The sequence below is a fragment of the Limanda limanda genome, chromosome 14, assembly GCF_963576545.1.
Source record: "Limanda limanda chromosome 14, fLimLim1.1, whole genome shotgun sequence".
Taxonomy (NCBI): domain Eukaryota; kingdom Metazoa; phylum Chordata; class Actinopteri; order Pleuronectiformes; family Pleuronectidae; genus Limanda; species Limanda limanda.
Genome location: NC_083649.1, coordinates 17191703 through 17244322, shown reverse-complemented (window position 1 = coordinate 17244322; position 52620 = coordinate 17191703). Strand labels below are relative to the sequence as shown.

At 42.0% G+C, this 52620-nt stretch overlaps 4 protein-coding genes across 10 annotated transcripts; 2 read left to right on the top strand and 2 right to left on the bottom strand.

The window, feature by feature from the left end:
* Positions 1-11750: 11750 nt before the first annotated feature.
* cchcr1 (coiled-coil alpha-helical rod protein 1) lies at positions 11751-19026 on the bottom strand. The gene is made up of 19 exons (XM_061085329.1): positions 18957-19026; positions 17802-18084; positions 17543-17710; positions 17285-17402; positions 16880-17074; positions 16560-16723; positions 16351-16465; positions 16067-16177; positions 15789-15932; positions 15591-15701; positions 15208-15314; positions 14961-15073; positions 14802-14874; positions 14014-14132; positions 13712-13900; positions 12524-12625; positions 12214-12359; positions 11994-12129; positions 11751-11893 (listed from the first exon to the last, which is right to left on the bottom strand). Exons 1-19 carry the CDS (start codon positions 19024-19026, stop codon positions 11751-11753), a joined length of 2607 nt encoding a protein of 868 aa, XP_060941312.1.
* Positions 19027-20961: 1935 nt separating this feature from the next.
* On the top strand, positions 20962-38335 carry nlgn3b (neuroligin 3b). 7 transcript variants are annotated; one of them, XM_061086035.1, is made up of 6 exons: positions 20962-20994; positions 27826-28168; positions 31414-31563; positions 32408-32593; positions 34617-35406; positions 37543-38335. In XM_061086035.1, exons 1-6 carry the CDS (start codon positions 20962-20964, stop codon positions 38333-38335), a joined length of 2295 nt encoding a protein of 764 aa, XP_060942018.1. The 7 variants fall into 7 exon arrangements, with proteins under 7 accessions (XP_060942018.1, XP_060942016.1, XP_060942017.1 ...); XM_061086033.1 differs by lacking the exon at positions 20962-20994 and adding an exon at positions 30438-30497 and having other exon boundaries at positions 27688-28168; XM_061086034.1 differs by lacking the exon at positions 20962-20994 and having other exon boundaries at positions 27688-28168.
* Positions 38336-45289: 6954 nt separating this feature from the next.
* Positions 45290-48384, top strand: plp1b (proteolipid protein 1b). The gene is made up of 7 exons (XM_061086196.1): positions 45290-45329; positions 45707-45893; positions 45992-46148; positions 46726-46903; positions 47175-47248; positions 47470-47535; positions 48313-48384. The coding sequence occupies exons 1-7, from the start codon at positions 45290-45292 to the stop codon at positions 48382-48384; spliced, it is 774 nt and encodes a 257-aa protein (XP_060942179.1).
* A 1040-nt stretch (positions 48385-49424) lies between these two features.
* Positions 49425-51297, bottom strand: si:dkey-125i10.3 (zinc finger protein 185). The gene is made up of 5 exons (XM_061085328.1): positions 51218-51297; positions 50224-51114; positions 50061-50123; positions 49817-49919; positions 49425-49529 (listed from the first exon to the last, which is right to left on the bottom strand). The coding sequence occupies exons 1-5, from the start codon at positions 51295-51297 to the stop codon at positions 49425-49427; spliced, it is 1242 nt and encodes a 413-aa protein (XP_060941311.1).
* Between the last annotated feature and the right edge of the window lie 1323 nt (positions 51298-52620).

The window sequence follows — 52620 nt, the reverse complement described above, 5'->3', positions numbered from 1 at the left end:
GTGTTGCTGCTGTCTGAGTGGCGTGGGTCCTTGGGTAGCTTCAGTCTGCTCACTGACTTCATAGAAGGTAGGCTAGTTTCCCTGCTTCCATCCCTGTTTTTTTCAATAGGTGCATGTTCGGGTAATTTTTACCCGACGTTAGTGATAGAGGGTAAAATATTTGTTGAATATAACATAAGTTGTAAATGATGCAGGGAGACTTTGCCTTCACCAGACATGTCCCAGGAACGGCTGGACAGAAGAACAAGTTCCCAGCTCTATTCTTTTTTTTTTTAATGACTTTTCTTTAACGACTACCCTAATTTTTCACTAGTTTTAGAGCCTTTTTATAGGGTACCCCCATGATTCCTTTTTTTTCGTTTTATGAGATGTTGTATAGGGGAAAATAAAAGAAGAGTTCTTCAAATTGCCATGTATTGTTGTACATTAATGATACATTAATTTTGATGAGTATAAGTATTTTTTATCGTGTATAGTATATTGGGTAAAATATACCCGATGTTAGTGATGGTGTTACTAATTGTACGTTAGTTTTTTAGGGTTAAAGAAAAAGAAAGCTCAAATAAAATATAAATTTGGTAAAGATCAGAATAAAAGTCTTGTTTCTCTCAGTCTAGATTAACTTCAACCCCCCCCCCCCAAAAATTACATTGCACCACATCCATCCCAGATAAGGATGTTTATATCGTCCAAAACATGTGTCCGGGTCTGAAACCCCAACGTTTGTCTTTCTTTAAATGTTATGTATATATAAACATAAATGTTTATATATGTATATGCTGTAGTGAATTTAATAAGTATGATGATATCTTTGTCATTTTTATTATACCTTCCTATCTGCCTATTAATGGGTAGGTTTTATGGTAGAATTAGTGTCAGCAGGACTTTGCAGCCTCTACTTACGAACCTCTGGCTTCACAGTTTCCCTAAGTGAAGAGTTCCTCTGCACATATCTGACACTCTTTCAGTAAGTGTTGGAATATTAGGCGAGCACTCAGGATATCATTGCACTGCTACTACAGCACACCTAGCTTCCCACTCTGCACAGCAGCATATCTGCTCAGGGACTCTCTCACTCTCTGTCAGCCTCTTTAGTAGGTTTCAACCGTGTCCACATATCAGCAGGCCTCTCCATAACTCCCCATGGTGTGTTAGTCAAAATGGCATTAATGAAGTGTGGACCATATGGTGGGTCCAATTAATGGCGTGGTGAAGTTCTGGCACCGCTCCAAGAGGCAACACCGGCAATAAGATGATAAAAAGTGAAGCCCTGCTAGTTAGTGAGATGCACTGCATGCAAGCATTAGCAATGTTTTAAGTGATTACAGGCTGGTGTTCATTAAGTCTTTCTCCAGTGTTGCTTTCCCTGTGTTGGATCCAACTGACTGGCCAGGGGCGGCTCCAGGGGTGGGTCTGGGTGGACACAGGCCCCAGCTGAGATCTCACTGGTCCCTAAATAGCCTTATCCTGTTAGTAGTCTTTTAAAAACTAACACGTTTAACAACACCAACAAAAAATATGACAACTTGGTAACATTTACTAAATAAGGAACTATGACACCTTCATGCAATTTTTGGAAAGCGACCAAGTGGAAATTAATGAGTGAAACAGAATAAAATAGCAGCACCTAGTAGGATGAATATTAATTGTAACTATCTAATATTATGAATAAGAGAACTTTATTTTATCTAGGCTTTTGATTTGATTGATTGGAATTAAATTTAATTTATTTGTATTTGTATAATTATGTCTTTATTTACTTCCATTTATTCTTATATTTTTATATATGTTTTTTTTTATTATTATTCTATTTAATCTTATTTAAGTTATTTAATTCCTGCCTTTTTTCTTTACCCTGAGTGTTTGATTGTGGGTTGGGGGTGTTCATAAATGTTTGTATGTTTATAAATGTTTGAAGGTATGTTTCTTTTATGTAAAACTCAATAAATATATTGTTAAAAAAAATAAAATAAGGGACTATGCATGGAGGTTGGACATATATTTGGCCCTACTGTATAAATTGTGTGATACATCCCTGGACCTTGAACGATTCAACAGGTTTCTGAGGTCAGTTTTCCTCTCAAAAGTCAAGCGAGGTAATTCGACTGTCTTGCAGCTGCAAGGACACAGGGTCAATTTTTGATTTCCAACATCACGTTCTGATAAGAGGTTTTTTTTACAGTGGTATTGATGAATTTAATAAATGTCCCATAATGTAGAAACAAGATATAATGTGCATTTATCGTATGTATCATATCCATCATAAAACATAGATGCCTGATCACTTGTCAACACCAATCCACCAAAGTTTTGATCTTAACCTTGTTTTGTATAGCAATTGCTCGTTATACCCACAGAATTATGCACACAAGTTGTAAGCCTGAGGGAGTGGAGTGGCCTAAATACAGGCATAGGAAGTGTTACCTGTTGTTGTGGAAGTTTTCTGGAAGCTGGTGAAAGGAGAACTCAGGAAGCAGCTGATGTCTTATGGAGAAGATTTCCTTGTAGACTTGATGCATCAGGGAGACCAGAAGGGCGAACAATATAACATCGCTAACAGAGCAAGATGAGCAATTGTCATCCCCAAGTCTGAAGAGGTCTTCCACAGCATCCTCATATATCTCCCTCTAGTAGTGTCACCCATTCTTACAGCATATCCATGACTGGCTATAATTGCTGTCACTCTCTATGTTACATGTAGGTGTTCAGATCCGATTGGATAGTTAAGCCTAAAGTAGGCATTCCTAAATCAAATAGTGCCCTTGCATTTTGCCACTGATAAAATACACAAAAAGAAAAGAGATGAAGTCGGTGAGAGTTGAAGTTGGTGCTTCTCTGTCTTGGCCATCTGAGTTAGATATGAAAGTTCATGAGCTACATGACACTACAACATACTGTTGGTTGGCCCTTTATCTATAACCTGACCTTGGTGATTCTTGGAGAGAGAATGGAGTATGTGTGGGATTAGACAGGCACTATTCCCCTGTACAGATATAATGTGTTATATACACATAATATATAGTGGCCTTTACAGTAACAGAGAGCACACAGTTACAATCAGACACATCCATAGTAATCAAGTCATCAAGAGAAGACCACCGATTCTACTATTTAAAAGTCACTGGGAACAACTGTTAAACTGGTAACTGATGCTAAAATGTAAATAGAAACTCTTTCATTGTGTAAGTGTCTGCATCACCTTACATTGAGCAAAGACACATCTGGGTTCCTGCATAATTCCTAAAACATTTATCAGCTGTAAAGCCGAGCCAGCTCTTCTCTTTGACAGATTAATAAGTGAAATAATACTTGTTTTGAAGGTTGCCTCTCTACCTGTGAATTCACTCATGGCCTCTGTCCTGGCATCATTACTCAGAGCTTGAACCTGTGAAATCGGATGTGGCACAGGGGCAGCCACGTGTGCGGCCTCGCGGTTCACACCGAAGCGGACATGAGGGCCAAAGTGCGCTGGGCGAGGTGAAGAGCAGGCAGCAGAAGTGCTGTGAAGCGTGCGCGGCTTCCTTCTCCTCGGGCAGATAGCGTAAACGAGGGTTGCCACTGGTTAATTAAGGGTGAGAAATCCGGCTGCAAACAACGTCTTCAGAACCAAGCTGCGTTCTGCGAATCTCAGCCATTAGTAACTCTTGGTCAGGGATCAAGAGGGAGCAAGCCAAATAGTGTGATAACGAGTTGCTCTCTCTCTCGTATGCACGACAGATTGGACTGCAGCACTCTTTGCTTTAATATGACAACTTTGCATTCAGCCATACACAGGGCGGGAAAAAACCTGGGGGCACGCTGTGCATTGGATTAACTATGATTTAATAAAACGCAACCAAAACAATGGGCAGCATGTGACACGCCTGCTTGTGCTGTGAAGTGGTTTCCCCTGAGAGGTTTTATGTGCAGCCACAACAACACAACAATAAAAGCAAAATGCACGTAAAAAGATAAAAATTGTCTGACATCGCTTTGTGTTATGTTACCTAACGTTACAGCTGCAGTAAGTGGTCTGAAGCCCCACAGAAAGGTCAGGAGATAAAAACAAGATCACTGATTGTTATAAAACTGTACAATAAAGCTTTTATGTTTCATTCCCCTATAAGGATTCCTGTAAAGCTCAGGTATTTATGGCTCAGCCGCGAGCTTCAGCTACAGAAGCTGCTCTGATACCACATCTTAGGAAACAGCCCAGTGTTGTTTTTACACATTTTCTGTTTGATTTTGATAATTTATTTCTTGTTCGGGGCCTTTTTTTTTTATCTCAGCAGGTTATCTCATCATCAGAAACACAAACCAGATAATGTGTAGTGCACAGAGGCGGTGAGTTCATCAGTATGAGAGGAGGATGTGTTTTAATAAGAAGACGACGTATCTCTTTGGAGCAGCTCAGTGGAAAAAAGCAAAGTTTAGATGAGTTTCCACCCTGACACTGGTTTTATCTGACAGCTCTGACTAATCAGCAGTGCACAGTAGGAGATGTGTCTGTGTTTGACCTGACATGATGACAACAAATTTGTATAATGTCTAATTAATCATTATTTATATATAATTAAAATCAGCGTAAAACTCTAATTGGAATAACAAGTAGACACCCACTCTATTTCAGTGGATTAAAAGCAGGAAAAGGACAAACTGTCAACAATGTGTATTTCTTTACAAAAACCTTTCTCTTGAGATTATCTTCATCTTCATTGAGTTTTCAGTATGATTTATAATCTGTTGGACAAATGAATGATACATAATTGTATCACTTGTGTTTAAACAACCGTTTTATATTTGCTTAATCGCTGATCTGTGTGCCTTACCCATATATTCTTTAAATTCCTCTTTTCTTTAAAGAAAGAAACAATACATCTATGGTCTTCATCAGCCATTTTAAACAGTTTATTTAGAAAATGGAAAAACTTTGGTCTGAAAAATATTTCGTAATTTATTACTGGACACAGTGTTGGTCAGCGTTTCTGGGCCTCAGCAGGGAATTAAAGTATATGCCGTGTGGCAAATGACCAAGTACACAGATAATTACCAATCTACGTGTACTACTGCCCAGTGATGTGAAAAGAAAATCAAATACATGTGTATGTGCCTTGATAAAGTATGAATTTTACTTTGCTGCCTCCATAGGTGTAACAGGCGGTGAATCTATAAATGATCAGAGGAACTCTGTTGGAGTTCTGCTCTGGAGGGAGTGATACGTAATAAATAGGATTTTTAAATCAATTTGAGCTGAGCTGAGTGTTAAGAAGCTTAAACAGGTCAAACATGAGTCTTCATGAGGAGACTTTGCTCGGAGCTTGCCGGCGGAATTTCAATCAAAACTGGAGACGCTTTAAAAATGACTGAGTTATGCAAGGAGAGAGTGCGCGACAGTAATCTAAACAGGATGTGACAAAGGCACGGGCGAAATCCTTGAATAACCCAGCTACAGCTTTGATTTGACTTCCACTGAAAAGCCGGCATGACTTACATGATACTGCAACCGATCGCAGACGCTCTGCCATCCATCTTCACTAGGCTTTAGCAAGTCTGCAGAACAACTTGAAGGGGTAATCCCCAAAAATCCAATGCGCCAAGCTGCAAGCACAGCTCTCGTATTATACATACATGGGGTTGAGATACTCTATCTGAGCGTTTCTCTATTCATTTTCAAAACGGTTCTCTCCCCTGTTTCATTCCTTAAAAGATCTCAGTGCACATTCATGTAACGTACGCTTGCCTCTCCTTTATTTGATGTATATTACTGAGTGGTCCACATGGTCCACTGAGGACCTTTTAGTAATCAGCGTTATTACTTTGAAAACCACATCATCTACTCTGGTATGAGTGAAAATCTGTATTCCACACAGAAAAGATGTAATCTCACAGATGTCTGGCGGGTACAGTGTTTAAAAATATTAGCTTGGGTGCGTTTATCATCTTGCTTATACAGTGTGTCCTACTTTATTACCAGCACCAGCATTAGCATATCAGTTGAATGACAGGAAGCTCAAGGCAACGTGTATATGGAGAGGAATAAATCACAGTGCTTTAAAATAATTAGTCAAGAAAAGGTGAAGGGTATTTATTGTTTGCAGATGGCAGAACTGCTTCAGTGCACCACCATTTTTTTTCTTCTTGACATGATGAATAACTGATTCTACATCATTGAAAAAGGGTTAATTTCTCTGGGGGGAAAGTCCACTTGTCCATTACTATATTGAGTATGTAATTAAACTGTCACAAATTGATTCTCTCAACCCAAGTATCTTTGCAAGAAACAGCAGCAACAGAAACCAAATGATATTCTGTAGAACAGATTGAGCACAAATGGAGAAAATGATGAAACGGAAGTCCAAGAATCTGGTAATTAGGAGGCCTCAGTCGAACAGCATGCTGGTAACCAAAGGGAGCTTAGGTGCAGCAGCACAGACGAATATTAATGGAAATTTGATTAAACATCCCCACGTCTTTAACTGAATATCCCACAGGCAAAGCGCTCACAGAGCAAAACAAATGAGCCTGGCCATTTTAATTATCAGGGATCTGTTTTCTAAAAGATTCCTTGTCTCTATTCTCTGCCTGATGAGATCTCAACAACAGATGTTTTAAAGGACAGAACTAACATTAGACGCTCTGCCCTTTGGCTGACTTTCAGTTTCATATATTACCTCTGTGAGAAAAAACTGTGAGCAAACAAAAGCCTATACTTATTCTATATTTGATGTGATAATTCCAATATTTCTCTATGTAATATTCAGTTAGAAATTTTCCAGTTTATTCTGCTTATGAAGGTCACGGAGCCTTAAAATTCATATTGAATATCCATTTATAGTTGCATTGTATGTTAAGCACACTATTTATCAATACACAAGAGCAGGTAACTCATGTTTTTAAATGGCTCTGTTGCGCTGTGATAATTACAAAGAGCGAGTATCCTCTACAACGTTTGTTCTTTCATTCACGCATCTGGTAAACACATCCCAGTGCCGCACTTCAGACTGCACTGATCCTCCCGAAGGGGAAGTGCAATTACAGCTCTAAACACGATGACTGATTGCCACAGGTGGAGACCTTATCGTCCTCAGAAAACAACAGGTTTTACTGTTGCCGTTTTCCGAAAGAAAACCATCCGTTCATGCACTCTCCATATTTTTCTGATGACTCCTTGTAGTTGTATTGATCTGAAATGCTGAAATATATTGGTAACTACGGCACTTAGTAGAGCCCAACAGTCAATATAGCTGCACCAAATTTCTAACACTCATAGATATTAGTTCCCTAAATGTGCCTGATTTCATTTTTTATCCAGATCTATGAATTAGTTCCTGGGAAACATTATGTTGCAATATTAAAGGAAGTGGGGGAAAAAAAATTCCAGATCTGATTCAGATTCACACCACATTTGTGTGGGTTCTTCATTGTCTCATATCATAGCCTTCCACCAAGTCTTGAGTAAATCTGCTGAGTTGTTTTGGGGTAAACTTGCTCAAATACACACAAACCAAACACACAACAAACAAACAGGGGTGAAAACATAACCTCCTTAGTCAGCTGCATGATATGTTGCAAAGTTCTTCTTCTATGATAACTCTCGATACCTGCTGTTTGTTGACTTCTGTCACTGTAGCGATGACAGTACAGTAAATCACTCTGATCGAGATCAGGGGTAAAGCAGCGTTACAGCTGCTGTTTGAAGACACTTCAGTCCACTGCAGCCCCCCTCCCTCCAAACAATGCCCCACATTGCCTGCATCTATAAATAGGGTTACTTCCTTGGCTGCATGTCCCTTGCACTGCTCCTCCGTGGCTGCTGCTCCTCCCTGTAGCGTGTCCTGCCACAACACCATCCACCAGGGCTCTCGGGCAGCATGCGGCCCTGGTGGTCCACACCCCTGCCTCACTGGATCACGTCAACCTCGGACACAGAGCTAAGGCGCCACTGACCGCCGGCCTAAGGGACCCGCTGGGAAGATGAGCCGCTGTTGGATTGAAACAGTGTAATACCTGAATGCAAAAGGACCACTTCAGGTGAGGACTGAGGATTGTGAGGATTCTCATGTATCTGATCTAAAAATAATTTGTCCAGGAGCCAGTTCTCAGGGGGTGGAAGCTATCAAGTTATCAAATATTAGTGTTAGCTATTGAAAAGGCAGATGACTGGGACACATCTAAGGAAGAGCTACATGAGAGAAAACACAGTGATAATAATTGACCAGGATTTCTGCAGCTTATTCGAGTCACTGACTGTAGCAAGCTTGAATGAGGACTGTCCCCGAGAGGACTCTGCTTTTAGGACATTTGGCAAAGTATGACAGAACGTGACAGAGGATAAAGTTTTCACATCTCAGACACACGAAGTCTGACTGTGTCTGGCTAACCAGTACACAAACATGGTTTCCTAACGAGCAACAGGCTGTGTACAGTACACTATTTCTAGTAATTCAACACAATTTAGCAAAAGGAAACTGGTCGTGGGGCCGTTTCCTGTCCCATGATATTTGTAATAATTAGTTTCTTCATTTTACATCATAAATATTTGATACAGCATTTAATAATAATAATGTCATAAATCATTTCCTGAATCGAAACCAGTGCTGCTGAACATCAGGAAAATTCCTTCCACCACATCCAACAGACAGAACCTGCAGGTATGTGGTCATTTCGATTATAACCAGAAACAGACGTAGCGGTTTGACGCCGACACTTGATGACAGGCACCGCTGATGACAGCAGATGTTCGGATGAGACGCGCTGCACCCTGACGGCACAGCAGCAGCCTCACCACCAGAGGGAGGAGGGTTCAACCACAAGCACATAACACTATCTATGCAATCTATCAATAAAACACATTAGGTCATTGGAGCCTTCATCCAAGAACTGGGTTAGTTCCACTGGTAATATTACGACAAAAATGAAACAGTGTCAATATAGATATAAACTCAGTTGGCAGTCATTCGCTTGTTAGGACCATTTATTTTCATTGTCATTACTTCGGAATTGTTCGGGAGTTTATTGATTGGTTTTTATTACATCATTTATTTCATGTCTCTTCTAGGTTGCAGTGCTCTACTAAATTATTCACCAGTTAACCACGGTGTACTCTGGCTGCTGAGCTACTCTCTCGACACTGCTGAGGCAATGATATACCAAGTAAATGCATTTACTGAGGCTGTATACTAAAACATGTAGTAGCCTACCACGTTTTCCATCAACGTGAAAGTACTCAGAACTTCTCATGTTTGTGGAGAAACAATGCAGCATAATAGATGAAATGCAACAATTAAACCAGGTGCCTTTTCTTGCTCTATATGTAACTTTAGTGAGAGGGTACGATTTTCTGTGAAAAATGTGTAACTGACTGACACTTATATTGAATCAGACCCAACAAATTCAAGAGTAATGTCGAACTGTAGATCAGTTAGACATGGGGGGATTTAAAAACCAATATATAGCGAGGACATTTTTTAAATATCAAGAGTTTTAAATAGAGTTTGGTGGATTTGTTACAGCTGCAGTCTTTCTGGTTCAGGAAGCAGTTGTGTTTCAGTTCAGGGCAACAGGTTGAAAGGTTTTTATTATTTTTATGAAAATGACTAATTCTGTTAAGCTTCAGGTTCGATATAGGAGATTTAGTCAACTCATGTGGCTGCAGGGGGCACTGTTGCACAGTGAAAGTTACAGAGTGTTGCTTTAAGCCTGATTCAAAGTAATATCCTTTAAACTACATGTTAAGCCATCCACCCTCACTCGCATCCACATCCAAAGATGCAAGTAAGAAACACCTGTATTACCATTACAAATCCATTTTTTTTATCGTCTCCAATAATATTCCAATGGATGAGCTGCCTTTTGCAGAGGGTGGACCAAACAAAGGATGGAGATCACTACATGTGCTGAGCTCACCTTTGACAATGTCGCCCTCTGCTGGTTTAGATACACAAGACAACAGATTCCATACAAGATGCAAGTGCATGTGATCTGATGTGGATCAGAGACAGATCCACGGTAAACGGTGTAATATTATAATTGTTGGCACATTCCTTTAAAATAATCTATCCCAATGTATATATGTTTAGATTACTACAGGTTCTTCATCATCAAAGGAATAATAGATTTTTTTAAATACAATGCATATTATATTCAGATGCCTTAGGTGCTGTTTTACAAATTCTCAAGCACCATATATAAAAGCAACAGTGCACTACTGAAATACAACAATGTTCTTTTAAAAAATTACATTAAATGCATTAATCCTCTACTGTGATGAATCACCTCTCAAGCGTTGAGTGTGTCCCCGCAAATTAATTTTGATGCTCTTAGAAAATAGAGTAGCACCGTCTGGACTTTATTAGTATTTTCACTCAGCTCTGCCTCTGCTCTCCATGAGTTTCTTTTAACCTAGAGGCTCGAAACTACGAGCTATTGTTAAATTTATTAGCACTCTTGACAACATGACAAATAGCACAATTATCCAGTTCATCATGATGTTTATCATCGTCAATCCTGGAACTGTAAACTCATTTCAGAACTGACCTCCATGAACCCAAATAGAAAATATTGATTTCTTTCCATTTGAAATTATTCAGGGGGGCCCCCCCAGTAGTTCATGTGTTATATAAAGAGAGAGCAGATGCAACATCACATTAAAACCGGCTGTATGGATTTAACTTGGATTCGACCGACCTGGGACCCGTCAGACGAAACCGACGTCAGATCTTCTTCATTTGGGGTCTGACATCAATACTGGAAGTTCCATTTTGATCAAATCATGAATTTATTTGTCCACCATCTCCCCCCAGACAATACTGTTGTAGACCATGTACTCAACTATACAAAAAAAATACTTTATTATATAGGTTGCATTGAAAAGTAAAACACCAGCCTCTGCATAGCAAGAAAACATCACATGAACTTCAACAGTACAGACAGACTCTATTCACATAAACTGGGAAAGTACTAGTTAGCTGTATTTTTGTATCTCGCAGGGTTTCGTCTAATCACATGATTGCATTTATTTATTTAAGCCATCACCATCTGCGTAGCTATTTTACATATACATCAATTTTACATCAGCATAAATCTATTAATTATCTATAGAGAAATTATAAATACATTGTTTCTATTGTGAATGAATAACACATCATCTTCTGCTGTGAGGCATTTCATTGACTCAGTGGGCAGACCAGAGAATTACAAATCTGATTATTTTTTACAACTGAAACTCCCCATAAACATCACAATCTTTTATATCATGTTTGTTGAGGAGTGTTTGGGAAAGATGGTCCAATATGTTGATTGGGTTAAATTAACTTTGCTCATTAATGCGTTTCCATTAAATTTGAATAACCAGGCCAAGACTTTATCATCTAATCGCCATACACTGATTGAACTCCAATCATCTTTTATCAGGAGGTTGAACATTTCTCCACAGAAAACACAATGGTAATGTGATAATTGTAGGCGTTTTAGGTCCAGTCAGATTTTGTCTATTCTCCATTAAGTGTTATTCCGCATTTTGACATGCAGAAGCTGTTTATATAGATTACCCTGGGAGATGACTGGGATATTTATGCATACTGTGTCTGCTCTAAGTACCTATTTTTCTTCTTATACACCCATCGGGAAATGTGGTGTGTGTATTTTTCTGAAATTTTTGGCTCAAACAATTTGTTTCCAGTGACTGTAATTGGCTCCAACATCTTTAACACTGCCCACCTTTTGTACAAATTAAGGTGTTTTAACTGCCTCCAGTGACTCATCCTCAGGTATCAGCTGTGCAAGCTGTCTGTGGATGGACCCACACTGTTTTTCTCTCCCTCCTCCTCCTCCTCCTCCTCAGCAGAGTCCTCCGAGCTGTGTACCACTGCAGCACTGAGAGTGCGGAGCTCCTCCAAAACAGACAGGAGTCTCTCTGACGGGACACAGACAGGCCAGACGGTCATTTCATTCATGTCATCGCAAGGGTTAGGGTTTATAAAAAGAGCATCAGTAGGAGTTAGGACATTTCTTACCCTTAGCAGGTAGTTGGACAGAGCTACTCCTCTCTGAAGGTTTTTGTTGTTGTTCTCTGGGAGCAGCAGAGTTTTGTGAAGCTGCTGCATGAAGTCTTGTGTACTCACTCGTCAGCCCTCGCTCAGCAACAGTGGCCTGGAACAGATTCAGGTCGTATGAGGTCATCAACAGAAATGAAGACCCCAACAACAAGTGTCATTTGCTTAAAGAAAGTCTCACCATCAATAGGCTTTTGTCCTTTTCAATCTCCTTTGGTTGTGCATTCTGAACTTTCCTCTTTGTGTGTGCACCCCCTAAATACTGAGCTTCTCCCTTCTCATCCTGTTTCCTTGCTTCCTCTCTCTGAAACTGCCGCAATGTCATAACTGCAAGAGACAACACAGACGGATGAAGCGCCATCAGGAAATGCTGTATACTGCGTAAACAATTCCAGTCATATTAGCTGGCAGTCTGCCATACAGATATGACTTCAGTCCCTTGTGTTAGGCCTCTGTGAGAGGAGGCAGCGCCGTGCCTTTCCAGCTCCTACCTGCTTTAGTGTGCTCTCTCCTGGCTGTATTGACTTGAACCTCCATCTCTCTCAGCTTCTCAGCACAGCAGTCGTCCATCTCAGACACCCTCTCCTGCAGGACTGAAGAAAAACACATGTACCATTCTTAATGCAGTGTCTTGCACGCTGAGAGCTCAGGGTCTAATGCTGTATGTGTTTATATCTCATACAATAAATTGATCTTAATCAAATTTGTTTACAAATTTTCACTGACAGCAAGACCTCTATGAACAGAGCTGATTGAAAGATCCGATTTATCAAATATTACAATATGATTTTAATATTATTATTATTATTATTATGTATTTTGTATGTTAAGTGTATGTGTATTTGTTTAGTATTTTCCTGTTTCTATAAATGAAGAAAAAAATCCCCCAATAAATGATTATAATGAGACTAGGGTAGCACATAACAAACTCTAACACAGCAAGGTGGCAGTGGCCTAAAGGTCAGAAAAGAGCACCTCCAATTAATTTTTAAAGTACAGCTAATGCAAAACGTATTTTTTGTTTCAACAAGACTGAGGAATATTGAGGCATGTTAAGAACTGGCAATCAAAATAAAAATGTAATCATACTGCGTGGATCTGATGTCTGCATCGTTGAAGTGGCTATAATCTGTTCTGTGTTTTTATAAATCATGTAAATGAAAAGAGTGTCAAATGAAAAACCAAAACAGACATGTATCACCTGACTTGCAGTCAGAGTTTTGTGGCAACTTGAAGATCATCACTTTGTTTTTTTGCCTTGCAGCTTTACTGGTTTGGTTCCCTCACAGCGGGACCACAGCAGGCAGCTGTTACATCTAAAAGTTCTTAATCACCAGCTGCACGCAATAAGGACCAGTTCCAAATGGCAGACAAACAAATTAGCGACTAGTTGGTAAAAATAGTGGTGCACGTAGCAGCTAAAGAGGCAGATATATTCCCTACGGAGGAGTTGGTGGAACAACTACGGTCAAGGTGCTCTTGAGCATCTCACTTAATCCTTAAATGCTCCAGTGATGCCACCAAGCAGAGGGGAGTGGCAGCCGAATCCCAGGTGTGAATATGAGGAGAGTGTGGTGAAGGGCATTTTTTTTTAAAAGAGCAGGGGTACTCTGTCTCCTTTCCTCAGATAAATCAAGGCTGAAAACCAGTAATGCGGCTTAAGAGAGCTGCTGCCTCACCCTGCTCGCTGTGCTCCTGCTGGGTGAGCAGCTCAGAGCGGAGGTTCTCCAGGTTGCCCTTGCACTCCTCCAGCTGTGCCTGCGAGTGCTGCAGGCTCCTCTCCGCCTCCTCTCTCCCAGCCGCAGCCTGCCGGACCTCCGTCCAGCTCTGCTCCAGCTCCTGTTGCTGCTGCCTCCGTTTGCTTTCATCTGAGGAGAAGGAGGAGGAGGTGCAAAGTGAGCTTACAAACATGGGCTGCCACAACATGTACAGCCAACAGATGATCCACTATAACTTGTCATGTTGGTGCGAGGCTGCTCACACTGTTCTTTCAGATCGGCCAAGGCTTTCTCGATGAGCTCCGGGGTTCTTTTGAGCTCCTGTGTGAGCTTGTCTCTCTCTTCACACACCAACCCGAGCTCTGTCTGGAGGTTTGTCAGGCTGCAGGGCAGCACAGACAAGATGGCAGAGCAAATGAAGGAACAGAGAGTCATGCAGAGAGGCTGAGAAGAAACTGCACAGTTACATCTAACAAAGCAAGCTTCACTCTTACGATCCAGAAAGGAACAGCTTTGGCATGTTGAATAATGCTATAATCATATTGTGATATCCTGACATTGTGGTATTAATATCACTGTATTGATTTACTCTGCCCCATTTCCAACAATGCTGAAACAGATATTTTCATGTTTGACCACTGCTTCTTTTGAGGCATGTTTTGTAAGGCAATATGCTCTTATTTGGACTGTGTATACAATAGATATGTCAATGCAATGTGAAATGCATAAGTAGGCTTGAATAAGTCTATTCATTCTGAATTAGTGTTGAACGGGTACATTCATTTGGATGAAATGCTTTCCAAATTAGCTCACTTCAAATCTGACCCATAATGATTCATTTAATTTCCATGTAATCACTAACCCAGTAAAAGCACAAAAAGATCTGACATTTAGAGCATGAAAATAAAAAGAGATGCTTGACTTATTTCATTTCATAAAAAGCAATGATTGAAATTTGGAAGCCCTTGTTCGAAACAAGTAAGCAGTTTTAATTTGGGCTTCAGAGACTGATCAATATGCTGAACATATATGATGGAACCTCATACTGTACCTGTCAGCGGCCTCTTCAGTCTCTTTACCGGCCTGCTTAATTTTCTGCAGAGCCACTCTCCTCATGAGCAAAGCTGTCAAGCAAGAACACCATCATGTGAATTATTTACTTTAAATTAAACCATCGCAGTCATTCCATAAACCTCCAGTGTGATCGCACCTTGGATTGTCTCCACTCGTCTTTTAGCGAAAATGAGCCTCTGGGTGAAAGTGTTGAGCCTTGATTGAGCTGCATCCACTTCTGCCACCTTACTTTCAAATGCCAGACGGAACCTGTGAGGCAAAGCCAAAATCTGTAATTATCTGTGATCAAACCTTTTAAAACTGGCATAAATAACAGTTTTGCTTTTACCTCTACACTATTATTCTTATTATTTAATAGCCTTAATTAATTCTAGTTGTTTTACCTTTGCACGGCCTCTGTCAGAATTTTAAGTTCAGACGCCGATTTCTGGCTCTGAGACTTTAGCTGAGAATTTTCCTTGTGAGCCTGGGCCAAGTCCTGTCTTAACGTCTGGTTGGAGAAACACATAACCATATGATGGAGTATCGTATACAAATATACCATCATGCACGCTTCTGAGAATCTCTATGTGGCCAGCTGCTGTTCTTACAACCTCAACTCTCAGGAACTAGCAAAGTTTTCACATACTCAGCATCCTCTGCTGTGTTAAAAAAAAAAAAATGTATGCCAAGAGTTTATCACTTTTCTAAGCAGCCCCAAATTTATTTAGCGTCATCAAAAATTGCAGACAGCCACGTTAATCACATCACTTGCTCTGCTACTAACCTCCTTTTCCACTCTCTCCAGATCCAGCTCAGCTATCCTGTCATCTAGACTGTGCTGGAGGACACAAGCCCGGTGCTGCTCCTGCTGGAGGTGCACCTCCAAAGAGCTGAGCTAAAAACACACAGTATTACATTTTAATCACAGTTTCAAACACACGTGGATGTGACTGTACCACACGTGTACTACCAGGATTCGTACTTTTGAAAGGACTTCATCCTTTTCTCCTCTTAATTCAATGTCCTTGGAGCGAAGCTGAACACATAACTTGAACACTTTTTCTCTCCAGAGCTGAATCACTTGAAGGCCTTCAGATCCATTCTTTCCATGTGGGTCTGTCAAGGTCTGTTGGAACACACACAAACAAAAACATGTGCACACAAACACAGCAATTACTCAAGATGAAGCATGGACAACAATTGCCGACAAATTATCGTTTTCTTGAAGAAGTTTTAAATGAAAAGGTAAAGAACACCCACCTCCTTCACCATTTTCTCTTCTTGAAGGGCGAGTATCTCGTTCACAGAGTTAAGCCTGATTGTCAAAAGCTCTGCGGTCATCTTAAGAGTTGCCTTCTCTTTGTTCAGCCTCTGCAAAAGAAAATGAGGTTGGGAGGAATTATTATAACAGGCATTTTAATTCATCAATTTATTTTCTCCACCAGTCTCGCTTTACTGAAAAAGCACAACATTTAAAAGGGTTTTCCCACCCAAGCACTTCATAGTGATCCAATGGCAATCAATACTGTTTAAAAAGTGCACACCTCAACCACTTCATTTAATTGTTCCTTCTCTTGTTTCTCTGGGGCGAGCTGGCCGATGTAATTTCTGAGGCTGTGCAGTGTTGCAGATTGGGTTTCGAAAGCTTGTCCCATTTGGCTGAAAAATAAACAACATCCCAGAGTCAAGTGCATGTGGTGACAAATGTAGAAAGATGTTAGGATCTTTGGCAGCTGTAGATGGAGTGTGGCACCTTAGATGTTCTTTCAGCTCATCTCTCTCGGTAGATACCTCCATCTGAGTGCTTTTCAGCCGCAGCACTTCTGAGGTCATCGATTCAAGTCGGTCCTGCAGCTCGCTGTTTGTTTGCTTGGCTTCGCCCAACTCTGCTGAGTGGGATGCTTTCAACTGTTGAAGCTGGAAGTTAAGAGGTGGAAACATTGGACATTTTCAGTCACATCCAGGGATACTTTCTGCTTGTTGATCTGTGTTCTTGGATACTAGGCCTACACCTTAAGAAAAGTCCCCCAAATTGGTATCTACATGATTGTTTAATCTTCCTTGCGTACACACCTCCACCTCTTGCTTCCTCTGAATTTGCTCCAAATGTTCTGAAAGCCTCAGCGTCTGCTGTTTGGCTTCCTCCTCAGCCTGTGACCGGCCCATTTCAGCCTTCAGAGCGAGCTCCCGGGTTTCCTCTTTCCTCCGGTCTACGTCTCTCCTCAGCCTCGCAGTTTCCTCGCCAGATTCGCTTTTTAGTCTCTCAAGCTGCAACAAAGACAAATGTTAAACAAAAGGAGAATATTCATAGATGGAATGCATTGGTGGAACTTGCTAAATTTAAAAGGGTCAGTTGACTATGAAATAGTGTTCTAAAAATACCACACCACACACTTCCAAAATGAGTTATAAGACGCCAGCAACTCCCCGGTGAACTTTGTGTCGAAATGAAATGTTTAGTCAGTAAACAAGCATTACCTGTGAGCTTATTTTCTCCTTCTGCACACTGCTGTGACTGAGCTCGTCTCTGATTTGGCTGAGTTCAGACTTCTTCTTACAAAGCTCTTCACGCACCGCTTCCAACTCCAGGCTCTGTCTGCCACACAAAAGATTAGTCCACGTTAAGCTCGACGGTTACAATTAATCACAAAACTCTGACATTTTATTTAACATAGAAAATTTTGAACATAACCGTAAAATGGCTCGACTGCACTCTAACATAAACATATCTCCTACCTGTTCAGGGTGCTGTCTCCGTCTCTGATCTCCTCTCTGTGTCTCCGTGCACTGTCCTTCAGGGTGTCCACCTGGCCCTTCAACCTCTCCGCCTCGGCCTTGTGCTTTTCTGCCTCCAGACACCACTCTGACTCCCATCTGGACCAATGCTCACTCCTCTCTGCAGATCTGTGTTTAAGTATGAAGACTGATTCAATATTTTAGAACAAATAACAGACAATAAGTGTATTTCTCCCATGTAAAACACACTGTGGGATACCTCGCCCTGAGGTCTGACGGATGATCTGCAGGGATTCTTCCTTTTATGCTGGTTTCCTGTAACATCATAATCCGTTGGTTTTCCTTCCTCAGCTCCAAGATTTCCTGTCGGGCCTGAGTGATGGCGAGCCATGGGTTGGCAGGGTGGGGGTCCCCTGATGGTGCTGCTGTTAACCAGGAGACGGATGGGGTCGTCCCTGTGACCTGAACGCCTCTGGGGGGGGCAGCAGACTGGATACTCGATGCAAAATGTGACGGGGGCACCAGGTCCTCCTGGACGCTCCCTGCATTACATGAAGTTATGGGTTAGCTAGTCTACATCTATAATGTTTGTTCTGTAAATTTACCAGCATGTCAACTTCCCTCTCCTAAGGGCAACCTCTTTCATTGTGAGCTATTTGTTAACACTGGAGGTGACGTTGACATGCTGGTAAATTTACAGAACAAACATTATAGATGTAGACTAGCTAACCCATATCTTGCAACCAGTACCTAGAATGTCTTCAAACTAACCTGTCTCAATCAGCTGTCTTTCCTCTTGCAGACTAATGCAGACTACTGCGTTAAGATCATCAGGTTCATCTGAAGCTAACGTCAACTAACGTGATCTGGATCTTGCTATAAAGTTACGAGCGGGCGTTAAACATGTAAACAGAAGAATCAACTCACGTGAGGGGGCCGCCGGGAATCGGGTAAACAAAGCCAAAACTGACCCTTATTAAATAAGAGGTCAGAACCAAGATACAGCTCTGTTTCTTTGAATATATGTGAGAGCTAATAAGGTGTCTATTCCCTACCTCCAGTGTTTGAAGCATGCACATGACAGCCTCCATGTTGACAATGTTCAAAAATTAAAAAGAGGAAAGACAGCTGATTGAGATTAGTTTGAAGACATTCTAGGTACTGGTTGCAAGATATGGGTTAGCTAGTCTTCATCTATAATGTTTGTTCTGTAAATTTACCAGCATGTCCACTTCCCTCTCCTAAGTGCAACTTCTTTCATTGTGAGCTGTTTGTTAACACTGGAGGTGAAACATGCAGACCACTGCGTTAAGATCATCAGGTGCATCTGAAGCTAACGTCAGCTAACGTGATCTGGATCCTGCTATAAAGTTACGAGCAGGATTTAAACATGTAAACAGAAGACTCAACTTACGTGAACCAGCAGAGGAGGTGAAGTCCGTGGGGGGTTTGAGCTTCTCCCCCCCCACACCGCGTCTCTCCATGTCTACACACACACAGACACACACACAGACACACACAGTCCGCAGGTTGTTCGGCTGCTTTTCAACCGTTTGCTCTCCCGCGTCCCGTCACGTCATTCGTCGTTGCCCTAGCGACGGGTCACCGCGGTAACCTTCCGGAAGCTGGACGCCCCGAGAGCTCGCCTTCACCCGCTAAAAGTCCGTGTGAGTGAAGTGACCAATGTCTGCAGCGCACATGTAAATATGTATTAAATATATATATATGTTTTAAAAGTTATGGTAATAAACACAACTGCCAACTACTACAGCCGCGCGGTGCATCATGGGAAAGTGTGAGGAACACATAGGAGGAACAGTGAAAGTACGTGGTAGTTGTTTTTCCCTGGGTCGTGTCTTGCAGGTTTTTCTTCCTCCCACTGAGCCTTTAGATCTGACAAGGATGATTGGCTCAATATATATCTATGGTGCAGAGAATAGCTTATTAAATACACTGTAAGTACCCGCATAGACAGGGCAGGGGAAATCACTGAACGGGTTTTGGTGGTAGGTTAGATATTGACAGCAGTTAACATTAGGGATACCACATTAAATGCTGTCTTATGTCTGTCCTCTTTTGTTCCCTCAGTGTTGTAAACATTGCTGATACATGACATGCATTCACACAATAATATTTTATATGTAAAAAAAAAAATAGCACTCAGAGAGCGCATACCTTCCCCGAGGCCTGGTATCCCCCTATGAAACCATATTAAATTGCACTAGATCCAGATCTTTATTTGGATCTGCACCATATTTCTCACCAACATCAGTCCCCTAACTATGCCTGTTTTTTTTTCAATCAAGAGCCATGCATTCTTTTCTGAAAAGTTAATTAAAAAAACATAAATCACAATGTGAAAGAAAGTGGGGTAAAAAATATGTCCTGGACCTGCCCCCTCAGCAGGATACTCGCCAAAATACCTAGGGTTCTTTCCTGACCAATACTGCATCCTTCCCTCAAGTTTTGTGGTAATCTGTCGAGTAGTTTTTGCATAATCCTGCTGACCAACAGACAAACAAACAAACAAATAACGCAGATGAAAACATAACCCCTTTGGCGGTGGTAATCTACGATGGAGAAGATTGTTTATTCTTATTCTTAAGGTGCTTCGATTAGGTTTTCTTGATTCAGAGATTATTGAGAGATATTATTGTGATGAAGAATGTGAAAACAGCAATGTAAATGCACCTTCTCAGCCTGGAGCTGCCTCACAGCGTAACGCTCAGGGGTGTCTGACAACAGCACCACCTCTGCAGGTAAGCTCCAGTAGGGTTTGAATATGACAGAGGGATCATTTGGTTATGTAAATTACTTTTGGGGTTGATGTACATCGATAAATACAAAGCAATATTTGCACTGTACCCCCAATTGTAGAATCATCATCATATAAATCATGCATTTGCATTCTTTTAACAGGCTGCTGTGTTCTAACTGTCCTCCCTCGGCATTGATGCACATTCTGCACACACTGCACTTCTGCTGTAAATCTATAAACTAACATGCGCTGACCTGCAAATGAAGGACTGCATCTGTTGCTTGTTATACGATTGGCTATATGTTCAATATTCAGCAGGTTAAATTCACTGTTACCACCGTATCCTGTAGTGTTGCTTTCCTCTGGTTAATTCAGCAGCTGTTTCTGTTTGCACATACCTGCAGTATATCCTCCTCTCCACGGCTACATGACCCACTTTCCCCTCGGGGATCATTAAAGTTTCATATAGTCTAATCTTTTTATAGTGTATTCAAGGAACAAAGTAGATGTTTTCGTTTGATTTATTTACACAATTGATCAGATATTCAGAGCAACCCATCAATACACTAGCATGGCATAAATACATTAACTGATGGAGGAAACAGAAATAAATCAACAACCCCCTCAAAAATATACGGTCTCCTGCCAAGAAAGACAAGGAATGTCAGTGGAATCATCAAAGACAGTGGACCTTGTATCATATCCATAATGTAGTAGGGAAAGGGTTGTTTGAGGAGTGCTCTGCATTATTTGGGCATGCTGCAATTGTCTGCTCTCAGCGCACGGCAGACACTGCAGTGGGTCGTGAAGAACAAAGCAGGGGAAAAGAAGGATCTGAGGGGGCCGCCGGGAATCGGGTAAACAAAGCCAAAACTGACCCTTATTAAATAAGAGGTCAGAACCAAGATACAGATCTGTTTCTTTGAACATATGTGAGAGCTAATAAGGTGTCTATTCCCTACCTGCAGTGTTTGAAGCATGCACATGACAGCCTCCATGTTGACAATGTTCAAAAATGAAAAAGAGGAAAGACAGCTGATTGAGACAGGTTAGTTCGAAGACATTCTAGGTACTGGTTGCAAGTCGGCAACTCAGCATTTTCCCGCAGATTCTCCTGGACGATCACAAAGAGTTAGCAGGCCAGATGGAATAAGTAATCTCATCATTGTGTTGCCCCCAGATGTCTCCTTCCAATTGGATGTGCCACAAATACCCCCGCATGGGATGAATCCTTCTCAAATGTCCAACACGTCACTGGTGCTTTTCAGTTTTAGGGAATTGGCTCTACCCCGAGCACCGTTTAAACATCTGAGGTCTTTACCCAGTCCATGGAGGTGAGCCCAGACATCCGGCTTTCACTTGTAACTGCTGTCTTAATCTTTCACACTTGCTCGCAATCACAGAAGCCAGTTGTACGTTTTTTTTAAAGTTCCCCTTCCGCCGCTGATTACAGTGAGTGAAGGTGATTATCTCTATACCCCGGCTCAAAACAGCTCAGGCATGACCTCATCTCCTCTTTTGACCTCTCGGACAGTTTTCTGGAATTTCAGCAAGGACAGCCTCTCAGTGGTTTTATCAAACTCTTCCCACCAAAGAAAATCTGAAGCACATGCCATTGAGTGATGCCTGCGGAGGAACTCGTCGGAGAGCGTGTGGTGGCCCAGGCCTGAAACTGTTGGGCTCAAGTAAGGCTCAGCTCAATAAAGCAAATATCAGTCAACACGTGGACTCATCAGAGCAGGTTAAGGTTCATGGTGCATTGCCAGGAAGGCCCTTGGAAGACGGTGGCGTTTGCAGATTCATCACTGGCAAAAAACTGTAAAGATGCTGAAAGTAAATATATGGTGCCTGACAGATTTGACATAAATTTGTCTTTTGAGGCCTGTGGCACCATGGCAACAGTCCTCGGAGTACAACTGCTGACATCAACTCATGTCAGTTCAACCCTAAATGGGAATCTTTTCATCATGAGAGAAAAGGAAAAGAAACATGGATATCCTGGCACGCCTGTGGTAGCACAAGCTCTTTTTTTTCTTTGTCTCTAATCAAGCAGATTCAAAGGTTAATGTTGAGAAACTGTTCAAGATGCAAATATCTGGACTGGAAATTGTGTCTTTGATTTAAATGTCTTCCTGCACACATCCCACAAGAGTAATACTGGTCCACTCCATAAAAACTGTCCACTCAAGTATTTATGGAGCCATACCATCCAATACAGCCACAGATGACCTGTAATAGATCAACTGAAAGGTAAGAATGCCTATGAATGTATCCCCATTACTGCGTCTGAAAAACAAAGTATCTGCCAGGCTTGAGGAGCACACAGAAATACCAAAAATATTGTTTTCTGTAACAAGATTGTCTTGTGTTGGCCACCCAGCTTGAAACAGACATCACTGGGCAGTATCTCTCTGAAGGCCCTGCAAAGACTTTCCCTCTGCTCTACAGGCCTATGTGCACAATAAGCACAGCACCGCAGATATGGCCACTGGGCATTAAAAAAAAAAAGCATATGTGGGGGAATTGTTTTGTCAGCAACTGTCTGCATGGATATTGCCTTATACTGTATACATTTGTGGATTTATGATGTATGATTAAAGCAGATTCCAATATGGTGTTAATATTTTTAATTTACTTTATATTTAGCAAGCAGTGCGGCAGCTGAATCATCTCAAATCTTGAAATGGAGAATGGTTGGAATCAACACGTACTGTATATCCATTGATTTTTTTATCTGTATTAGATTATTTAAAAAAGAAGCAACTTCGATTTATTTGTCCTGGATTCTTTCCTACCATGTGCTCACAGTATTGCCCGTCCAGTCTTAAACTCAAAAGACTTGCACTTTTCAGCTAAAGTAAAAAGAAATATATGGAGCACTACTATTTTTCTACAAAGCTTGCAATGGTCTTGTCCTGTCAACTCAGACGTGTCAACAGTTTAAGATTAGGTCTTGACCTGCTATCAATCATTTTGAAACTAATTTAAAATCCCACCTTGTCACTCTTAATCCAGCTGTATTCATCGTTATGATTCTGTTGATTATCTCTTTTAATTTTCTTTTGTGTGGCTTTTAGCGGATCTTCTCTTCCTCTTACAGTGGTTTTGCTTTCTAATTATCCATATTCGTATCTGCATTTATACATACTGTTTTCATCCATTATTGTTTTTTTACCATTTTTAAAAGCAATTTTGGCTCAGATTGTTTTTAACATGCTATTTACACAAATATGACTTGACATGGGCTTTGTGTCCCAGGGGGGCTGTCACTGCAGGGGTTTTAATCTTTGATTTGCAAATTCATATCTGGAAGCTTAATTATGAGTCAAATTTAAAAAAGGCTTTACAAACCAAATGTTGGACACAAATTGGGTGATGCTGTGCAATTTCTCTGGCCTTTTCTTATCAAACACCATTTTATCATGGTTGTCAGAATTCGCTAACAGGCTTATTATCCCAGTTAGATATCATTTGCACATCTTGTCGTGCACGTAGGCCCGTGGTGCATGTGCACGCTTCTTGAATGGCCACTTGTTTCTGTGGCTAATGGAAGGCGGGTTCATCCGGAGCGCATAGATGTAAATGTGTGGGTGTGTGTGTGTGTGTGCTTTCCAAGGTAAAGGTGGTTTAGTTAATGGTTTCTAAATTGGGATGTGCTCGGTGTGTTGGAGGCTGAATCGAATACACTGGCGCATCCCGGCGGTTGCCTAGTAACGCCCCGGCAGTGGGCGCCGCGCACAGAGAGCTCCGAGGTGGGCGCTCCGTGCAAACCGCTGGACGCTCCTGACCTTGGCGTCGTGAATGCGCAAAGCACACGGAGCGTGCAAAGCGGCAGATAAAGAGTAAAAGATCCGTGCGTTTGATAGCGACACCGGGAGGGGGGGGCGGGGGACATTTCACACACACACACACAGCCACAGAGAGAGAGAGAGAGAGAGGGAGAGAGAGAGAGATCTAGAGAGAGAGAGAGAGAGAGAGAGAGAGAGAGAGAGCGAGAGAGAGAGAGAGAGACGGTGTCTTTGTAACGGGACGCACTGGATCGGCACGGCACAGCCATGGAGGAAATCTCGACATGGAGCGCGGGTCAGACTCTTCTGTGAATGCAGGTGAGTGAAGGAGGATTTTGATTCTGATCCGCGGGATGAATCTTTGTGTTGTGACCGATCACTGATTCCCTTAACCCCCCCCCCCTGGTTTATGGCATGCGATTGCTCTGCTCGGGGATTTGTGCATCTGCTGGCTCGCATGTATATTTACCCCCTATTTTTATCCAATATTATAGCGTCCCCCCACTCCCTCACCCATCCACACACACACACCCACACACACACTACACACACACACTACACACACACACTACACACACACACTACACACACACACACACACACTACACACACACACACACACACACACTACAGCGGTGTGTATCGATGCTATCTGGTATGTGTCTCTGTATCCTTGCATTTCGTTTTCCAAAGCACCGGCCATCGTGTGGAGGAGTGCACTACACACCTGCACCGTTTTCTATGCATCAATCCCCCCCCCCCCCCCCCCCCCCCCCGACCCCCTCCCTTTCATTGCACTGCTAAATTATAAGGGGACATATTTGGGGCGGGGGGGAGGGAGGGAGGAAGGGCCACTAAAGAAGAAAGAAACGTGTTTGATCCGCTACGAGTCGAATTACAAGGGCATCGGGAGTGTGTCTGAGCCCCCCCCCTCCCCTCTCTCTCGATCCAATGCTTTCATGTCGTGGGGCCGCCCGGGGCTATACCAGAGTCTGATCAATACTGTTGTCCTAGAGATTTTTTTATTACTACCGAATTGGTGTTGAATTTGTGTGCCTGTCAATGGTGTAGGTGTAGAGATAGTAATGGTGGGAGTGATTACAGCAATCATTCTAATGGGTCTCTAAGTGGGATCAAGACAGTCCAGTGGGAATTAAGAGTATTTGGGCGCATGCAGGGAAACCCAGCAGACCATCAGAACATCTTACATGGTGCAGAGTTGTCCTGTGTTAGATGTTTAACACATGCAGGACATCTTCGCTCTTGAACATATCACTCACTCAATATGGGCGAAAAAAGTCAATCTTACCCATGATTTTTCCTCGTAGTGTATCAAACTTGCCTGAGTGATGGCTCGGTTGGTATCGCATGGCCCATTTGGTTGGAGCCATAAAGCTTTTATCCACGTCTGTCCCATCACAGACCATAAGTTGGAAAAAGAGTACTCTGCAGTCCCAGCAGTGCTCGGCTGCCTCGACTGTCTGCAGCAGAAGAAGTAGAAGAAAATGAAAAACTGTATATCAGAGGCAGCCTTTTAGAATCTGCCTCAGCTCGGCTCCAGTAAATTGAATTACATGTTTGACTTGATGGCAAAATAGCACAGATATGCTAATGAGGTGATGCATTGATGCTAATATCGTCAATCCATGTGTAATTTAAAAGGAAGTGCCGCTCATTTTAAGAATTCATATCAACGCTTTGATCTACAGCAGCTGCCTTTTTTCTTTTTCTTTTTTTTATACTGCCAGGGCTGCTTCTAAAGCCAGAGACAACTAACCTAGTCTGACTGGTGATGCCAGTTTTGCCTCCAAATGGAATCCGAGTGATGTATCATCAGTGTCAATTCAGGACCAGAGGATCTGCCCCACTGCACGGAAAGAAATTCAGGTTTTCTGTCTTTTCCATTTTATTGTCATGGGTGCTGTACATCATTGTCGTATAACAGATGGAGATGGAACGCGTCCTGTCCTTTTTTTTGGAGTTAATTAATACTGACAACGCTGGCCTCGGGCAGAGATGTACAATATTTCTCAAATAAACCTCTGTGATGTTACTTTTCTGACAGTATTATCTGTCTGATTTGGCTTGAAGAATTGACAAACTGATGACGTCCAGAGCAGGTAATGGGAATCAGAGAAGGAGCCGCCTGTATTTGTGTTTACCTTTCCTGCTGTTTTACCCGAAACGTTGCAAGGAGAGAGGAGAAAAGCCAATGCCCCAGCCACGTCTGCGGTTAATTAGTTTCTCACCCTCGCAGGCAGGTATCGTCTCCCGTCTCAACAGATAGCCTCATCCGATGGGAAGAGAGATGTTGTGGCTGCGGTGTCTCACAACGCTTGGGGGTAGTAGCCATCGATAAATCTGATTAGGTTAACAAGCTTGTTTTTGCTTTGTTCACCGACGAGTCAGTGAGAACCTTGTGTTGAGCATATTAAACTTACACTGCTGTCCTGGACTAAAAGGAGTGAGACGTGATGCATTTTGGATTAAGGTGTTAATTGGAAGAAGCACGATACAGTTTGCTCTCTGTGGGCTTATGACTTATAATTTGCAAATCTAATTAAAGGTGCATTCTGCTGTTGACTAATGAAGTTGACGGAGAAGCTATATGGTGACTGTCGCTGGGTTTAAATTTATTTTGTGCATGCAAAGGGAAGGAAAGGGGAGTTCTACTACTTGGAAATACAGAGAATTGGGGACTCAGTCATGGCTTCCATTAAAAGATCCTTTTCCTCTTGATACTGAACTCAAATGGTCTATTGTTGCCTATAAGTCTGCCCCTAGTCTTTCAGTTAACCTACGATTACTCTGCTTTATGGGGAGGGCTCGGTGCTATAGTGTGGTCCCGCCAGACATGTTTGGTCTGGGGATGTTCAACACTTCCATTATACCCCTTCGAGTGTGTTGCTGACAGTGTTGCTCGGATGTAAGACACACAAGAGTATCACACGCATCAGAAATGTCGTTCCCACCAAGTGTGTATTTTTAATCGCTCTTGAATGCGTCTTAAAGGTTTATCTCCGCTGTTCACTTTGTTGCTTTTACATAAGAGAAGGGGCGCTTAACACCTTTTATCCTGAGACGCTTTCGCAGCCTCACTCCAACATCACAGAAGATGGGTTTTTATTTCCAGATTCCACCCATCGCCTCCTCCTCCTCCTCCTCCACTGATACACAGATATCCAGTGATTTGTAGATGTAAAAGCATTAATTTACTCTTTCATGCCAGCACTTTGTCCCAAAAGGTTATTAGCTTTAAAGTGTTCCAGTGGATCCGGCATACTGATATTAAGCTGATTTCAAAATGTGTTTTATAAGCCCCAAGATACAGAAGGATTATGTTTTAAAAATGAAACCTTAGTCAATAGTGTGATGTTTCTTTGATGACCATGTTCTGTTTCTTTCAGATCTGTGTGCACTGAAATGAAAAGTGGAAGTGGAGGTGGTCCATACCTGGCTGACGTGTATTTGGATTTGATAAGCATCAGAGTCAAAGGCTGTGAGTGATGTCTGTCCACTGACCGGGTCGGTGCAGCCGGACTGACCAGACAACACAGTGTGCGTTTGTGTTGTGCAAAGTGCACCGTCTCGCCCAGACCATGTGGCTGGCTACATTTAGAGACCATCTGTTGCCTGCACACCTGCCACACCAGCAAGGGACTGTAACCATCACCCACTGTGCTCTTCTTTGGTGGATATTATGCTCCTGCTGGTCGTTCACCAAGGCGACAAGCCAGAAATTCTACCCGACGGTCACCACCCAGTTCGGGAAGCTGCGGGGCCTCCGGGTGCCCGTGCCCAGCGAGGTGCTCCGGCCCGTGGATCAGTACCTGGGCGTCCCCTATGCCGCTCCTCCCGTGGGTGAAAAGCGCTTCATGCCGCCAGAGCAGCCGTCCTCTTGGTCAGGTATCAAGAACGCCACCCACTTCATGCCCGTGTGCCCTCAGAACATCCACAACACCGTGCCAGAGATCATGATGCCCATCTGGTTCACCTACAACCTGGACACAGTAGCCACATACATTCAGGATCAGAGCGAGGACTGTTTGTATCTAAACATCTACGCTCCGACAGAGGATGGTGAGTTGGCGTGGGAGACCGGACAGCAATGGCTTTCCATGTCCATGATTTTGCCCTGTGATCGTCATCTATTGCATGCGTGTGACCACTGCTCTTGTCATTGCTGCCACCAAATGCATTTATCCATCCGAAGCAAACATCATCGTGGGACTCACATGTTGTATTCATCATATTCCATTTGAAATAGCAATCATGTTCCCGTTGATAAGTCATATCTTGCCCGTCGGGGCAAATGGAGACACTGTCCTGACGCCACTGAGAGTCAGAGAGGCGTAAATAAATGTGTTTCTTGTCTTCTCACTAATAGACACCCAGTAAGATATTGCTGAGCTAAGGTGTTGTTCAAGTATTGGTCCACCTAAACTAAGCAATCAATTTAACAGCTTGTAAAATGATGATCCCAGCACATTGGGCTGTCACCTCGGGGCATCGAAGGTATTCATGAAGGATTACGTAGGAGATCTATTAAGTGCCACCTTTAAAATGTTTGTTAAAAATGTTACTTTCTTACGAGTCACTGCTCTGCCAATTAGTGAGAAGTCACCTGTCTGTCGCTGGCTGAATCCTTCTCCTTTTTTTTTGCATCCATCTCGTCTGTGAAATGAACCAGCAAGTGTATTTGTGTGAGTCTGCTCTGGGTGTGTAGATTAGCAGAACAATGTTATCACACAGTAATGCTGTATCTTCTCTAAATCTGCTGTTGGCAAAACAGATTTCTGTAATGCAGGTTACTTCAGTGCGCCAATTGAACATGGCTCCTGAGAATACGCTGCCATCCTCTCTGGCATTCAGCGTGATACAGAGCGTTTAGCATTCACAGTATAACCGTGTTCTGCTTGTGTATGTAACGCGCCACTGTGGCGTGTGGCTCTTTTTTGCTACGGTAGCATAGCAACAACCGATAAACAGCCTGCTTGAGAGGTAGCTGTCCAAAATGGTGCAGCCCACGTTTTATAAAAAGCCCCAAGTCTGAGTGCTGCCCAAAGGCCCTTGTCACCTGGCACACACACACACACACACACACACACACACACACACACACACACACACACACACACACACACACACACACAAACACACACACACACACACACACACACACACACACACACAGACAGGTTAATTAAATTTCACATTTGTATTCATACTACAAAGGACCGAACTCAACCAATTGGTTCCTAACATTTATTTCAATTTCTTTAGACTTTGTCATTGTTTATTTAAATGCACCCCAGGCATTATGTGGTTTCATTCGTTAAGTTTCACTGATGTGAAACCTTTGCTGTTTTCACTTTTGCCTATTACCAGTGGTCACTTTGTTTGCAATGTCAAATCAAAGAGTGTTTCAGAAATTACCCCCATTTAATAATTATTTTTGTGGTTTGATGCTCCGCTCGAGTCGGAGCTTATTAATTATTAATTTATTAACCATATAATGTATATCTTCAATAATTACCCTGAAGTGGTTTACATGACAGTGTGTTTAAATACACACTTGTACAGAGAAGAAAATTTAACCAAGAAAGATGTATTGCCTGAAACAGAACTGAGACAGCTGGGTCAATGTAACGATAGAGATAACCAACCATTCAAACATAACAGCACAACATGAATATGTGCACATTAAAGTATAATCAATGAATTAAGATAATTTAAATATGTCCAAGTTCAATTTTCTGCAACTTACTGATACATTGTAAATGTTTTAAACATAACATTATCATCGTAACGCCACAGCCTACAATTCATATTCGACACAGACATTAAGGAACATGCTTGTTTGGTACAGACCCTTGCAATATAAATTACATCATCGAGCAAAAATGACCATTCCTACTAAAATCATGAATTGTATCAACTCAATAGCTGTCAAAATAATCGCAATGAATGTTTTTGCATATCGTTAAGCCCTATAGTTCATAAACATTATGCCATTTAGTAAAAATAATTAACTAAGAACATGACCTTGGTTCCTTGCATCAAGCAGAACAACAGATCTTACTATCTTGTAACTCTACTCTTACTTATAATACAATTGTGTGTAACTGTGTCATACATATCGAAAGATTTTACATATTGTCATCTACATCGTGCAGAGGAAGAGTGCAACACTGCATGTAAATGGGAGGAATTTATTTTTTCCTATAATTTATGGATCCCTTTTCTCCTGATCCTGCCAGTGTGATTGGACTGTACATTAGATACGAAGCACAGTCAACCCTGCAATTTTCAATTCTTCATCTTTTTTTTCTCCTTATGTGAATCCCAGGGAGCCAACACAAGAAAAAGGGGGCGGCTTTCTCACATGCTGAGACTCATATATCCGAAGGTATTTTTTTAAGAGCTCAAAGTCTTGCTGCATGGATTTTTTTTGTAGTTTGAATGTGGGGGATGAAGATCTTTCAATTCTTATAGTTTTTACTTTCCTGAAGAACCATGGGGGGAGTCTTATTTTGAGGGGAATAAGGAAAATGTTGTTATACATTTGCTTTTTCTGCACATCATGTCCTGAACTGAGCTCTGGTGCGACGCTCTCAATAAGTGCTTCATCTCCTCTGCTATGCACAATGATCCAGAGATTGCATTATCTACTTATCTGTCTTACAGTCCCTTTAAAAGCCAGTCATTATTCTCTGTAACCAATTGGTCTGAAAACCTGAAACATTGATTTTTGTATTTCTGTTGAAGAAAATCTGCAATTCCTATTCTAGGGTTATGCAACAGCTTCAGTTCAAGCCTACACATATAAAAGGTTTTTTTTATGCTTGTGCGTGCAAATGTACCCATGGTGGGACTAATAACGATTATCTAATCTTATCTCATATCACAAGTTGAAATGTCAAATTTGGCCCTTTTCAGATCAAACGACGATTCAGATAAACAGGCTTTTTATCTCTTCCTCTCTCTAACCCAGAGAGTTTTAGATATTGAGTTCAGTGCTTTACATACACTGTCAAAGTGTTGAAGGTCATTATATTTGACAATTTCATTCCCTTGTCAAGAGTGTATATATCATGCATTTTCTGAATGTCATCACAGCCTCCAAACCACAGGCCTACCACTGCTTCTAAGCATCTTTTCTGAGCAGTCTTTACCCATACCTCCCACCTAGGATCCCGGGGATATAAAGTTTTAGTCACTGTGCTTCATTAATTCTCCATTTCATTACTGTTGCCTCTGCAGTTGTTTGCTCAGCGTGTGTGTGTTTGTGTGTGTGTGTGTGTGTGTTTGTATTGACGTTGCAGATATAAGGGACTCCGAAGCTCGACCTGTGATGGTCTACATCCACGGAGGCTCCTATATGGAGGGCACTGGGAACATGATGGACGGCAGCGTACTGGCCAGTTACGGGAATGTTGTCGTCGTCACGCTCAACTACAGAATTGGAATATTAGGTGATTACAAGCATCTCTGTGTGGTAACCTTTAATGGTGTTTGAAATGGGGTATTTGGCCGTGTTTAATATGGGAGAATAAACAGTCATAATGGTAATTAATTTCCTCTTGTGGTGCTGTTATTAACCCACAAGCAGAAGTAGACGAATGACATAAATATATGAACAAGCATGAGAAAGTGTCACTGATATATTGGTACAAAAGCTTTATTTGCATAAAATGTTGTCGTCAGACGGAAGGCGACGTAAATACTCATCCTGACTTGTCCTTGCTGCGTGCAAGCTGTGAAAACACAATCTATCTCTCCTTACATGGATTTATCTAATCTGTACAACATTATCAGTCTTTGCCATTTTTGAAAGAAACATGATTTAAATACAGTGTGGAGGTCTGCAGCATTCACAAGGTCAATGTGTGTTTAACATTCAAAATGGTGTGTTTTGTAGATGCGACTAGACAAGGCAATAAGGAACAGCGTCACTTGTGAGAGCCCCTGACCTCTGTGCGGTTTTATGAAATTCATTTAAAGAAATGGTGAAGTGGAAGATTTATTTATGAAAGCATGCTGAATGTGATGAAGTCACTTTTTGCCAGGAGAGGAGGAGAGCAGATTTGATGAGCAGAGCGCTAATCACTTCCTGAGGGGGCCTCTCAGGCGTTGAGGCTATTACAAGGAGTCGACTAAAGTATTGGAGACACTGTGGGAGAGAGCAAGGGCATATTTGTACCCGAGGGGAAGCGGTGTCAGTTCTTTCAGATACCCTGCTGGGCTCTAACTTTTAGATCAAAGCTATGGAATATACTGTCGATCTCTCTTTATGAACTAGCTCTCTGTGTACCTCAGGCTTCCTCAGCACGGGTGACCAGGCAGCAAAGGGAAACTACGGGCTCCTGGACCAGATTCAAGCTCTGCGCTGGATCAGTAAGAACATTGGTTACTTTGGAGGAGACCCGGGCCGCATCACAGTGTTTGGATCAGGGATTGGTGCATCCTGCGTCAGTCTGCTGACATTGTCCCACCACTCAGAGGGTAAAAACCACTGCCATTTAGCATTTATGTTATCTTTGACACTCATAATTAATGCGACTTAATGCACCACAATGTCATCACCCACATTAACATTAACATTTATCATTTTTAATCGTTCATTTGTAGTTTTGTTCTTTGTTTCGGGCGCAGCTCTAAGGAGATTAAGTGTTATGATAGGAATAGGGTAAAAGGAGTATTCGTTTAGTAAGTGATTGCTTTTGTTCCCCTGTACTCAGTCTAATCAGCCTAAAAGCTTTGCCTCTTAAAATGTGAAGCTCTTAAAGAAGCCCACTGGCATTATAAAGTTTTCAGCATGTCATCACGCTCACCTGTCTCTATCGTTTTGAACCGTTACCACTGATTAAGTTTTGGTGTCACATATTTTCGAACCTTGTTTATCCATCTGCACTGTCAAGTGTAGAAACTTTAACGATTATGCTGTTTTACCCAAGGCTAGGTCGGTGTGAGGATGGAGCAGGACCAGATAGAAATTCTGAATATGTCTTCTGTATTTTAATATGTATAATGTGTATAGAAACTAGAATGGCACTCAGTAGAGCACGTTCCTCCGCCGAAGCCGAACAGCCCCTTATGAACCAAATTACCCACACTGATAAATATCAGTCATCTAAATATGCCAGATATTTCTTCTATCAATATCCTAAATTATTCTCTGAGAAATCATTGAAATGTTAAAAAATCTTACAAAGCCAAAGAAAGAGAAAATAAATTGCAGAATCTGCCCCCTGATCCAGAGCCGCACAAAAAATTCAAAGGCTTTTTCCCTTATCCATACTCTAACCTTCAACTAATGTTTGTGGTAATCCATCTGGAAGATTTTGCGTAATCGCGCTAACAAACAGACAAACAAACAAATGAAAGCATATCCTGCTTGATGTTATTCAGGATACAATATCCAGTGGGGACTGACATCCTCTGAAAAATAGAAATACAATTTGCTGACCGCTGAGAGAATCAAAGGTGTGTATTTCAACAGTGGTGGCCCACTAAGAACCGAACGTCTTTGTGGTATTACTGCCCTGGTCCACCTATGAACCACAAGAAGGGCAGAAATCCTGTGTATGTATCAATGCCAGGGAGGCTGCAGCAAATGTCCATTGTGAGGTTTGTATTTGATGCTCCAACTCGGGCTGAGGCGAATGCTCAAAGATCTTCAGCTGTCTTTGAAGTAAATAGCTATAGCTGCTGCTGCTGCTGCCCTAAAAATAAATGAAATAAATGACAGCTAAGGAGGGAGAAAGTGACATTGTCCTTGCACTTTATTTTTATTTTACCCAGCGACTGGAATGCCTTAACCTCAGCAGAGTATTATTGAGTTGATACATATCGTGTGTCGTTTCTGGTTCGGATAGAGAATCCCTAGAGACAGAGGTGACACACTGCATATAAACAAAATCCAAGCGAGCGGCATGTTGACTGTATCAACACTGAAGGATTGGGGTTACTGCGTATATCCAGTTCCCTGCACAGACCCCCCCTCCACCGCACGCTTCACATCAGCAGTGTTATACGTGTAAGCCGTTAGACACACAGTTTTAATGATTCTACAATTACTGTACACCTGTCAGTAGCTGGTGTAGGGAAACCTGCCTCTGCACCTCTGCACTGACACAAGTGATCATTAATTCACTCTCATCTTCATAGCAATGACACAACATCAAACAAATGAGAGGATCAACTGAGTCTGTGTCTTTTTTTGTTGCTTTTTTACATCATTATTAGAACAATGGAAGGCATCAACATCCCATTAGTGTTCATTTCCTCCACCAGCAGCTTCTCTTTAACTATCTGGCTTGTTCACTTATTGTGTTTCTTTATTTCGGTATCCTCCAGTATCCTCTATGTGGCTGAGATTTTTATTGTTAACAGCATTTAGGAGAATAATTTGCTGCGACACATCCACAATGCTCCTAACAACAATCATTTGGTGAGCTCAAGTAGTAACCATAATTTTCTGGGCATTTGTCCATCTGTCTTCTTGTTCTGAATGTCGTCCTCCAAGGTTTGTTCCACAGAGCCATCATCCAGAGCGGTTCAGCCCTGTCCAGCTGGGCCGTCAACTACCAGCCGGTCAAGTACACTCGCATGCTGGCCGAGAGGGTTGGCTGCAACGTGCTCGACACCGTGGACATGGTCTCCTGCCTGCAGAAGAAGAGTGCCAAGGAGCTGGTGGAGCAAGACATCCAGCCCGCGCGATACCGCGTGGCTTTCGGCCCGGTCATCGACGGAGACGTCATCCCGGACGACCCCGAGATCCTGATGGAGCAGGGCGAGTTCCTCAACTACGACATAATGCTGGGGGTCAACCAGGGGGAAGGCCTGCGCTTTGTGGAGAACGTGATGGACATGGAGGACGGCGTGTCCGGCAGCGACTTTGACTTTGCCGTGTCAGACTTTGTGGACAGTTTATACGGCTACCCAGAAGGAAAGGACACGCTGAGGGAGACCATTAAATTCATGTACACAGACTGGGCTGACAAGGACAACCCGGAGACCAGGAGGAAGACCCTGGTGGCTCTCTTCACTGACCACCAGTGGGTGGAGCCCTCGGTGGTGACGGCCGACCTGCACGCCCGCTACGGCTCGCCTACGTACTTCTACGCCTTCTACCACCACTGCCAGAGCCTCATGAAGCCTGTGTGGTCAGACTCGGCGCACGGAGACGAGGTGCCTTACGTTTTTGGCATCCCCATGGTGGGCCCGACGGATCTGTTCCCCTGCAACTTCTCCAGGAATGACATCATGCTCAGCGCCGTGGTTATGACTTACTGGACCAACTTTGCCAAGAGTGGGTGAGTAACAGCAAATCCGGAGTTCTCATTAACACAAACACGCTGATTTCCATATAGTTAGATAGTTAGACTCTTATCCGGCAGCTCGTTTTGCATTCTCGCCGGAGGAATGTCCAGTACGTAACTTAAGTGGCCTTGCTTTGGCAGACCTGATTTGTGTTGAGATTCTAAACTCCTGTCTACATTTACCCTTCCTTTATCACCCTGATTAAAGAACTGCAGGATTCCTCCTTAAGTAGTGTCTCCTAATTAGGCGCAGTCTGAAATCCCACTTCCATGTCTTCGAGCTTTATCTTTTCTCCTTTGTTAGTTCACTCGAGCTCACACATGAAAAGTGGTGCCTCAGTTTTTTTACCAATTAACATGAATTCCTTAACAAACATCAAAAGTCTGTAGTTTGACATGTAGGTTACCTGTAGGTTATGTGTGATTCCCCCTGCTGTATCTGATAAGACACCATATGTGCTGAATGTGTAAAGGTGTACAAATCTGCACAACCATACTTCAATTCTCAAAACCGGATGCTTAAGAAAATCTGGTTATGCTTCAGTGTGTCATCACATTAGCTGAGAAAAAACTGCTGAGTTCACACAATTCTGAACAGACCATCTAATGAAAAGCTGTTTTCTCTTGAAATGCCGAGTTGTCTCTTCTTCAGAGTGTCAGTGTTGTGTTAAGCCTCTGTGAAAACTCTGCATGTGGCAAAATCTCATCACGTGGGGCCGACCTCCAGAGGGTGATGGATCTTTAAAGTCTTTACAGCTTCATTCACATAAATGTTTAAAGCAGTTCCTCGCTGTTAAACAAAAAGGTTATGTTAAAGAGGCAGTTAAGATGGACTTCATAAACCTCGTTCAACTTCACCGTCAGCTGTGATTTCAAGTGGGGTTGGTAAAGATAATCAGTGCAGACATAAATCACGCACAGTACATATCACTGCTTGTCATGCACAATATTCACATATGGTACCAAATCATAATGTCTTTATTGAAGGTACTGTATAGATTTAAGATTGGGGGAAATAAACTCTCACCGGCAGGGGTGGATCCAGGGGTGGGGCCAGGGGGCCATTGAACACTGGACACTGGCACCGCTGAAGTGGCCGTCTTGTCAGTAGTTTAAGAAAAAAATGTATACTTTATTTTAGGTTCTATCTTTTAAGCTTTTTAAAGAACACAAAGTGCTTAAACAAAGAACATTTTACCAAATATAGCTCAAAGCTTTAGAGCCAACAGTAAACAAGTAATGGCTGAAATGTGCACGTTACTGAATCAGGGATTGTTCATGGATGTTGAACAAATAATCGGTAAATTGTAAAAATTGTGGCCCCTTTATGGCCCCGCGTTTATAAAATTCCTAGAGACGCCGCTGCTCACTGGGAAGATTTATTTCCCTTCTGGCTTAATTTGGTTGAAGAGAGAGAAAAACAGTGTAAAAATATATTTCCTTGTATCCATCTGAAGGTTTCTTTTAAGTGCCTGAAAGCACTGCCTTTTAATCGAAATGAGACTTATTCAGGTTTTGTTTTCCAGTTTTCAGTGAGAAGAGTTTGATATTCAAGACAAGCTTTGATCTGATGTTGACCTGATATCACACCATCACTGACTCAGGGCTGTTAAAAGTGCAACTGAGTCAAACCCTGCAGCTCTCCTGACAGTTTTCTTTACAATTTGTTACACAGCAGCAGAGATTTGTGGCGTGTTTTTTGATGAAAACTGAATCATACATGCGTCTCTCTGTGGTGGAGGACTCCGCTGCTGCCTCCATATTGAACTGATTGACTCGAGCAGGAGTTTGCACAGCACAGGCCGCTGTAGGCAGTCGTGTCAGTGTGTAGTAATGAAGGAATGCTGAGCCCTTGAGGAGAGATGATGATATTACACATTGTGTTGTCCTCCTTATATAGGTGACATTTCCATATGTATTAGAAATGCTATAGCTTAGAAATGTGGCTAAAATGGAAATTTTCTGATAACAAAATATTTTATAATATGGCAAAACCATTTGATAATTTAATTTGGACAAGAAAATGTCCGCATCAATAGCTCGATAAGATCCCATCATGACAATATATGACTCTGCTGAAAAACAAGTTATCAGTACTCTTCTAAGTTTTTTTCTATGATGTGTCCGCAGGGATCCTAACAAGCCGGTGCCACAGGACACCAAGTTCATCCACACCAAGGCCAACCGCTTCGAGGAGGTGGCCTGGTCAAAGTACGACCCCTACGATCAACTCTACTTGCACATTGGCCTAAAGCCGCGGATCCGTGATCACTACCGTGCCACCAAGGTGGCCTTCTGGAAACACCTGGTGCCTCACCTCTACAACCTCCACGACATGTTCCATTACTCATCCACCACCACCAAGGTCACCCCGCTGGATCCTACCCAGTCCAATGGCAAGAGGTCCGGCAGCACGGGACGTCCGCCTGTCTCCACTTCCCACGGTGACGGCGACGCAGGGAGGGAGATGGGCCCTCTGATCATGCCCAACCCGAGAGATTACTCCACGGAGCTCAGCGTCACCATCGCTGTCGGGGCGTCGCTGCTCTTCCTCAACGTCCTGGCCTTCGCAGCTCTCTACTACCGCAAGGATAAACGCAGTCGGCAGGACACGTCCCAGCAGCCCAGTCCCCAGCGCGACAGCAAAGGCAACAACGTGGGCCACACCAACACTGTGGACGAGACCCTGTCGTCAAGGAACCAGTGCGAGGCCCTTCACAATCCTCTCCACGTTTCGCCCAGCATGGACTACTCGCTCACCCAGCACCGCTCGCCTGATGACATCCCTCTGATGACCCCAAACAACATCACCATGATCCCCAACTCCCTGATGGGCCTCTCCAACATGAGTCCGTACAGCACCTTCCCGGCCGGTTACAGCTCTGCGGGCCTGCCCAGCACCCACTCCACCACCCGGGTATAACCTGGGTAAGGAGACGGAGATGGGAGACGAAGCGACATACGTAAAACGTGGAAATGTAAAGCTGTATTTAGGGTGTGTAGGTCAAATAGGATTGAATATGTTCGTTCTGTCTTTTCCAACGGTGTAAAAGCGCCGACATCCTGCCTTTGCTCTCTCATGATAGGAAGTCTAACTGCAGAGTCATTTTATAATACTCATTTTAAAAGGCAGTCAAAAAGAAAAAAAAAGTGCATTTCATTTTCCACGTTGGCTTTTTTGGAACTTTACATAGCAAGAACTTAGTATAATGTTTATACAGTTGGATTTGTATGGGAAGCTTTTTCTTACTCTGTGATATCTATTTTGATCTCGAGGAACAAAGTGACAATTACAACTTGTGGTGGACAGAGATGAGATCTGGGGAAAAGCCAAAAAAAGCGGTATTATTATTATTATTATTGTTATTATTATGATGACTATTATCGAGCTATTTTATACATATTTCTCATGGTTTCATTGCTTATTATGACAATGTATTTTTATTGTTATTACTTTCAAATGCCTTGTAACTCGCTCACACTAGAAATGGGGATTCATAATAATGGATTGAGATTTTACTGGTCGCACATGTGGTAAAAAAAAAAATCCAGTTCATCCAGAGTATTTCTCTCTGGTGGTGCAAACATATAGCACCTCTGTGTGTGACTGCGTGCATGTGTGTGTGTGTGAGTGTGTGTATGCGTGTGGGGCCGAGGGGTGTGCTTAAAAAATGTAAATTAGGCATTGTATGAAATTTACCATTCAGGTTTGCATATGTAGTGTTGTGTAATCTATTGTAGTCCATTTGAGTATCCTACCTATACTTTTGTTTCACGTGTCCATGACTTTTTCTTTTAAACATTGCAGGACTATATCTAATGCTTCACTATAAAAAGAGAATCGCTTTAAATGTGTTTTCCTACTCTAACCAGCTCATGGTTCTTTTGGCTTGGCTTGTTTGTACAGAATAAACTTAGAACAACATTTTATTTGTCGGTTGTTTATGAATACTGTAAGGTCTTCAGAGAGATAACTGTAATTACATTGTAACTGTATGTATACCAACTTAAGTATTCACATTTAAAAAGTGAGTTTCATGAAACTTTAAAGATTGTGTTTTGATCCCCTTGCATACCAAGATATATTCAGGGGTCATTCTTTAACAAAATGGACATGATGGACAACAAGCTTTGAGATTTGATTTCTTTGAACCTATCATAATGTTGTTTAATCTAAATGAGACCACTATTAAAATATCTTTTTCGGACTAAAGACGAGTCAGAAAGATGGATTTGATTGCATTTTATATGGATAATGCAGGTGTGATAAGTGTCTGTAATGGGTTGGCGAATACAAATGTATTTGAGTGCAAGCGCAGGGTTTTGAGTGAAAGCATCACAACATCTGAGTGTGAAATAGTAAGTCATGCTCTCAAACCTAGACATCTGAAATACTCCCTTGGAAGTATGTGCATTTTGAGACTAAATAGGGTGTGGAGCTCACTGGGCCTCTGTAGCCCACTCCTCATCTCTAACAGCTTCGAATCTGGTACGACACAACCGAATGTCCACCTGGAGTGACATTAACACAAAAAATACATGAATTGCTACATGATTTTGTCCATTGTGAGTCCAGCAACGACTTGGTATAGGAGGCCTTTCTCCATAAACAGAATGAAGTTGGGTTTATTTTGGGATTAAAATGCAAAATTGGTCGGGGTTAGTTTAGGTCAGAGTCAAAGAAGACAAATCATTTGCACATTCACAAGTAACTCGCACGAAACCTTGTTTTATTCCATAAACTTCAGGGTTTTACCACTTCAGCTTGTTCTGGTATGACCTGCAGTCTAATATACTGCTGTGTGTCAGAATATGTGACAATTTTCTTAGTTTTTATTCTAACACTACATTTTTTAGTTGTCACATTGAAACACACTCGCTGTGCCATGTTCAAACTACACAATGTCTTTGGTCGTTATTGTGTCTCTGTTATGAGACCTGACAGAGTACACGTTGGTCCCTGAACAATCACAGCTTGACAACTTTCACAACCTGTGCGATTTCAGCGGCTGACTCCAGGGAGCAACTATGTGAAGAAGCAATGGCATCCGAGGCAACGTTATACCCACTGGCTCGTGTTTGGTAGAGCTGCGTGAGAAAAAAGACACATCAGAGAGAGGCGGTGCATGTTTCCACATCTCTGTGAAGCTTTCTCCTTTTAAACTGCTTCCCCTGGCAACGTCATTCCTATTTCAATTTGGCATGTTTGTAAGTGTGCTGCTATTTGTCAGTGGCACACAACAAGAAATGTTAAAAGAAGTAATTCTTGCGTGCTAGTCTCCTTGTGGGGATACAGTGAGGTGTCCTAGTTGCATTGGCCACTATGATCCAGGGTAAAATAATTTCCATTTTCATTACCAAGACCCTACATTAGTTGTGTTGGGGAACTTGGGGTCATCATTGGATAGAGACATACATCAATGAAGACATGAGACATTGATGAATAAAGACAGTTGGTCAATGTACTGTGAATGGACTATTCTAAATGGATTGTATTTCTGAAAAATTCCATGGTTATCGACTCCTTCACTCAAAACTCTTTACCCATCTTTACAGTACAAGTCACATTCACCCACTCGTGCACACATTCATATAATGCATCCATACATGACATTCATAGCATCAAGGAAAAGGTTAGGTTCAGTGTCTTGCTAAAGGAAACTTAACGACCCGCTCCTGAACCTCTACTTAATGTTGTGGAAATGATTTGGCTTTCCAAACCTCATTGTGTTTATCTTTCATTTTTCATCTATCCTTGTTGCTCCTATACTGTTCTGCTCCTCCTGCAGAATTTCCGGGGGGGTGGGGGGGTGGGGTTTAATCTTTAAAGACTTTGAAACCCATTGGCAGACCCCCGTGGTTTCCAACACGGGGGTCAACAAGAGTCTGAGATTATCATGAAAGACAATCAAAAAGCAAGTAAACACCCGGTTGGAGAAGCACTCAGGCCGTCCTTACTAAATCATGCAGTAAAACAAATACTTAACTCACTCACCGCAGGAAGTCATTGGCGATGAATTAATTGTGAGCCTGACACTCGTTTGTCCTCCCACAGCTTGTTTTGTTTGTTTGATGGTTGTTTGTTCATTTTTGTCACGAGATAACACATTACCATAACAGGGATGGAGAGATGGTGCAAATATTTTTGCAGGGGCTTCCTCCTCCCTCGTATCAACACATGCAGATCATCGCATATAGTGCATAAATATTGGCGTGTGCAGTGACCACACAGCAAACAGTTTACAAAACGACTCACAGATAGATCACCGGGCTACTCCACATCCTGCACACAGCCACGTATGGGGCACTGATTCATAGTGCACCGCCGTCCCCGGTGCTGACCATGATATAGGTATAGCCATTTTCTATCTGATTATGCAAAACGTACTTTAATATATGCATCCACGTAACTTAGATGAAAGCTTGCAGAGAAATGTGTTTGTTCAACATCACTTCATGCATTAAATAATGACTGTTAGGCAAGTCTTATTAAGTTTCGCCCAATAATTCATCATCTGTGCCGCTCACATCCCTGACCACCTTCTGCATCTGGTTCTGAGGAATATCGTTTGTTCACACATCCTCTTTTAATGCCACAAGCTTGACCTCCTTCCTAATGCCTGTCCTTTGATTAGTCAACATTACTTCCCATTTACATCTCACAAGTAAAACTGGCGATCAGGATACATATTTATAAACAGTACAGAGGTTAATTAATAAGCCCACCCTCTCCTCACAGAAACAAACATGCACACACACACACACACACACACCAACACACACACACACACACACACTACATATGCTATCGGATTTCGCAGAGGTTTCAAAAGCATATTTCCTGTGTTATTAGATTCAAGATTCAAGAGATTCGAGATTTTTATTGTCAAATGAACAGAGATAACATGAAGTAGTCACTGTCAATGAAATGCTTGGGTCACACACTCTCTTTAAGCAATGCTCAGTAATTTCAACCAAAAAAATAAAATTAAAATAGAAATAGTATAAAATAAAATAGAATAACAATGAAATAGAATATCAAAAATTTAAAATAGAAAATAAAATATATACATCTAAATATATATCTTTACAGATGAATGTTCAATTTGTGCAGTAGTGCAAATATTCAAATATGCTTATTATGGTGCTGGTGCAAATATGCAAATATTCCAGGGTGCTGGTTTGGTGGAGTTATTGCAGTTTAATCCCTTCTACAGACTAATTGTTTGATCTGATGTTGCTCAGGGTTTTTAAGAGGAAAAGAGATAGAAGACTAGAAACTAAAACCAAACAGTTGACCATTCTACAAGGCTATATTTTTAATCTACCATTAATTTCTGACGAGTCAACCAAAGTGTCTGATGCTCCCAAAATAAATGCACGAATGCAAACATGAGCAATATATTAACATTTATGTTCTTTTGAGTTATGTCCAGCTGTTGGGGGTAAAATGGAAAAGCAAAAATAGGATGAGGGTTTTTCCCCCCCAAAAAGTGTTTTCTCCTGCTCCACACTGGCTCCTTTGTACTGAGCCAGAGCTTTGACATCAACTGGGTCAAACATGAGGGAGGGAGGGAAGGAGAGAAGCAGCTGGACCTGATCGTCAATGTCACCCTTGTTACTCAACTTCATCAATGTCAGTCACCGGCGTTTCGATTTATTTCACTCTTTTGTCGGCACACACCTCTTATATCTGTGTGTGTGTGTGTTTTTTTTTTGTATTATGCTGCTTCGGGGACCCTCTGGGATGTTTACTCTGTCATTCTGATGTGTAGCGTGTGTGTGCAGACAGACAGCACATGCATGCTGATGATAAACTATTGAATCTTAATGAAACGCCATGCATCCTACAAATGAATGTGCACAACAGCTTATAAACCATGTACAGAAAAAGTGGAAAAATCACTGGATAGGAAGCTCATTTGCATTGTTTTTTTTTAATTAAAAAATAAAAAATAAAAGAAAATAGGCTTTGTTTTGACATATGGGGGTGAACATTATGTAGAACCTGAATTAATATTCTCCATGGCTGATATACTGTATGCCTTTTTGCATGCATATTACTATCCATATATCTGAGCTTAATCAAAAGTATCCACAAGTATTGGTCAGAGCAGCTAAACTACATTAAATAGGGAATTTGTGACCCACTCTCTGTACCCAGTCCTGAGGCTTCATAAATAATGACTGGCAGCTGAAATGGGACTTTGTGACTTTAAGATGTGACCCGGGGAGATGTGGTCTATCTATTGTTGATGAGACAAAAGCGGGAGTCAGATTCATATAGGAGTGGCGGGGAATAACTTCTCATATCCTCATATCACAGTCGCAAAGCCACCCCAGCGAAACTTCAATAACTCTGCACTCCTTTCTGGACATGGGTGAGTGCACGGAATTCATAATAACTCTGATCATCTATTATTAATGTGATTTGAAAAATGTGGACTTCAATAACTTACTAATGTTGCCTCTAATATGTCCTCTCTGTCCTTAGACATCATGTTGCCCTCGTGCACTGTGGCCGAGATTCGCTGCAAATTTATCATGTGTTTCCATTTAGAATTTATACAATTTTTCAATATCCCCGTATGGATTATGTGTCATTTAATATTGATTGAATGGATCGCTGACAGTGATTGATTCGCCCATTGCCCCATTGTTATTATTATAAAACATAGTTTATTATTATTTATATATTATGGCATAAATGTATTATTTACTTTTCAAATACAGAACTCTGGCTCACCTCCCCTGACCCCTTGTAAACATAGACTAGACAGTGGCCAACATTGATGGTCAGTTTCGCTCATCATGCCATGAAGGGCCATGCCAGGCCACTCGTGTGAAAGAGGTCAGAAACTCCCACATGTGTCACTGGTATAAATTAGCAATTCTCTGAGAACTGTGGAGTCAAACAAATTGGGCTAACAGTTGTTTCTCACTTGCAAAAAAACTTGTGCGCTACCTTTCACGTATTTTTTTTAACGTCTTTGCAATGTTGGATGGATTCACGTGCATCTGCTGTTAAATGCACTGATGCCTATTTTCTTTTCGCACTGACTTCGAATAGAGCCTGTTTCGCTCTACCATCGTGTGACTGTTGCAGCTGAAGCGTGGGCGTCTGCAGGCACAATCATTTTGAAGGGACTGGAGCAGTCTTCCTGCTGTTACTATTTATACTTTACAGGCAGTTTGTTTTAAATCACAGCCTCTATTCCCCTCCAGCTGAAGTTTTTGGTGAAATTGCAAAGATTCACTGTGGATAGTCACCCACGGCACTTAAGGAATTCACAAAGTGCACCAACATAATTTTGAGTGGGGTTGTTGTTGTTGTGAAGATATTCAAATTGGCCCTCTCGTTCATTATGCGTCCGCCCACTCTTAGAACACTTGAACACAGCCCCCGTTGGCGTTGACGCTGAGTGCCATGGTACCAGTCTCAGCCAGCTGTGGATGGACGATGGCCTGAGTGGTGTCACTGGCTGTGGTGGTCCCGGTGACCCCCCTCTGCCACCTCATACCACTGTGTGTGTATTGTTGCACTAAGGTCTTTGTTTGCTTAACATCGCTGCCCTTTGTTCCTCGCTAATCATAAGCAAAGACAAAGGATGTTGTATCCGCAGCCACAAAGAGACGCTCTCTCTCACCACCGTCTCACGCCCGGTGACGCCGGTGACCGCCGGAGCAAGAGGGCAGGACCAGAGTCAGTTGGGGTCGAGCTGTGAGGTGTTGCTTCGAGCAGAGCAGCTTCCACATACGGATGAAATTGTGCAGAGAGACTTATTTTACAGTGGTACAGACCTCATAGGCAGGACCGTACATCACTGGTTGGCACTGGGATCTTTCTTCTTGTGGAGTACAAGATCCAAAGCAGCAAATGTTTCCGGTCAGGCAGCCTTGGCTTTGCAAAGCCTTAGGTGCTTTTCCTCTATCCCATTTCTGCCAATGCATTTATTAACGCTCTGGATATTTGCTACCTGCTTCCACAGCGCAGCTTACACTAGGAGAAGCGCGTGAGCTTGTCGTGAAGTCAGTGGCGGCTGCTTTTGTTTGGACGCTTCATTGGGGAAGTCGCTGCTTGAACACTGCTGTCTAATTTTTTTTTTTTACTTCTGTTGCTTTCTTGCCTGTTGGTGGGTTTTTTGGTGAATGCTCATGGATTTGCAGACAGAGCGAGGCCTTTTCCATAGCTACCCGACAGGGTGACCGAGTTCCCCCACTGTGGCGTAGATGTGCTGTGTGCTTATATGTGCGGTGTGTGCCGCCTGTGTGCTGATATATTATGCCCCCTCAGGTTGTTATGATTGCTGTGTCCGGTGCATTGGGGCAGTGCCCTACCCGTCCCTGGTGGCCACCCTGCTGTGCTATGCTGGCATGGCATTATTTTGTGGCTGCGGGCACGAAGCGCTGGCCCAGACCGCAGTTCTTGTTGAGACTTACTTCGCCCGCAACCCTCAGGACTATGAGGTCATGGCGTCCTTGTGAGTGACGCTGCATTAAATTCTCTCAAATCTTTGTTTTTATCCTCTGAAAAGTTGTTTCATTTCACTGACTGTTTTTCCCCCTGTGACTTTTCCAGTATCAAATATTTCCAGTTTGTGATCTATGGCCTGGCATCCTTTTTCTTCCTCTTTGGTATCCTGCTGCTGGCTGAGGGCTTCTACACCACGAGCGCTGTCAAGCAGTCCTTTGGTGAATTCAGGAGCACCCACTGTGGACGCTGCCTCAGTCTGACGGTAAGAAAGAGGAGGAGGAGGAGGAGGAGGAGGAGGAGGTTCTGTTTGCCAGATGTGGGACAGAAGTAACCCATAGAAATACAGTTTATCAACTGAAGGTGACAAAGGTGGCCCAAATTTGTTTTGTTCTATTTTGGCCATGTCAACCATCTATCACGTGGGCCACTTCCGATTACACCTTGCCAAGAGCAGCACATGTTTGCCAAAAATAGGCCCATATTTGTTTTGGGGATATTTTGACCACATTTGCTGTTTTACCTGCGGCACACTGCAGGCTAACATCCATTTTGTCCGGACCACAAGAAGGCCAGAAGTGCTGCATCATTGTCTGAACCGGCCCACATCTGTATGCTATCTAGAGAGGGGGGGTGGGGGGAGACTCCTGTGATGACTGGTCATTGTTCAAATGATGAGGTCTAGGCTCTTAACCATAATAAAATGTTATTTGTTTCGGTTATTTCCACACAGAATCATGAGTTATGGTTGATAGCGGATTCAACGACAGCACATTTATCACCTGAGCTTTTCCTCGCCACATATCTCTGACCCTGTGTACTGTACTCCCTTATCCCAACAGTTCATCATAGTGACGTATATCTTGGCCTTCATCTGGCTGGCGGTGTTCGCCTTCAGCGCCATCCCGGTCTTCTTCCTGTTCAACATGGAGCAGACCTGCCACAACATCAACATCCTGGCTGAGACAACCCCCAGCATCAATCAGCACGGCTGGATTTGCATGGACGCCAGGCAGTATGGTGCGTTGCTCTGATAATGACTGACCGCTGCTCCACCTGATGAGAATGTTAATGTGGGCCCTGAGAGCGATGAATTAATCATCAGGGAGCGGATGCAAAACTGCTTGTTGAATCAGTTATGAAATAATGAAGATAACTATGCCTGTATCTTTAGTTACTGCTGTTCCCCCCTGATGTGCTGTGTGCGATGTGGCACTTAAATGCATCATAACTCATTGTGATTCAGCCCCGGTATAAGAGATACAACACTTACGTCATGTGTTCATTTTAGGTCTCCTTCCTTGGAATGCAATGCCAGGCAAAGCTTGTGGAATGACCTTGGCATCCATTTGCAAAACCAGCGAAGTGAGTAGAGGAATAATCTCTTTTACAGAGTTCTGCATTTTATTTCTCATTTGACACCAGTGTGAAGAATCACAGAAGCCAATGAAAAATCAACTATAAATTATTAATCATAGTTATTTCATTTATTATTCATCAAACTATGAATGTATGTAATGAGTATTTTTATATTATGGAATAGGGATTGGTTAAATTGTCTGACCTGTGTTTCTTATGTCTTACAGTTCTACGTCACCTATGACTTGTACATTGCTGCATTTGCTGGTGCTGGGGTCACTCTCTTAGCACTGGTGAGCAATTGTTAGGTCTAATATTTTAGTTATATATATATATATATATATATATATATATATATATATATATATATATATATATATATATATATATATATATATATACAGAGAGAGAGAGAAGGTTATACCAGCAATGAAATCAAATCTATATGCTCTATGAAGCCAAATGATTGTATAGAAAGTATATAAAGTATAAAAAAGAGATATTTCATGGTGTTTAGCTTTGTTTTGGTCAAATTTCACAGTATCTCTTTCTGAGGTTTTGGCTGCCATTCATAAAAACAATGGAAGTAAATGACATTTATGGTGCTTAAAAAGTGTTGACGCATGACTCAGCATCTCTCTTCAAAAAAACTAAAGTGTCCCAGTCACCCTTCATGATCCTCAGGCCTTGATGTGAACAGTTTTAGTAGAACTACTCTCAAATGGAAAGTAGTTCCTTTAAACACTATTCACACTGAAGCCATTGTCTGGAATAATAGAGGTGACTGTCAAATTCAGTTTGTATTGTGAGTCTCGCAAATAAAACTGTAGTGGCATCTGATATTTATCAAGAAATTTCGACAACTCCAAACTAAAAGTGCCTGTATGGCTAAAGACCACTGAGTACATATGTCTTTTGCAGTAAGTATACCTAAAAAATATTTCCGACCTTTCAGTTGAGGCAATAGAATGTCATGTGTTTGCTTGTCCATGCTGTTTTACATTTTCCCAAAACATATGTGCAAACCTGATTTTGTCTATTCTTCCATCCTCCACACCATTGTCTCACAGTTTGTGTATCTGGCTGCCGCCACCTACAACTACGCCGTCTTGCGGTTTCTGGGCAGAAAAGGTGTCCGCTAACCCCGACATCTTCATACCAGTCAACCCCATCTCCTGGCTACGAGATGGACAGTCAACACCTTTCCACCGGTAGATTTTCTTTCATCCGGTTGGAAACCGCGACCTCCAAAACCTGGAATCCCCTGCTTGTATTTCTGTTAGGCGTGTCCGATAACAACATCAGTGTTTTGTATGAACAACAGACGGAGAGATGAAGATAATTCACCCCCCAGCAGCGGATCCTCATCTCAGATGATTCTCTTAGATTTGTTGTTCACTTTCCTTTTTCAGCTTTATTCTTTTTTCATGAGGCTTCACTGGTGCAGATGCTGTTGTCAGATTGTGATGTATTGTGTTTTATGAATAATTAAGAGTAATGACAGCTCATCTGGAAAAATCCTAACACACCATCCAGTATTTAGTGATGCATACATGGGTCCTGAATGTGATTTTTCTGCAGCCTCATTATCACCACCTTGTGTATTGTGTGTGTACTAAAGCTAGTATAGCTGAATGTACATATATTCTCTCCTACCTTCCTATTTTTGTCACTTACACAACATGCAATTTTAATGCATTTTTGCTTTGTTTAAAAACACTGCTGAGGTGATGTTGCACATGTGTATCCATTACCTGGAGGTTTTTCAGTTACTGCTTGAAATAAGCTGTTTTTATGCCACTGAGGTGTTGACGCTTCGATAACTTGCCTCCAAGTGTTTGACGTGTAGCCCTTCTACTGAGTGTTGTTTGTGCTCAATTTTGAAATTAAGGCTGAATAAACAATTTAAATCTAAATCCTTAAGCAGTGATTTTATTTTAACCATATAAAGTACATTGCACCCAAAATCATTCATGCTACCTGCAAAGTATTTCATTCAAGGATCTTGGCAGTTGTAAGAAATAATAAGTTGCCGAAGCTTTTTGCAGATTTCCAAATCCTGACAGAATGTCCTTAAAAGATTTAACTGAGAAAATTGGTATAAATTTTAAGCACGTAAAGGAAACAGAGATGAGGTTCTCAGCCCATTGATCACAGTATACTTTGAGTCCTCTGACAGCAGTCAGGCTTCACGTCTCGAGAAGAAGCAGCCATCACACTGGATCAACTGGTCACGCAGAAACATGGGCCTCAGCAACTCTCCAAGGCCCTCAGCACACACACCACACTGCAACAAGAGATGGTAAACGTCAACATGATGCAATGAGAAGAGCATGTCAGTAAATACACACAAACACACACACACAAACACACACACAGATACACACACAGCAAAAGATGGTCAAAAGAAACATCATTCAATGACAAAAGCAGGTCAGTACATACACACATACACACACGTGGGCACACACACACACTTCAAAAGATGGTCAAGAGCAACGTCTTACCATAACAAGAACATGTTTGTCAACACACACACACACACACACAGCCAGTATATATTTATCACCACACCTTTAGACACTCAGCATGGCAGGTCAGCAGAGGTTCGCTGAATGTGAGCTTGATCATTCCATCAATAATTCCGTCACAGAACGAACAAATAGCTTTGCCATCACTGAAATAGAGAGAAAGTGAGAAACACAAATGACCCTCACTTTAAATCTGTCTACAAACATTGGGGTTTGTACCATAAAAGTGACTTTAAGAGCTAATTTTGAAATTCCATAACGGCATGGTCTTTAAAGTGAGATGTTACCTGGTCACTTTCAGAGTGTACTGGGATTGTTGCTCCTCTCTGGACTTTTGAAACAAATCAGTGCTATAAAAAAATGAGCAATCCATGAGATGCGTTTCATAGTTCAGGTAAAAACACGGGAAAATTGTATTAGTAAACCAGAATGACTGTGACGTTCACTCACGGTTTCGGTTCTGCCTTCTCTGAGCGGGACTGTTCAGGAACGTCCACAGGTTCAGGAGCAGCTTCAGTTGTGGGCGGCTCCACATCCAATGCATCAGTCAGTTCAATGCCTCCGTCAGGTAACACACTCTGAACCGCTCCACCCTCTGAGGCAGCTACAGGTTCAACAGCGTCAGTGATGTCCAACTCCACCTGCACAGGATCTGCTGCTTCCTCAGGTGCGGTGTCGTCAACAGGCTGGACTTCACCCTCGGGCACCTCTTCAGCTCTGGTCTTTAAACCTGCTTCTGCTGGAGCTGCAGCTTCAACGTTAGACTCTTCAGACTCGACCTTGGTGTTGGCAGCAGACTGATTCAGCGATTCTGATACAGGATTGAGATTTAATGAATCGGCTAGAGAGTCGAACAATAAATCTGGGATTGGTTCCACACTGTTTTGCAGAGGAGCCTCTTCTTCTGGTGTTGCATGAATCCCGTCACTCGTATCATGTGAAGACTCCACCACAACCGCAGCTACAGCCTGAAAAACCTCTCCAGCATCGTCCTGAGGAATCTCTGCAGCTTGTTCAGTGGATTCTACCGTTGCGACCTCTAAGTGTGTAATATTTGCTTGCTCAGTTTCGACTGAAGGTTCCTCTTGAGGTTTGACCTGGATAGCATCAGCAGGGACTTCGGCAGTTTCTTTCTTCTCCCCTGTTGAAGAAAATGTCAGTGCTTCATTTTGGACATGAATATCTGCAGAGACTTCAGCGGTGCTCTCTATGTCTCCTTCATTTGATTGGTGGACTGGTGCATCAGCAGCTCCTTCCTTGTTTTCTTCAGCTGTGTTTGCGACGGTGCTGTCTGGTTGTGCTTCATCATTTTGGATGTGTTCTTCTGTGGGTTCTTGGGGCCTGTAACAGAGAAGAAGCTCCTTACTACTTTTATATATTAAAAAGACAAAAAAACTTAACATGCTCAGCATCTTTAAACTTCATACTTGTATCATATACTCACTTTGTGTCGTCTGTGGTCTCCTCTGTTGACCCCCCAGGCTGAGCATCTTCTTGGGGAAGAACCACTTCATCGTTTGCCATTAGTGATTGTGATTCAGTAGCTGAATCACTGCAGCAAAAGAGAAGAAGAAACAATAAACTCATAACACAAATAAATCTTGAATTAGCATTTGATATTTGGTTAAAAAGTTCAGGCTTAAGAGAGATTAATAATGAAACCTTGAAACAAGTGGGTTTAGAGCGGAGCGGTGTGTAGTTTCTCATATTTTGCACTCTTTATTTTTAATTAAGATTCAGCACCTACAATACATACCCTTCAGTTGTCGGTTTGGGAGGAGGACTCACAGGATCCTCCACTGATCTGCAGGGTAAGAATAATAAACATTCCTTGAAAAGAACCTTGGTATTTTTAACCTTATAACAAATACAGAACAGTGGTAAATTACATCTTGCTAATGAATTCCACATGAGCAAACACCATCACCACTTTTTTAATTAACGTAGCGTTTCTTATACTTGCACATTAGGAGACGTTTCAACTTTAATGATGGATCTTGATTTATGCATGGCATACAGTAAACTTACAATATTACTAGTACAAGTAACTTTCACAGATTCAGATTATTTGACACTGTTTATAGTTTTATATAAGTGAGAGCTTCATCCAAAAATATTAAATTTAAATAGACTGTCTACGAGATAAGCACAAACTTTATGTTCCCACTATAAAAGCCGTTGAAAATAAAAAAAACACCAGTTACTTTGATTGATGACACAAAACTAAAAAATAGAGTCTTAAATGGCAACGAAAATGATGTAAGACTTTCTTCTGAAGTGCAGTATAAAGTGATGTAACACCAAACACTTTGCACTGACGTGAGGAACAAGGAATGTGATCCAGTTCCGCATGAGTTGACTCAGAGTCCCAGTTTGTGCTTCTCATCTGCTGAAGTACTACTAGTAAACAACAACATCTGCTACTGGATGTGCTATCAAGATAATTAAAATTAATAGAAATACAAATAACAAGAATATGTAAAAAAAAATACAGTATAGACAATAATACAGTATATACAACAAAAGATAACTTATAACTCCCCCCAAAAATGGCTTATCGTATATATTCACATGAACTGAACTTATTGGGAAGTAATGGGTGTAATAATTACAATGTTCCTCAGTTTTATAACTCAGCCTAATGTGGGTCCATACAGGATGTGTGCATGTGTTGATATGCACCAGCTTTGGATTATGAACAAGATTTATTTATTATTTAGTATTGACTACAAATTCAAGATGAAGCAGCTGCACACTGGTCAATTTATATGTATTGAAGTGTACTTCCACAAATCTGATGCTGATGTAGCTATCGCCAAGGACACAAGAATGAGGTCGTACTAAGAT

Coding starts and splice junctions, on each gene's coding strand:
- plp1b (XM_061086196.1), top strand. CDS start 45,290: ATGTTTCCGGTCAGGCAGCCTTGGCTTTGCAAAGCCTTAG. Junction 45,330..45,706: donor TTGGCTTTGCAAAGCCTTAG/GTGCTTTTCCTC, acceptor ATGCCCCCTCAG/GTTGTTATGATTGCTGTGTC. Junction 47,536..48,312: donor GGGTCACTCTCTTAGCACTG/GTGAGCAATTGT, acceptor ATTGTCTCACAG/TTTGTGTATCTGGCTGCCGC.
- cchcr1 (XM_061085329.1), bottom strand. CDS start 19,026: ATGGAGAGACGCGGTGTGGGGGGGGAGAAGCTCAAACCCCCCACGGAC. Junction 16,724..16,879: donor AGAGGAAGCAAGAGGTGGAG/GTGTGTACGCAA, acceptor CTTAACTTCCAG/CTTCAACAGTTGAAAGCATC. Junction 14,875..14,960: donor ACGAGTGGAGACAATCCAAG/GTGCGATCACAC, acceptor CTTGCTTGACAG/CTTTGCTCATGAGGAGAGTG.
- si:dkey-125i10.3 (XM_061085328.1), bottom strand. CDS start 51,297: ATGGCAAACGATGAAGTGGTTCTTCCCCAAGAAGATGCTCAGCCTGGG. Junction 51,115..51,217: donor GAGACCACAGACGACACAAA/GTGAGTATATGA, acceptor TCTCTGTTACAG/GCCCCAAGAACCCACAGAAG. Junction 49,530..49,816: donor GCCATGCTGAGTGTCTAAAG/GTGTGGTGATAA, acceptor CTCTTGTTGCAG/TGTGGTGTGTGTGCTGAGGG.
- nlgn3b (XM_061086033.1), top strand. CDS start 27,688: ATGTGGCTGGCTACATTTAGAGACCATCTGTTGCCTGCACACCTGCCA. Junction 31,564..32,407: donor CTACAGAATTGGAATATTAG/GTGATTACAAGC, acceptor TGTGTACCTCAG/GCTTCCTCAGCACGGGTGAC. Junction 35,407..37,542: donor ACCAACTTTGCCAAGAGTGG/GTGAGTAACAGC, acceptor ATGTGTCCGCAG/GGATCCTAACAAGCCGGTGC.